At 48.5% G+C, this 69826-nt stretch overlaps 4 protein-coding genes across 5 annotated transcripts in view; 3 read left to right on the top strand and 1 right to left on the bottom strand.

Annotated features, from left to right (window-relative positions):
* Positions 1 to 6150: 6150 nt before the first annotated feature.
* DRD4 (dopamine receptor D4) lies at positions 6151 to 20425 on the top strand. The gene is made up of 4 exons (XM_076343330.1): positions 6151 to 6405; positions 18322 to 18434; positions 18838 to 19385; positions 20146 to 20425. The coding sequence occupies exons 1-4, from the start codon at positions 6151 to 6153 to the stop codon at positions 20346 to 20348; spliced, it is 1119 nt and encodes a 372-aa protein (XP_076199445.1). The 3' UTR covers positions 20349 to 20425.
* Positions 20426 to 24583: 4158 nt separating this feature from the next.
* Positions 24584 to 49610, bottom strand: DEAF1 (DEAF1 transcription factor). 2 transcript variants are annotated; one of them, XM_076343650.1, is made up of 13 exons: positions 49262 to 49610; positions 48140 to 48237; positions 47608 to 47737; positions 46601 to 46747; positions 45629 to 45768; positions 44824 to 44889; positions 43775 to 43901; positions 41844 to 41972; positions 40941 to 41069; positions 36169 to 36419; positions 28754 to 28819; positions 26886 to 26975; positions 24584 to 25290 (listed from the first exon to the last, which is right to left on the bottom strand). In XM_076343650.1, the coding sequence occupies exons 1-13, from the start codon at positions 49608 to 49610 to the stop codon at positions 25186 to 25188; spliced, it is 1827 nt and encodes a 608-aa protein (XP_076199765.1). In that variant the 3' UTR covers positions 24584 to 25185. The 2 variants fall into 2 exon arrangements, with proteins under 2 accessions (XP_076199765.1, XP_076199766.1); XM_076343651.1 differs by lacking the exons at positions 46601 to 46747; positions 47608 to 47737; positions 48140 to 48237; positions 49262 to 49610 and adding an exon at positions 45998 to 46060.
* Positions 49611 to 50388: 778 nt separating this feature from the next.
* TMEM80 (transmembrane protein 80) lies at positions 50389 to 59063 on the top strand. The gene is made up of 5 exons (XM_076343652.1): positions 50389 to 50448; positions 53569 to 53585; positions 55654 to 55747; positions 56449 to 56541; positions 57881 to 59063. The coding sequence occupies exons 1-5, from the start codon at positions 50430 to 50432 to the stop codon at positions 58084 to 58086; spliced, it is 429 nt and encodes a 142-aa protein (XP_076199767.1). The 5' UTR covers positions 50389 to 50429; the 3' UTR covers positions 58087 to 59063.
* A 5562-nt stretch (positions 59064 to 64625) lies between these two features.
* EPS8L2 (EPS8 signaling adaptor L2) overlaps positions 64626 to 69826 on the top strand; it is a 69245-nt gene continuing 64044 nt past the window's right edge. Inside the window, exon 1 of the mRNA XM_076343653.1 lies at positions 64626 to 64895. The gene's annotated coding sequence lies outside the window, so the exon portion shown is untranslated. The remainder of the gene's footprint in view (positions 64896 to 69826) is intronic.

The raw sequence follows: 69826 nt of genomic DNA on the forward strand, positions 1-69826 counted from the left end.
ACCTTTGTGTTAGGAGCTCTGGGCTGTGCTAGAGCAGACCTCAGTCATTTTGATCAAAGTTGTATCTGCTTCCAGCCAAATCCTTGGGTGAAATCTGCAGTAAAACCCAGCTTTTTTGAAAGAAGAGATTAAGAAAAATATTAGGTGTTTGGCTCACACTGGAAAAAACAAAACGCTTGAAACATTTTGCTAAAAATTGGGAAGAGAAAGGAGAAAAGTACTCCATTGGTACATGAGTGGTACCTTGGGTGCTGGCAGAGTGCCTTGGCTCTCCATGGTAGGGGATGAGAGAGGCGCTTTGGAAGCAAGCCAGAACATCCCTTATCCCCCTGCTCTGGAGTAGGGATGGGTGCTAAGCCAGAGGGTCCCCTAAGCCCTAAGGGTGTGAGTCTGCCTCCCTAGAGATGCTCTGCCTGGGGATGCTGGGGCTGAGCCAGGCTCATCCTGCAGAGGCTCTTCCCCTGCACAGGCACACCTGTGGCAAGCAGGAGACAGCCTTGAATTTGGAAGGGCTGCTATGAGGCACTTCCCTCCTGCGAGCAAATCTTCCTCCCTGCTTGAGAATGGACACAGTAGAGAGAAACAAGGGTTGGTTTTACCATGGCTGGCACTGTGATCCAGAAAAGCAAGAGCCAGTCTTGGGGCACAGTCTAGTTTTCAGGGGAAGAGGGGAACTCTGTTTTTCCAGCCTATGTACATATTGTGGCTGTCTCTCTGTCACCAAGGAAGCACAAAGAGCTTTTTAAAGACCTGCAAAGACAAGCTGCCGCCCCCATCAATCACTTGCTGGTTTTTTACACCCTATGGGCCTTCTTCCAAATCTCCTTTGAGGACTGCCAAAGTGAGTGCACTCTGCCTGTCTCCAGGTAGTCTCCATAGTGTGGGATGCATGGATGAGACAACACATACCACTGCAGGGACATGACGGGACAGGGCTGGGTGGCTTCCTCCCCAGGATTGCTCCGGCCACCCTTGCCCTCCCGGCCCAGCATTGCTCTCTGCCCAGCTGGAAGCTACCTTGTACCTTGACACAGAGGAGCTCCAAGTGCGGTCTCTCCACAGCAGAGCTGTGCGTTAATGCTCCCCATGCGTCTGGCCTTATCACAGCTCTAACTGGCATCAGCATCCGTAATCTCAGCCTCCAGCTGTTTGCTGTGTCTGGGGAAGAGGAGAAAGCACTTCAGGGAATTAATTTCAATTATAAGGACGACATGGTCTGTGTTCTGGCTGGCAGGCAGGCTTGGCCCAGCTGTTCCAGGTGTGCAGTGCCAGCAATGAGCACAGCAGCTCCTGATGGCTACACAGCTGCTTGGGCTTCGTTTCGGCTGCATCCCTCTTCAGACCTTTTCAGGGACCGGAAAGGACATCCCTTCCAGGTGAACAAGAACAGGTTTTGTGAAGATGAGGGTGGAAGGAGATGCACTTGTAGGTGCTTGCTGCTCACAGGCATGCCTTTCCCTGCCTGTGTTGCCTTGCACTTCTCCTCTTCCCCAGGAGTTTTTTCATAACAAGTGGCTCTAGTAAGCTCACTGATGTTTTAAACCCAGTAGAGGCTCTTGAAGTATATTAATTTGATCTGCCCTATGACACAAACCCTTGTATTTCACCAGGTCACCCCTGTGTGAGATCAATTATGTGGCTTAATCTGAAACCAGGCATCCACAAAAACATCTAGTTTTGATTCTAAGCTAACAGAGACAGAAAATCCAGTCATTTTCTCTGTAGTTTCATCCCCACAGCTAATCATCATTAAAAATGCATGAGTTTTTACATCTTGCATGGATTTATCATAACTTGCCAGAATGTTAAATGCCAAAAGATCTATTCAGTGTGTACATAAATCCCTGCCGCTTATTGGAGGGGGACTCGGAGAGCCTGGAAAGCCAAGAGAGCTGTGCCATCCTCTTCCCCCTTTTGCAAAGGTTAACCTGAAAGGCAGGATGCTGCCTCTGTCTCTTTTCTCAGAAATGCATTACAAGCAGATTGTAAAGCAGGATGGCTTTGCTGTGGATGATACTTTCACAGAGAATTGCTCAGCTAAATATGTCAAATAAAAGGAACAGGATTGGCCTTAAAAGCTCTTTATTTTCCTCCCTTTGTTCTGAACCTGAAGATAGCCCCAGTGATCTGTTGCCCAGCTATCAGGGTACTATTCAACAGTTGATTTTAGGCACATCAAAGAAAAGTCTATCCATACACCAGGGATGGAGTCAAGATAATGAATATAAATTAACTGTTAAAGTGGATTAGGTAAATGGCATTAATCCCTGTGGAAAGGCAGAAGGCCTGCAGTCACAATCTGATCCTGCTCTCTTTGCTGCTCAGGTAGTTTATACATAAATAAATAAAGGGTATTCTGTCCACACAGGGTTTCAGTGCAGTTTCATTAATGCACTTCAAGGCCTCCTTTGGCTAATTTGAGTTGATTTCTTGGAGTAAAAGAGCTCTAGTAAAAGTGGTTCTGCTGTACCAGCTCCTCACTGAGCGAAGGCTGTGACAGCAGCAAGTGTGCCATCAGTTAGGTTTTAGGGACCAACCCACCAGACCAGAAAAGCTGTGACCAGGTGATAGAAACCACTGAGCAAACTCACACTGTCAGGACGTACGGGTTTAAAAAACACTGGTGGGGTAGTTTTGTCCCAGTTTGCTGCATTGGATAACATATATTTTCCTTGTCTGAACTTCACAGCAGACGAGGGTATTGCCAAACCAGCTCTCCTCAACCTGATGGATGTGCAGCCATGCTCATGCCCACCTGAGTACAACCCAAACTGTTCCCGAAGGAATGTAGAAATACAGGCAGAGCTGAAGGCATGTGAGTACCCATTCCAGTGCTGGTGGCTGAGATTTGGAGAAAGACTTGGTCCCATTCAGAGCTGATGGAAGTATCTCTCCTGTGCTATGTAGGGCAGAGCTTTGTCTTCGCATAGTGATTTACGTGCATGTCAAAGCTGGGTCTCCTGGAAGAGGGAGATGACTAGGCAAATCCATGGGTATTGGGATCAACGTGAGGATGGCAAACCTACACTGGGGATGGGAGAGAGGGGTAATACAACTCAGTAGCTACTAAAGGGATAGCATTCTTGCTGGCTTTAGAAAAGACTTGGAAGCCACACCTCTGGAGACAGTATTTTGCAAACCAGATTGCCAGCTAAGTGCTTAAACCAAGGTAATTTTCTCCTACTCATGTATGAAATTGTGGAGCCCGAGGCAGCTGGGTAAAACAGACTGTGTGGATCAACTGCTGTTAATCCACTACAGGGAAAGGGTGGTACCTAGATCTGACTACGTCCCCATGGCTGAAACAGGGCTCTGGCTTTACCATGCTGCACATGCTGAGGATTAATCATGTCCTTTTTCAAAAAAGAGTAAGGGAATTGGGGGGAGTGGGGAGGGGGGATTGGAGACAGGATTTCTTCCACCAATCTCTTAATAGATTAGATGAAACTGATAGCTGGAGCCTGTAAGCAGCTCTGAGAAACTTCTCATCTTATAAAAAGCTGCCAGTAATGTAGTTTTCCCCCTCCATGTAGTGTAAATGATCCTTTCCTGCTATGCCTTCTCTTCCTGCTGCCTTCCATAAACACCAGGCTGATCTGAATGGTTAGCTGGCCCTTAACGTCTGATCTGAGGTTTGATGGCATGGCTGGAAAGATGCCCACTGCATCTGGATCAGGTCCCACATCTCCCAAGACATCTGGGCTAGAAATGGGGGGTCACAGCTCCCCTGTCCTTCCCGAGCCTCAGGCTCCATCTCTGCTAGACTGCACCGAGTTCATTTCCATCCGTGCAGGGGTGAATGCAGTGATGTGCCTTCACCATGGCAGGGGTTGCAGGGAGCACACGCAAAGGGGTCAGGTAGGGGCACCGTGGTTCCCCACACCAGTCGCTCCAGTCGTTAATCAGTAAAAAAGGCACAGTTAGTGGTGAGGGGGCCAAGCACGCGCAGTGTCTGCCTTGCTGCTTGTCGCATTGCAGTGGGGAAGTGTTTGTCCCAGGGAATCAGAAATGCTACCCTAAACCCTACCTCTAGGAATCATAATTGAAGTCTCTTATTTTAGTTGACATAATTATGACAAATATTGTGAAAAGTGACTCTGAGTGTGGCTAGCAAAGTGAAGGCTGCCTGAGACTGCAGGTGCACAGGTACCTCACAAACAGCATTATCCCAGTAGAGCATTTATTTTTTTATCTCATTTTCAACAGTAAGACATCCTAGCCCCCATGTTCAGCTTGTGACCTGCTACACCGCCTTTGCTCCCACACCTGCTGCCTGTCCAGTTGCTTCCTCAATCCTGCATTTCAGCTGTTGATTATTCCAGCCCAAGCACAGAACAGATGCAAAATTCCTTTTGAAATGCATCCTACAATTGCCAGACAGTTTCTCCAACTTACCAAGGCCATTTTGAATTCTTACTCTGTGCTCCAAGATGCTCGCAGCCTCTCCTGTCTTGGTAGCATCTTCAGATCTAATTAGTGGACTCTCTGGATCCTCACTCAAGGTCAGTTATATTCACACTAAATATTACCAGATTCTGCATAGATCTTGGAATACAATTTTCCAGTTATTCACCCAACCTGTAATAATTTCACCTAGTCTTTTCTCTTACATTGCCATGTGAGACTGCAGCTAGAGCTAAAGCTGAGATACGTGATATTTACTATTTCTCCCCATACCTACAAGTGCTCCTAAGTCTAGCATGGAAACAAACAAGCTCTGTAACTTTCTAGGGAGTGAAGCAACTCAGGTTGCTCTTTAGTGCCCCGATTTCTTGTCTCTCTGTTTAAAAATAGGCAGTGTTTGCCATTTTCTGGACTTCTGGAGACTTTACAGTCCTTCAGATGCTCTTGGAGATCAAAGCTAACAGCACTGATTTCTCTAATCACTGTTCATATTACTGCTTTGAGTCTCCTGGGGAAAATACCTTCAGGTCAGGCTGACTTAAAACAACCTTCTACTCTAAACACTTGCTTACCTGTGGGGTTTCTTCCCTCTTTGTGAGGGTCCAGCCAAGACCCAGGAGTCCTTTGATCTACCACAACATTTGCAATACAGCGCTTGTGGGGCCAGTGCCTCTGCTATTTCTGAGTCATATACACGTGGTCAGGCTCATGCCAAGAGAGACATTATATCCAAAGTACAGCAATCTCACTGTAGGAGACCCAGTCCTTGTTTTTTATCTTCCTACTATGCCACTTTTACAATAGGAGTCACTCGACAGCCCAAGATGGGCCATACAAAAAAGTCAAGCAAATCATAAGCCCAAATAAAAGAACAAAACATAAAACCAAAGAAAAAAAATTTCAGACAAGCCAACCCTAAAACATGCCACTGCAAAGTCTTTTGGTTTTATTGTCATTTTTAGCTTTGAAGGAAATGTTGGGCTGTTTCTTTACCACTCACAGGGCGACCGACAGCTGCTTTGGGGCAGGAAGCACCGAATATGGAATACCAACCGATTGCTGCCATACTTGGAAGAGGGTGGCTAATCAAAGAAGAAATTTTAGCTGTGTCAGTGCAGAGTTGTTCTTTTCCTGCCGCTCAAAAGGCAACACGAAGCCTAATCCTGGGAGATGGAGCCTCCTCCACTGGAGGTGGAGGCTGGGCTAAGTTAGGCAGTTGAAGGGCAAGGCGTTTAATCCCCGGCTTTTTTTCGGTAAAGCCCCAGACTGACAGCACTCGCCTCGGCCACGGGAAGAGCTCGGTTACAAGCAGGGGTCGGTCCCGCGAAGAGCATTCCCCAAGGGGGGGCTCCTCCAGGGCTGGACGCGCCACCACGACGCGCCCCTCACCTCCGGGCCGGGGGCGGGTGGGGATCCCCCGCGGCGGCAGCTCCCCCGGGGCTCGGCTAGGGGAACGTGGACGGGACACCGGGAGCCTGCCCCCCCCCCCCCGCCGCCGCCCCATAAGCCGCTTGGTGACCCAGTTGGAGCCGCGGCCGCCGGAGCCGGGTGGGGCTGCCTCACGGCGGCGGCGGCGGCGGGCGGGCGGCGACTCCTCCCCGCTCCGCGGAAAGTTTGGGGCCGGCCGGCCCGCCGCCAGAGCCTTCGCCGCGGACTGAGCACGGCTGGCGGCGGCGGGAGCTGAGCCGGGCGCCCGCGGCGAGGGAGCTCCCATGCGCCGGGCTGCCGGGGCAGCGCCGCGGCGCCATGGGGAACGGCAACGCCGGGGCCGCGCCCTGCAACGGCACCGCGCTGCCGCCGCCGGCGGCCGGCCACGACATCGCCGCCCTGGTGCTGGGCATCGTCCTCATCCTGCTCATCGTGGGCGGCAACGGGCTGGTGTGCCTCAGCGTCTGCACGGAGCGGGCGCTAAAGACCACCACCAACTACTTCATCGTCAGCCTCGCCGTCGCCGACCTGCTGCTCGCTGTCCTCGTCCTGCCCCTCTACGTCTACTCCGAGGTGAGGCTGCCCGGGGGGCTGCGGGGGCACCGGGGTGGAGGGGGCACCGGTGGGACTGGGGGTCGTGGCTTTCGTGCCCGGGGATCCTGAAAGTTACAGGGCTGCGGGGTGGGATCGGCAAGAGACCAAGAATCGAGGGTTAAAGCCCCTCGCCGGCTTTGTTCCCCACCTCCATCCCTCCGGTTCGGGAGTGCCGCCGCCGCCCAGCCCCTCGGGGCAGCCCCTGCCCTCCTGCTCCGTCCCCCCGCTCCGCTGCAGGGATGCTCGTGCCGCTTTCAAACCACCGCGGCTTTTCCCTCTTAGTCTCCCATGGCATCGCTGCTGCCTGCAGCGCAAAACCGCTGCAGGACCGCCAGTGGTGGTAGCGGCAGCCGGTTTAGTGCAAGTTCGTGGGCTCCCCCGTCGTCCTCCCGGGCGACTGCCGAGCTGCAAATGCACCGAGTGGAGATGCACCGGGCTGTCTTCCCCGTGCCGGGTCAGCAGCTCTGGAGAGCCCTTGCATTGCACGCTTCCCAGGTTGCCATCAGCAAATGGTTAGGAAGGGATAGAGAGCTCCTGTGCTGTGCTCTGTCTGGCTAAGGTGAGCAGGTTTTGGTGATAAGGGAGATCTTTAGCCAGTAAACAGGTTTCCATGTCGAGTTGAGTAGGGGAAGCTGTCTTTTTAGGGAGCTAGATGGGATTTGGTTACCCTACCGCAAGGTGGCTTTGGTCGGCTTGCTTCAGGGCTCCTCCTGGCAGGTTCTCTGGTTCGCACAGGCCTGACCCTGCATGCGATGGTGGTCATGGAGAGCTACCTTGGCAGACTTTGGGTCAGGTTTTCTGTTCACCTCCAAAACCTGTTTACCTCTGAGGCTGTGGCAGCTGGGGGAAAGAAAAACAGGAACTCCTGAGGTTGAGTGGTTTTGCATCTCTCTCTGCCTCTCTGTAAAAGGGAGATAAATGTTTACTGCCAGGGGATTGATAATGCCTTGAGATTGCGGAGGGATTTGTTGGACTGGGGTGAGGAGGCTCGCTGGAGCCTGCCCGTTAGTACCAGCCGGTGTCTTGTTCCCTGCTCAAGTGGATGAAAGCACCCAAAGGCCAAAATAGTAGTTGTTTTGCACCTGCCCTTGTGGTAGCTGTTGGTGTGGAAGAAAGAGGAGCTGTCTTCTTTCCAGATGTGGGGAGAGCCAGGATGCAACCTTCTGCACAGTGAGCAGCCCCAGCAAGCTGTAGTCTGGGGACTGGGCGGTGTGTGTGTGTGTCAGATGAACCTTGCGTTTTCTGATAGCCACACGATTTGTAACGTGGTGGCTTAAGTGCTTCCTCAGGGAGTGAAAGGGGCTGTCCCCAATGAGTGAGACCGAGTGGTGTTCCCATCCTTGAAGGCTAACACAAGAGCATACCAGCAGTTTTCAGGCCTTAGCATCTCCCCTTCTCTCCCCTGCCAGGGCTGCTGCTCAGCGCCTGGCTGGGATGGGCCTGTATTTTCTTAGGCAAGGCAGGCTGCGGATTAGAGCTTAGGATGCTTTTAGCCTCTCTACCTGGTCCTCGGATTTTGCAGGACATTGTGACCTCTGAAGACAGAGGTATTCTGGAGGGACAGGTTCAGCTGGGGACCCATAAGAAGAACCAGTGAAGAACAGGAGCGTTAGATTCCCCTCTCTCTTTCCACCGCACTGACAGGAGCCCCCTCGTGCTGTTTGTTTTTAGTGGTTTTGCTTTTCCCTTGTTAACTCAGTTTTGGTGGTTAGAAAGCCTCTGTCTTCATGATTCTTCTCAGCTACTACTTCTTGCTAATTGGAATTCCCTTTTTTTTTCCTTGCTCTTTCTGTTGTCTCTCCATGCCTCCAGTTCCCTATTCTGTGGGCAGACACACACACCTGTGTGGTTTCCTCTAGCCTGCAGGCTTGAGTTTTGCTGGCATATGTAAAATGCTAGTTAACATACTCTGGGGTACCTCTGAAAATGCTGCCAACTGTGCATGAGCATTGTGGGGCTTTCCTTGGGTACCACAGACTTCCCACAAATTCTGGATGCTCAGGCAACGGGTGTTCAGCCCTGTATGAGCTTTAAAAACCCAGGCTGTCCAGCCTGTGCCTTAGCTATGATGATGCTTTGTGTGTTCACTTCCATAGCTGTTCATAAACATCAGTTACGTGGTGTAATTCTTCCATGTCTCTGCACCCAGGATGTTAAACAACAGGGAGTGAAGGTGGCCTATGACAGAATTGTCTTTCTCTCCAACTTCTGCAGCTCCTGCAACGAGGCAGGCTTTCAGAGGCATAAGAGACCCTGTAAAAAGGGCATGCATCAGGATCTGCATTCCTCCCGCTCAGTGGTCACGCACAGAGTGGGTGTAGTGGGAAAGTACTGTACAGGTATGGAGAGAAAGGCAGCACTGTGCAGCAATCACAGCCTCCTCGAGCAGGCAATGGGGTTTTGAAGTATAAGGCAGCTTAGGCCGTGGTCGGTGTTGAAGCAGTACCCATTTCATGCCTGGAGGTTTCTCTGTGGGCTCAGAGCCCATAGTGCCCATGTTCATTTTTAATAATCTCCTATATGTTGGTGCAGGATTTGCAGCTCATTTTGTTCTGAAATATGCTAAGGAAAAGTGAGAGCAGCCATTGAGTCAGTGCCAGGGGACAGAATTTTTGTGGTGGTTTTTTTTTTCCTTTTCTTGGAGGCAAAAGTGAAAACTGTAGATCAGAATCAGACGCTCAGATGGAGGGTGCAGAGTATTGCTGCTGCTTAAAACTAGCTTGATTTCAACTTGTGTTCTGTACCATTGCATTTAGCCACTGAAAATGTGGCATGGACAGTCCTGAATGTTCAGTTCAACCTTTATTCTTGGTGTGGTTTTTTTGGTTTGGTTGGGTTTCTTTAGTACAGCTCCTGACAGAGTAAAGGTGGACTTTGAGGGCTTGTTGGAAAACTTGAAAACCGGCTGAGAGGGTGGTTTTTTGTTCTTGTTTAGCAGGAGCAGAACAATAAACTCCAACCACTTCCTTAATTCAGCAGGAGAAGCTTGGTCATCTTGTGCTTTTTTCCTGTGAGATGGCTTCTTGTGTTAGGTTTTTGGAAACATTCCTCCCAGTCAGGGCTTTAGAAGACAGCTGGAGGGATTTAACTTTTGAGGTGACGTCTGACATCCCAACAAAACAACAGATCTCTCCCACAAGCTTCAGTGGGGATGGGATGCCTTCCTGTGAGATGTGGATTATCCTTTGCTGCTGTTCACAGAAGCCTGAGCACAGTGGGAGAGTCCTTCATCTTGACTGTTATTTCTAGTTGTTAAGAAAGCTTATTCCGATGTGTTAGCAGCATTTGTTGACACATACTCTCCTTTGGTGCTTCTGAAAGAGCCAGCATAACTTTTTGTCACAACTAAACTCTTAGTCCATGGGGAAGATTCAGAGGTCTTGGCTGTAGGAAGCCAAATCGTGTGTTAGTTCTCTCTAGATGTCCCTTGTTTGTATCTGCAGGGTTGGAGGACTGCTGAAAGCAGGTGCTAGACAAGGGGGAAATTGGTGTGTGTTTCTTTTCTGTACCACTTCACAATCACTGCAGTCTTGACTGGAGCCAGAGCTTGGCAGAAAGGCAGGGAAATGGGGCCATCTAATGCAAACCTCCTCCAGTCCTGTCCTCACACTTGCAGCTTATGGGAGAAGCACCACGGGGGTGCGATGGCTTTCTGATGGTGAGCAGGAGATGGTGTCTATTACTCCTGGCCAGTTGTGGTCCTGTTGCACTAGGCTCCCTCAACGCATGTAAAAATGGACAGTCCTTGGCTGAGAGAACTTCCTTTGGAAATAGGCCAGTGGTGTAGGAAATCAGTATCTCCCACTGAACTGGAGCCGTGTGCCTCTCTCCAGGCGTGCAGGAAAGCCTGTAGACCTCTTCTCCCCACAGACCAGCCTTCTCTGTGCGAGATGAACGTTTGCCCCTGAGTCCTGCCCTGTTCTAAATCTCTCTCTAGTGTTCACAGTGCATTGTTGGGAGTTCTTCAGGCTGTATTTCTTTCCTCATTAATTTGTCCTGTCATATTTACCTACCTTAGCAGCTCAAATTAACGCTTGGGGCCTTAGTGAGAAAGAGTATGTGATGAAGCTGGCCTTCCATAAATCCAAATGTTGCTGTCATTTATTAGTTCTGATCCTCCACAACCTGATGTAACCAAGAAGCACCCTGTGTGTGGGAGGGGAAGAAACATCAGCTTTCCACTGGCTTAAAGCATCCGTTTCCAAATTGAACAGCTCCTGAGACTGTGGACGTGAAGTGAATTCCTGACAGGGCAGTGTTTACAGCCAGTTTCTCTTTTGCAGAAATACACCATCTTTAAAGAAAACCATTTGTCTTGTTAGCTACTACACAGGGGTGACTGAGCCAACGTGCAGGTATCAGTATGTACACAGGCAATCATATGCCAAATCATAGTGTGGTGGTGCACATGTGCCCAGCGCTTTCCACTGAACTTGTTCAAACACAGAACAAAGACATGTTCTAGTGTTTGTAAGTTGTTAATTACCACACAGCAGGCTGCCCTGATACGCAGAAGGCACCTTCCAACTTGCTTGGGAATCTGAACTCTTAGTGGTATGACAGGGAGAGGTAAAAATCCATGGGGAAGGTAGACTGCTCTTCTGCAGCAGCCTTGTCTTTCTGATGAGAGTGTGAAATGCTCTCCTAGTAATCCACTGCCAGTAAGGCAAGGATAATGGGAAGCAAGGGGGAAGGAGGTGGCCTGGAGCACTCCCAGGGGCCCACGATAATTCCCCAGGGGCAAAGCCCTGCTTTTGTGTGAAGAGAGGCCAGAAGAAGATACCAGAGTCTTCCTGGAGCATTGACAGCACCGAAAATGGGGGTTATTGCTCCCCTGAGGCAGTGAGGACACATGAGAAGGCAAGAGCTACAAGGTGCTGGGGGGGTACTACAGAATATCATCAGGCTCTGAGTGGCTTTGCCCACTAGAAATCTGCAGGGAGGGAGTTGCATGGCTACAAAGGCTTGTCTTTGTGTTTAACTGCTTCCTCTGCCCAAAGGCTCTGTGACAATGGCAGGAGCCACAGCAGCAGTTTATACAGTCCTCATTAACTGGAGGCATTCCCAGCAATTAGGGCAGGCGCCAGGCTGAGCAACTTCCACTCTGGTACTCTGCTGTAGAGCGTACCTCGTACCTGCCTCGCTCTGCAAACTGTTCCTCTGATCAGCTCTGTCCTTAATCCACGCTGAGTGCCTGAGCTGTGAAAGGCGTCTGATCCAGCACCAGGAAGGTGCTGGCAGGAGCCGTGTAAGGCATGGTTATGTAAACATCTTTGCCACTAAGATCTGTGTAATTGGTTACGAAAAAGAGGAAACAGTTTTAGCAGATCAGTGTTTACCCGGCTCCTTCTACAGGTCAGGGAAGATGAGTCTTTCCAAGCAGGCATTCTGCCTCGCAGATCCTCAGAGTGATAGAGCAGCCGGTACTAATTACACAAGCTGTTTTCTTGGTGAGGGTGATGCTGTTCTGCATAAAACTTTCAGGGTGTCAGTGTACCACTGGTATAGAAAAATCTTTTTGCAGCATGTGGTGTGCCTGTGATGCAGCTCTTCTGATGAGAGACCAGACCTCTACCCTCCAAATTTTCTGTGGCTGGCTGTGAGCGCATGCCATCCTTTTTGCAGAAGTATTCAAGATTAGTCTTTCCTGGAATCTTACAGCTTTAGTGGAAACAGATGTTCTTCTAGGCCTGACTGATGTCTGAGCCACACAGTCTCTGCACAAAACACTGGGGAGGCGATACAGGCCAGCAATTATAAACCAGTGCTAAGGATTTTATTTTCAGTGACCAACAGTGGGGGGGACGTGTCTTTGAATTTTGGGCCCTCATAATGTTTCAATGACCAGACTTGCTTGTCATTTCTGAAAAACTTTGACCTCAATGATTTAAGTCAAGAAAGGACGTTAGAGCAGACGTGAGGCCACCTTTGTCTTGTGCCCCACTCTCTCTCCTTCCTCTCCCCTTGCAGGTTGCGTTGTGTCTTCTGGAGAATGTAGCAGTCGTCAAGGCTCATAAAAAAAGGCCCAGAGTCAGCTTCTTGTGGGCATTTGGACCATTCTTTGACTCTGATGCTGGACTTTGCCCACTTGCAAGGATTATTACTCTTCTGATTGGTGTCATAGCCTTCTTGGCAGGCCTGGGCTCTTAGGATTAGCACTTTCAGTCTCTCCGTGGTGTGCACTGGAGCCATGGCCTCGCTGAGGGCAGGCAGGCGCTTGTTTGGAAGTTCAGTTGGGCATCTCCTAATTCAGTTGCAGGCTGCTGTTGCCTGGGTATCTTACTTCAGATGCCATCACCACCAAAGACCAAAGGATCACGTTGTGCGCTCTACTTCTTAGTGAGCCTGTTTGCAGGGCTGGCAAGAGAGGCAGGTATGAAGCTGCCGTGTGGTGCCGTGCAGAAGCACGTGGCAGGACTGAGACAAGAGCTGTTATCATAGGAAATAAGACTAAAACCTTTGGCCCTGTCCTGGCTCATGCCCTCAGGAGCACTGGCAGTGTAACAGCTCTTCTGGCATCGGGCTTGTTTGCAAGAAGGCAGATTTTTTCTTACAAATCGGCTGTGCTTAGGAATAGGGACATCAAAATGACCTGAGCTAGGAAGGCAGCCTGCAAGGGTGTTTGAGAAGTCAAGTCTGTCTCCCGCCATCCACCATCCTATAAAATCTTTTCCATAACTTGTTTGTGTTCTTTGTAGGAAGCAGCTGGATTTGTTCCTCCTCTGCGCATAGTGGTTGATCTAGAAGCTAAGTGCCGTTTGTAGTGAGATATTGGTATCTTGTGAGAGACCACAGTGGCTGCATGTGAATTTACTGGGGTTGCCAACCTTGGTCAGCTAACCAAGCACCCAGTCTGCACCTGGAATACCGCTTTGAAAGGGGTTTGGCTTGCGTCCAGAGAGGCGACCATCATCGCCTTCCTATAAACCCTCCTTGTCTGCCATGAAGTGCTGAGCTAAGGGCAGCACGTGACCCTCGCTGCCCATATAGTTTTCCATCTTCTTCCAAGACGTGATGCCTGGAGGTTTGGAGTGTGGTGTTTAATATGCCTAACCTCACCTATTTAAGGCTCAGACTATATTCTCGCCAGAGCTGTGCAGAGCATGTCATCAGCCTTAGAAAAGTCATAGCAGGTAAGCTGGCTTGTGGGGTTATATTTGCAGCTTTGTTTTATTCTGTTCAGGGAGACGGCTTGCCTGTAGAGCATCTGTTTTGCTGTGCAACTAGCTGCCTGTGTCTTCCCAGCAGCAGCGCTACTGATCGTGCATCGCTGGAGATGCCTCACAAGGGGCCTCACGCTTAAAAAGCAGAGAATGCAAAAAAGCCGATGGAAGTGGAGTTGCTCCGGAGCACTTCTTAAAGGCAGCTTGAGCTGTTTATGATCCCTAAAGCTTTACACTGTGTACCTTGATGGGCTAATCTTCTGCAACCTCTTGTAATTAGGTACCACTTAATCACATGACCCAGCAAAGCCAGCTATGCCTCTAATCCAAAGTCACTCACCCATCAGAGAGGTTCTTGGCACATTTTGCTAAGGTGGGTAGGTGAGAAACATGGTATAATGGGAAGTCCTCTCCCAGCACTCTCCCCAAAGTCAGAGTCCTGGGAGCTGGTGGGGAAAGGGGAGGGTTTGTAGCATTTTCTGAGTGCCCAACTTGAATCTCATGGCACAGGCTGTGTCCTCTGAAGGTGCTGCAGCCTGAGAGCTCTTGCCCTTTTCAAAACCAATTAGTTCCCCAAAATCACAAACAGGTTTTGAAAACTGTGGCCCAGAATAAAATTTTCTCTCTCGTAATCCAAACTGAACTTGTAAGGATCCCAGTGAGCTTGGCAAAAATTTGAGGGTTGTTTTTTCTGATTCAGCTTCCAAATTCAGTTTGGGGTGGCTGATCTGTGCTAGAGAAAAGGCTGAATGAAGCATTCAGGTCTAAATCCAGCCCTCCCCTGGAGGTTCAAGCTACCTCTCAAGGAGATGGCTATATAAAAATAGCCAAACAGTTTCTTCAGAGTCTACTTTGGCTTTACAGCTCCACTAATCATAATCCTGTGGGTGACATCATTACTGCCCGATATTAATCCTTGCAGAGCTGCCTGCCCCCTGTTCCTGGCTGCACCTGCCCAGCGTTACGTGGAGAGCGTTACCCACGTGGCTCTGTTTTGTGTTCTGGGATGAATAAAACCAGAGCCTATTGTTTAGCATCTATACATGAACAAATCTATACCCACTTCCCAAGCCATGCACAAGGCCAGCAAAAGTTAGGCTATAATGAGTACTGGCTGACTGTTAATATAGGTTTGCTTTGGAGAGAGACTGGAGAGCAGCTGTGGGGTAGAAGTGGAAATGCCAGGCTTACCCCTGAAGTACCCTGGCCGTGTGCCTTGAGGAGCGGTGCTGCTCGGGGCTGGGCGGGCATGGCTGCACCGCTCCCACAGCGCAGGTGTCTCTGAGAGGACGTGCCTCCAGTGCCTTCAGCCTTGGTCGTGTTACCCGCGTGTAAGTGCTGGGAGGTGACACCTGCTTCTCTGGGCAGCTTTCTTTTGGGTTACTTAGACTAAACAGAAGCCCTTTTCCCTACTTCTCCTGTTTTAGAACCAAATACAGCGACGGTCTAACGATTTCTCTTCTTGGCTTCATCCCATCGCTCCTCACTTTGCACTGGCACATGGGCTGAACGCCTCTCCCCACCCTTGGCACCTCCTCCGCTGCCCCCACGCCAGGTGCCAGGCATTTCGCGCGCTCTCCTAAGATGCTGAATTCCTTTTTTTGGCTCCCCACTCTCATTGCTTAACAACTGCCTCCCCAGGTTGGTCAGTATTTGTCTGGTACCGAAGTGCTCATTACGGAGCTAACCCGGGAAGGCGGTGGCGGGGGTCGTGCTCCTCGCCTTGGCAGCCGTGTGTCTGCCCGGGGACGAGCACGGCCCCCAGACTGCTCTGCAGGCAGGCCTCCGGCAGGCTGAGGGCTGCCCGGGCTGGGCAGAGCCGCTCATCCACTCCTCTCTGCCTGCCAGCAGTGTCGTACAGACACGGGCAATACCCATCTCGTAAATATGAATGCACAGTAAATAGTAATAATATATTATGTGTTACATGTCTTTTACGACATACTACCATAATATAGGGTATATAATATAGACATTATTTATAGATGTTCTATATTATATTGTTATATATTAATGCACTGTATAATACATAATATTAATACATTGCTAAATGATACGGATAAAAATATATTATACGTGTATAAAAAAGAAGAAAGTCCCTGGGACTTATAGATATTTATACATATAAAAAATTTTTTTATATAGCACATTATATTTTTATAATAGTAAGAGTATATCTAGAGTATATATAGTGTTTGATATTTTGCAAAGTCCCAGGGGCATTTTATGTTTATATTTATTTGTATACAATCTGATTTTAAATAATAAATATAATACCTTTAAATCTAATTTATAAATATACATGTATTACATATATAGCATATATATAGAAATATATGGATAAATTATATATAATGTATAAAATGTTATCTATTGCATTGATATAGAATATATATTATAGAAAAACATTTCAAAGCCCCTATATATGCACAATATGTATAAATGTTTATTATATATCTTATATTACAGCCATATATAATTTAAAGCTTATTATTATCTGTATACTATAGAATACACACATGTATAAGATCATATATATAATACATAAAGAATATATATAGAGATATATATTCTGTATGTATGGGACTTCACAAAGGGGCTGAACTCTCCGGGTGTGCTCTGACCCTACCTGGCAGTAGTTGGGTCACATCAGCACGGTTGTTACTCTCCAACAAGCGGCGCTGGGGTGCTGGGGTGAGGCTTGTGCAGGCGGTGCTGCGGGGAGGGGACAGCACCCACAGCCGCCGTGAGCTGAGGGGCTTCTGGCATTCCCCTGAGCTGGTGGTGCTTTTTGCAACGGCTCAGCTCCTTAAATTCTGCAGTAGGCCTGTTTAGAGGGTGACCGCAAGCTTCTGTGTTAATGTGACTGTGAAGGAGTATGAGCTAAAGGAAAAAAAAAAAAAAACATATATGTATGCATGCTTGTACATATAGTATATATAAAATAGCTGAGTGGCTAAGCATTAGTGTGATAGAGAACAGATCTGCAAGCTGCTGGCAAAATACCTGTGTTTGAGTCAGACATGACAAGCGGCCATTGCTACTGAACGCTTTATTTTCAAGCTAAAATCATACCTATTTGTACGGCATGTTGAATAAGGGTTTGGGTTCTTAACCTAACCTTTCCGCACAGGGACCCAGAGGATGGTGGAGTTTGCCTGGCAGCCGCAAACTGGGAGGAAGAATTCTCTGCTGCCGTAGTAGGAACAGCCCATTGAGCCCTCCTGGTTTGCCTGTGCGAGTGTGAGCGCATTGACAGGTCTCTGCCTGTGCTGAACAAGCTCATGGGAATAACGGCACATTGGCACGGAGCGGGAATGGGCTTGAGCTGATACTTTTTCTGCATCAGCCTAAAAAGTGCTTTAATGGTAAAGCAATGGGCTGGTTTTACAACTGGGCAAGACCGGCACTCGGTTGGAACAAACTCCTGCAAGTAGTTTTGGTGGCTGTGCTAGCTTAAGCCATTGCTGTCCTTCCTTCTGTCCGCAGCCGCAGGCTGTGCAAAGAGTCTGTGCCGCTGGCTGAGAAACGACCCCGCTGAAAATCAGAAAGTCTCACAGTGCCTGTAGCGAAGGTGTAAGTAGCCTCTTGCGAACCCCTGACTCCCAGCCCCTGCTCTAAGGTGCTCCACCGCTCTGGGAGTGGCGGTGCCAGTCGTCATGCGAGGACAGCTTTAGATCTAAAAGTACCTTTAGCTCCTGTTTCAGCCATAGCGGGACCGAAACAGGGTGATGCTTAGGAGGAAGAGCACCATCTCAAAATATGATTTGTCTGAACCTCCAGGGAGAGAGGATTCTTTGCCTGGCAAGTGAAATACGTGCTCCATTCCAAAAAAAAGACCCTCAGACAGCTCAGACCTGTCCCTCAGGAGAGTTTGTGTGTTTCTTGCTGAGCTCATCTTATTTCTTGCCAGATAACCTCTCCCTGTTCCCTGCCAACACTACCGCTTTGTGCCCTGCTCCTTACAGAAATAGCACGCAGGCCCGAGACACCGTTACAACAGATGCAAGAGGCTTGGTTTGTTGTGCCTGCAACTGAGCGTTTTTTACAAGAATTTAATTTGGTGTCAGTGCTTGCAGACCACACACAGTGGCGTGGCTTCTGAATGGTGTGGGATGACAGAGCTTTATATGGGTTTGATACAGGGGGAACGAGGGAGCCTTTCTTCCTCTCAACTGCTAAACTAGGATGGAGGGGTTCAGCTTGAGCTGAGCGGGGTTTTGAACCCCTCTTTTACTGACAGAGAAAAACAAAAAGGCACCTTCTCTTGTACTAAAATTAGAATTTTCATAAAAAATCTGTTTATGGCCTCGTCCTAGAGGCAGTGGTCCTGGTGCGAGGAAAGGAAACTGACGTTCAGTGCATCAGCTTTGGATGCAAGAGGGTCTGGACAAGCGTTTGGTGCCATGTCCTGAAGAAGGGTTTAATGAATCTTGACTTATTTCTGTGCTCCTTGAGCTTTTCCTTCCATTCCCATTTTCCAACAGCCGGGTTCACAGCACAGGCCAGAACCGCGAAGCGCTAAGCAAGCTGTGAACTCTTGCTGGGGCTAATTCCCGTGTGCCACTGCTTTGCTGGAAAGGGAATATCGTGCCACAGGCAGGACTGCTCGACTTCAGGCTGCTTGTTTGGAGGAAAACGTGGGCGGCTGAGGTGCCCAGGCACGGAGTTGGTTCGTGTCATTTTAAAGGCAGTGGGACTTGGCATCTGCTGACCCCGGGGATCTTTTCAGTTCCAGGGAGGTGTGTGGTCCCTCAGCACGGTGCTGTGCGATGCCCTGATGACCATGGACGTGATGCTGTGCACAGCCTCCATCTTCAACCTCTGTGCTATCAGCGTGGATCGGTAAGTGCCTTTCCCCCTCCTCATGCCAGGGGAGGGAGCGCTGTGTCCTGGCATCAAGCTGCTTTTCCATACACGCCCTTGCAAGGGTCCCATGCAGGGAGGCCAGATCCCGTTCTCTCCTAAGGAGGGTGTTCTGCCCTACCATCCTCCCCCATCACCAGCTTTGTGTCCCATCAGTACCCTTGCGGTGGCCAAGCTGAAAGCACAGTTGTGTGAGGCGGCCAGAGCTGTCCCTTTGGGCGCTCTTCTGAGCGGGGAGACTGGTTGTAGCCCAGGCCTTGGCTATGTAAGTAAATTAACAGGGGGGAAGGGCAGTGGCAAGCAGCTTTGGGACCACTCGCTTATGCTACCAGTGGCGATACCACCATACTAGGACTGACTCACCTGGGGCCTGTATTGGCAGGTTTATCGCTGTTTCAATCCCACTGAACTACAACCGGCGACAAATCGACCTGCGGCAGTTGATCCTTATATCCACCACCTGGATATTTGCCTTTGCTGTAGCATCCCCAGTCATATTTGGCCTCAACAACGTCCCAAACCGGGACCCCAGCTTGTGTCAGCTGGAGGATGACAACTACATCGTGTACTCCTCCATCTGCTCCTTCTTCATCCCTTGCCCCGTCATGCTGGTGCTCTACTGCGCCATGTTCCAAGGACTCAAGCGTTGGGAAGAAGCCAGGAAAGTCAAGCTGAGGGGCAGCATCTACGGGGCCAACAGGAAGCTGTATCACCCCTCAACCTTTATTGAGAGCAAGCAGACCGGACTGGAGCCAGAGGGGTGCAACCCTTACGCCTGCTCTGACCACCCTGGGGGCTATGTGATGAACAATGGGATCCAGACTGTCTCCTACCCACACCTCAAGTACTCACACCCAGGACACAGTCGGAAGCGAGCCAAGATCAATGGCCGGGAGCGGAAGGCCATGCGGGTGCTGCCTGTCGTCGTCGGTGAGTAGCAGTCGGTGATGGCTGGGGAAGGGTGGGAAGCGTGCTGCCTTGTCCTACAGCAGGGTTCAGTCTGGCAGGACTTGTTTGAACCTGGCGAAGTGAACACATGCTTTGCGGACTCCCCTACCAGGAGCCAAACTGTCCAGGCACGGGTGCTTGGGCAGCGGTGAGAGGTGTCATGCTGAGAACCATGCTTTATCCTTGCTGGAGGAGGTGAGGGTGAGCTAAAAGCCACCTCCCTCTTGTTCCACCTCCCCAGTGCCACGTCTTTGGTCCTCCTCCCTCTCCGTCATGTGTGGACTCGTTTTAACACCCACCCTCCCCTTGTTCCTGTGGAACAGCCTGGTTGTGGCGTACAACCTGCCGTACCCATCTCTCGTTGTGAGAGGATGTTTATCCAGTGAAAACCTCAGTATCCCTTTGAGCCAGAGTAGTGCCAACGAACCCCACCCTTGGGAAGGAATGTATGTACAGTGTTTATAATCCAACCTCTTCGTCAAGGTAAACCTGTGACTTCTCATATCTTAAATGCGAATCCAAAACGATACATAACTTAGACTTTTCATCAATGTTTAGAACGAGAAAGACATGCTGAATTTTTTGTCTGGGTGTAAGCCCAGCTCTACGTGTCAGCACATCTGTTGCTTTTTCCCTAAGCACTCTGAGCTGTCTCCATTCTTGTTTGGCCCAGGCTGCATTTGTTAAATTAAACCCTCTTTAACATTCACATCCCTTTCTCTCTTTAATGTTCTTCTGGCAGGTGCTTTCCTCTTCTGCTGGACACCTTTTTTTGTGGTCCACATTACCAGGGCTCTCTGCAAGTCCTGCACCATTCCCACCCAAGTCATCAGCACTGTCACTTGGCTGGGTTACGTCAACAGTGCTCTCAACCCCATCATTTATACCGTTTTCAACGCGGAGTTCAGGAACTTCTTCCGCAAAGTCTTGCGCCTCTTCTGCTGAGCCCACCGGAACTGGCGGGGAGAAGGAACGACCAGGCTATTTTTTGTATAGTTCATTAAAGATCTATTTCTGCCTAAGGCCTGCTGTCTTTGTTGGGGAGGAGGGAAGGAGGAGAGACGGCAGCTAAAGGATGCTAGTTCCCAGCCCTTTCTAATAAGGAGTTACAGGTGAGTACCGGTGGATACAGCTCGGATACTCTCCCCACTGGAAACTGCAGGCTTAGCCACTTTTTTAACACTTGGCGCTTGACATAAGCAGCAGGAGACACCACAAGACAGCAGGGATGGTTCTCAGAACAGCTCTTGCTTTGGATTTAGGTGTTTGGTCTGGTTTGGGCTTCTCTTAGCTGTCGCTAGGCAAAGTAAAACGCCCCTCATCCCCACCACGATCCAGGGAGGCAGGAGCGCATTGAAGCTTGCGGCTGCTCTGGCCCTGAGAGTCGCAGACAAACTCCCTGCTCTCACCCCTGCACGGGGGGAATCCTCCCGGCTCCATCTCAAGAAGTGTTACTGAAGGAGCCCCCCCCCCCCCTCACGGCAGCCCAGCCTGGCAACGGCCCATCTCCACCAGTTCCGTATGATTTAAACCACGAGGACAAACCAAGCGCGTGAGTGCAGAGCAAAACCGAGCCCTGCTGATGCACGCTAGGACACACCGAGTGTCTCCCAGAGCTTCTCTCGGGGGCTGGGCTGCCTCCTCCGCCCCGGCAAAGAGGCCCCCGGGGGTGCAGGAAAGGGCAAGTGCAGTAATTCATCCCTCTTCAGCCCACTGTAGTTCAGAAGTGGCTCTGGGCAGAGCTTTAGCCTGGCACAGATTGATGAGGATCACAAATTACATTTCTTTGCATCATTTTACTTGCAAGCTGTTAAGCTCATTTCCCAGATGTTCACATGCCAGATGAGGGTGTACCTACCTGTGCAACCTCCTTTCCCCTTGCCCTTGGTAATTTTAAATCCAAAGACTGATTTTACTCATGTTTGACAAGGGGACATTAAGGTCCTACAAAAAAAAACCCCAACCAACCCCAAACAAAACGGCCCTGTCAGTATTCCTTACCCCCGCGGGGCAGGAAGGCTGGCCCTGGCTGCGACATGCCAAAATTTGGCCAAGACCTGGAGAAATCTAAAGTGACTGCAGTGGGGTAGCACTGCTCTGTAATTCCGCAGCTTGAAGCGCAGCGGCCTCTCCCAGCGCACTAGAAAGACGGGTATCGCTCATCCCTCCCAGCACCCAGCGACGCCGGGCTGATGAGGAGGAGACCCAAGGACGGCTGACGGCTCGCAGCCACCTCACTCGCTACCAGTTCACAAAACAGCGTTGTCTTGCTAATTGTTGTATTTTCCCCTGCTTGGGAATGGTGACGGGTCGCGCTGAGGCTGCTGGGGCACAGAACACGCAAGGATGAGTCGTGAGGTCCTTGTAAGAGTGCATGCGGCTGCCTAGTACTAATTTTAGATTTACCCACCCAAAGGCACAATGACGTTATTGCTAGTTCTCCAGAATTCCTTATCAAGCCGTACGATACCCGCCAGGAACCATTTCCAGCCTGCAGGAAAAAAATCCCCTCTACCTTTTGGTAAACCTGAGCGCAGTGACACCAAGGGTAGCCAGGGGGAGCAGCTAATGCCGCTCTCCGAGGCTCAGGAGGGAAGAGGATGGTTATTGCACAAACCAGGAATCTTCTGAGTAATGGTTTTTGTGTGGGGTTGGTGCTTTCCGAGGGGGGATTTGTTTGCTTAGAAACAAAAGGAAAAAAGTACTGCAGGGCGGTCTGAAGCTTTTCTTTGACTAAGAATGACAATTGCTCGATCAATTTATCATCAACAAATAAACATATTAAATTCCCACAGTGATTCTACTGTAGATTTTTCAGTTCTGTAGTTTGCCACTGTGCAGGGCACAGCCGCCCCAGATGCCAGGGCTCTGATGGGAAGCTCCCTGAAAGCTTTAATTACAGATGACTCATACCTACAATTTTTTCATTTAGGAAGGTTGCCCCACTCTCTTCCAATTTTTTTTTTTTTCCCTTAAAGGATTCAGTAAAGCCACGTGTCAGACAGTAACCAAGGCTCAGCTGTACTCGGCCACAAACTATGTAGTAAGGCCAGTGGAGCACTTGCTATGTGTTTGTGTAAGTTGCTGCCCAGTCACCTACACAAGCAGGAGCCCTGGCAAGCTTGAGTACCTGGTATCTCAGCTGACCTCTTCACGTAGCTGTACTTGGCCTTGAATTCACGCAGAGCTCTGCTTCTCAAACCAGCAGTACCGTACGGGGACGGGTCTCTGTGGAGAACGCAAGGTGAGCCAAAGGGGTGAAGCAACAGAAATATTTTCCAACTGAAAGCTGTGTTTGACATTGACAGTGCAGCTTTAGCACCCCAAAGGTGCCGCTTCAGAGCCAACCTTCGCCGCATTCTAATGCGAGACGCTGCTGTCTCGCCCTCATTTATCAGAGCGACTCGACCCACAGCTTCGCCAGCCTGCGACTTGGCAGCCTCCTCTGAGAACAGCACCTCTGCTCGGAGACACCAGCGCTAAGGGGGGGGTCGGACTGCAGCAGCAGCACTGCTTGCCGCCCGCCCTTCCCTGGGCTGGCCCGGCCGCAGCGGCCGGCGGCTAAACGGCCAGCTTGCGGCTCTGGTGCACACACAGACCTCCACCGCGGCGCTGTCGTGCCGAGAGCTTTGCGCCTACTCCAGGGTGCTGCTGAGGCAGGTCGCCGAAAAGAAACGGGCGGTGTCACCCCACAGCAGCGTGAGGTGTTGGACATTCTGCGCTGTTCCATTTAGTCAGAACCTTAATGGGCAACAGACAGAGGCAAGAAACCCTGTAAATTAGCTGTATGACTGTGGGCTCTATTAAGACTGTCTTTTCAATTAACTAATTGTCTTTAAGCTTTAGAAAAGAGGCAATCATAATTTAACAGAGTGAGAAGAAACGATTACAAATACTGGAGTATTACTCTGGGAAGCAGGAGGAGCGAGCTTTTTGCTACGGGAATCTAAGGAATTGCCTGTTCTTTCCTCCCCAGGAGTTTTACACGGGTAATTTCTGTTCTCGTCCTGCTTCAGTTCGTGCTTGGCTTTCCCTTAGGGAACGCTTCCCTTCAGAGGAGGCCGGCAGGCTGCTGCCTTCCCCCTGCCGACGCCAATTCCTCACCCTTGATGGGCACGTCGGCACTGCTGCCCGCCTTGCCCACTAAGCTCTGCATTAGGGGGAATAACTTTTCCAGTAAACAGCCAGAAAGTGACATCCATCAACTGCCGCTGACCTGTGCTGGAGACCCGTCACCCGCCCTCCACGGAAAGGTCCCGCCTGCTGCCTCAGCAGCTGGTGCTGCAGGCAAACTCCACCGACGGGCGCTTCTGAAGAGAGATCTCAGCAGCGCAGCAAATGCTGCGAGAGGTGATAAACCGGCCTCCATCTCCTTGTAACACAAGGAGTGTAACGTAACCAGAGCTTTCGGATTCACGGAGTGGACTTGTCAGAAACCGCTAGTGTAAGACTTCAGTATTTTCCATCGTGTTTTTCTCTATTATTACCTTCCTGCAACTCCGGACAGAATTTTCTCCTTTCGACAGCATTTACGATGCTGCGTCGGGTCACTGTGATTCAGAGGTGACCCCACTTGGAGTGCAAGCTAAACAATAATCCTCCTCGCCCACCAACACTAAATCGGAGTGAACAACCAGACAGGACAAGCAACCCCTCACAGCTGTTATGCCCAAGGCTAAAAAAAACCACCAGAGAGGTGTGCGTGTCTACCGAGACTCCTCCAGCCCGGGGCGTTAATCTTCAAGCACGAATAAAGATGTCTGATTAGCCTAAATTATTAAAGAAGTACATTAATAATTAAATTATTTTGTTGCAGTGAACAAAGCAAATAACTTCCTAATGCTCACCGCTTCTTTAATTAGTAGCTACTAAATGGCAGGGACAGGACAGCACTCGCTTAATACACTCTTATTCTGGGTTTGATCAGATCCGATTTTGGCCAGATGGCCGCTATGAGCTACAGCCGAGGGACGCCACATGATGAGACCGCGCTTCCCCTGCTGAACAAACCACGTCCCAGCCGGCCTCCTACGGAGACGGAGGGTAAAGACGTGTGCGTGTAACCGCAGCTGCGTTGTAGCTGCACCAACTCCCGACAGCCACGCTGGAGCCACTTCCTGCATTTATCAGTACGTTAAAGTGCTGCCGTGGGAATTAAACAGAACCGCTGGGCACGCTCATGCTTTCACCGCATTTTATTTAACATGTTATTTTTCACTTATATTCAAGTGCAGGAGCTCCAGTGTGTTCCAAATTTGCCCAGCACAGAGGGAACACAGGAAAAAAAAAGTCCTTCCGATGGCAAACTAAGAACTTGTACTGACTTTGTCAAGGCAATTAAATAAACCAAATGAAGGTTCGTTTCTCTTTTCAAACAAGAGGTAGGGAGGCACAGGGGGAAGGACACACTGGCAAATCTCATTGCAGCACCTGCTTTAGCTCCATCTCGAGAGAGATGATGAGATCGCTGCAACCCACATGGTGGAGGTTCCAGTCTGGCAAAGTCGAAGCTTCCTTAAGCCGAAGGGGGCTCCCAGCTGCTAGGCTGCAGTTAGGGGGGGGTGTTTTTCCCAGATGAGGTTTTCACAGTCTCTGTATTATTCAAAGTTTTGCAAGAGGATCGGGAGTAGGCAAATGCTGTCACAGTATCAAAAAGTCTTTCAAAAATGAGTTCGCTAAGAGAAAGGAGTGTGGTTTGTAAAGGACAGACCGTTCACGCCGGGTTGCCGATCCAGCCGGCCGCACCATGTTGTTCGTGAACAGTTTGAAGAGGTAGGTGTGCTCAGACAGTGACTTTCTCCATTACGCTGTCCGTGACGTGCACCTCGTCGGCTTGCACCGTCACTGTGGCCGACTGGCCGCAGATATGCTGGTGGTCCTTCCAGTCCTGCGAGGGAAGAGCAGATGCAAAGGCCATGAAGAGAAAGGGCCCTTGGGAAGTGCGCAGCCTGCAAAAGCACACTGGGCCCCAACAGAAGCCCTGTTTGAGAAGCGCTTTCTCCAGCACAGATGGGCTACAGCAGGTCTCTAGCGCTCGGCCAAACAAGATGAACGACGGACAGGAAAGGATCCACACACTGGGTCAATGCTAGAGGCGGACACAAACTAAGCAGCATGCTGGCTTCTCAACCCAAAAACCAATCCAGGACATCAATGTCAGTTAGGTCGTGGAAAATTTTACTAAAACAGTGTCAGAACCTTGACTTAAACCCTCTGCTGAAAGACAGCTCACTACAAGCTAGCACTCCTGAAGGACAGCGCCGTACGAGGGGTCTTAGTTCAGTAATGGCGAAGGAGAGGAATACAATTCCTCCCAAGCCGTACGTACTTTCACTTCTAGTCTGAACTAACAAAATACTCCTCTAACTTGCTCAACTCAGAGGTCGCACATCATGGATCACAAACACAGGGGGAATCTCGAGGATTCAGTTACTGACAAGCACTTCAAACTCCCCCACCCTATTACAGTGCAGAGCACCAGCTACAGGCATGGGCTGATGTCCCCTTAGAAGTGACAAGCTGTCTCGGAGGGGAACAAAAGGTGACTACGGGGTGCCGCCTCCCAGGCCACTTTGTACTGAGAGGACAACAGGGTGGCGTTGCTGTCCGTGAGATGCCTGGGGAGGCGGCAGGTAGACTGTAAGTTTTCTGCAAGCAGCATTTGTTCATGCTTTGGAATTTTCAGTCTTTCTGCTCTGCAGACAGGGAACTTGGCCACCATTACACTTCGTTACAGGCAAAAGGAAACAGTCAAAATTCTTCAGCTCCTCGATACACCTGGCCTCAGCTGAAGCAGACTGAACTTGGACAGCCCACAGAACTGTAACCCTGGCCAAACTAAATTATCCTTTCCTCTAAAGCTGGGTGCCAAGGGTCTCTGTAAGGAACCTGTGCGAAACATGAAGCACAGCAGTTTCCTCCACCGTACTTCCTCATATCTGTTTCCACCTCCCATGTTCAAAATCTTTCGGTTTGTCCCACTGTAGCATCACAAGTAAGAGAACTATGTCCTCAGTGACACAGCGGAGCACAGGTACTGAGAGTGTTCAGCTTACCAGGAAGCGGCAGGGAAGGGTTGTGAAAGTGCTCCCAGCTAACTGGTCCCCACAGCTCACACAACGAGGTGTCCACGCCCTCATTTCTGGTGTTACTCTGAGTTTCTGATCACCTTTGAGAAGGTGTGTGCAACTCCTGGGACCTTCCCGACCCATTTGATCCGGACCCTGACCCGCAGACCTGCCCCATCACTACAGCCTTGCTTGGAGGTCCACCGGGCAGGGTGGGTTTGGGATGCTGGGGCTGCTGACCCCTGCAAGGCTTCTGCTCTGGCTGCCTGTACGACACGGCAAGCTCTGCCGGAACGGGCAGTTCCTCTCACCGTGCTTAGGCCCGTCAGGTAGCAGGCAGAGCCGCCTGGCTCTCCCCAGGGTCACACAGCCCCCTCTAGACAACTGAATCTGCAACTCACAAACAAGCTTATACCTTCCGCTGGCAGAAAGTGGAGCAGTAGTTGACTTTATGGCATCCTGTGCACTCGTTCGTTGCCTCACGGCCGCAGTTGACACAGGACTGCTGTGAAAACAGACAGCAAAGTGACCACGTCAGAGATAACAACAACAGGGAGATCACCGAAGTGTAATACAGGTGCTGCAATATGACGTGATGCAGGAGCAGCGGTAAAGCCCCCATTTCCCAATATACCCTCAACGTGCGAACACAAAACACCCTCCTTGCCGCGTTAGCAGGGATCACTTTGGAAAATGAAAAGCACTTCTGTCTTCCTTTCTGGTGGGCAAGAAGCCCTTCAAAACCGCGGGGGAGATACTGGGTGGTCATGGAAATCTGCCCACGGTACCGCAGAGATGCCTCCCTCCACGTAGGTCACGTATCTTATCAACCACTGCCAGGTTACTGCAGGCTTCAGCAGGAGTCGGTCTCAGCCAAGGGCAGGTGTGTTCCAAACAGCAGCGTACCGGCTACGCACAGGCCACCGATACCCAAGCTCTGAGTTTATCTCAAATTTAAAGTTTTAAAAGCGGATTTGGTGGGTGGTTTTGTTTGGTTTATAATCCTGCATATGTCTGAGAGAGGGTCTGAGGAAGGACAGCGAGAATAGGCATAAGGATGGGATCCTTCAGTTTAATCTTTCCCTGTTTTTTGAGAGGAAAAAGGGATCTGCTCCTACGGGCTAAGCAGGCTTGTTCCTTTGCCAGTCAGCAGCATGACTACATAAGCAGTGTCCCAACAGGGAAACGGAAGACAGAGGAGTAAAATTAAGAAGGCTGTAACAGGAGCAAGGACTTAAACCTAGACGTAAGGCGAGATAGGATACATGGATGAAAAATCACACCTGGGTTTTAAAGGATGTTTTTGTGTCTATCGCTTTAATCTTCTATCAGTGACATCAATTAACATAACCTGTATATTTAGGTGGAAATATCATTGAACTACCACAAAAAAAAGCACTTCACAGAGCATTCCGCTTCCAACTCATTAAATTACTGACAAATCATTAGCACGTCAGAGCAGCAGTGAGGCTGTGACAGGAAGGGTTTCTCGGCTGTGAAAGTATCGCAGGCGTCTTGAGTTCCACCGACTCCTTCTCTCTTTTGAGCACAACCAACCTAACAGGCAGCGCCCTGATTAACACCGACTTCATCACACTGTCTGCTCACATCTTACCAATGTGCCTACAATTAATAGTCGGTGTGACTGAACTGTATTTGTATTCCTGATGTACAGCCGGGGATCCAGGCCACCAAAAAGGGGCTTAAAGCTGCTCTTTGGGACTTGCAAAGCCTGTCCCAAAGGGATACTTGATGGAGGCTGTTCATAACCTGTACAGTATTGGAAAATGTTGAAAATATACAGTGTGGGCACTTGTACCTGGAGACCTTAGAAAGACTCCTGAATAACACATACAGCTATAAGGGCTTAAATCACGGGTCCTGAACTAACTCAACTCATACTCCCATTCCGAAAGCCAGAGGGAATCGTGCAGTTTTGAAAACCAGCTCACAGGACAAAAAGGAAGAGAGTTTCCTTCCTATCACACCTCAGTGACAGCCATCCATTAGAGCTGCAATACCATTACTCGGAGGTGAGTGAGATTGATTAACCTGGCCAGATGACGATAAAGGATTGTGAAAACCTGGAAGGCGTGGGAAAGGGGACACACGCTGCTCAAACGGAGCATCAGTCCTGCTAGGGAAAGCTCGGATCTCTGCCAGAAGGCAAGGCCAGATACAGAATATGACTTCTGTAGCAAGGATAAAAAACTCTGCATCTTTAAATGGAACAAGACAAAGGACAAAAGACTTTTCATAAAATACGAGACATCCCCAGCTTACCTTGATGATGATTTCTGTTTTCCCATCCACATCTTCTGTTTGTTGAAATAACTGGTTCTGATATTGCTGCAAGGAAAAATACACCAGACTCGTCATTTCACAGCCAGAGTATGACGTGAGGGGTTGAAAAGGGTGCTCTGTATGGAGGGTCCTGACACTGAGCTGGCTTCTGGCAAGCCCAAAGCTGCAGGTGCATGGGGACAGAAGGGAACCTCACTCCTCCCTTCTAAGAGAGGGACACTATGACCTTATGCGGAGACAGATGAAGAAGCCTGTGAGAAAACGGCCTGAGGTGACAAACTGCCAGTTAAGTACAGCATTTACTCAAACCCCACTCCATCCAGCCAAGCACTCCTTCTTAAAACGGGTGGCTTAATTGCCACAAGGGAACTGCACCCCCCCACCTGAGAACCTAAGAAGTTAGCAAAGGAAACACAAGGCAAATGCCAAGGGAACAGGGCCAAGTGCCATCTTCTTGGGCCAAATTTTGGGTCAAGTCCAGCGATCCTAATCCACTAACAGACAAGAGAGTCTGAAGGGATGGCACGGCCCAACAGAATGGATTTAGGGAAAAAAACAGACAAAATTAACACACTCAAAGACTTTAGAAACAGCATCAACCATCGCCATTATTCCTCCTTTTAATAAAAGCGTAAAAGGGCTTTCAAACAGTTTTTGAATTAAGCAGCCCTCTGGAGGTGACTTTTAAAGCACACTTCGGGTGTGTTACAGATTTACTCCAAACCAGTTCAAGTCCAGCCAGGTGCTGCTCCACCTATTGCCTTGCCATGCTCAGCAGCCAACCAAAGGAATTCAAAACCAATCCCGATTAGATTATGTGCTAACCCTGAGTTAAATTTATTGGGAACAGTTAAAAAGTAGGAAAAAACCCGAACCCCACCTTCAGGCAAAGCAGGTTTATCCAGGAGTGACTATGACCCAACACATAAGGAGATTAAAGGCTTAATTTACAAGTGTCTCCATGACCTGACATCACAGTATTTATTCTCCTGTGACATCACAACCTTCAAAACCTTTATATTACCGTGACACAAATTCAAATTAAAAAACTCCAGGGGGACGGAGGAGGTGGCAGGGAAACCTCTCGCTGTACACTGCGAGGGGCGCGATTGCGTTCTGCCGTTATTTGACAAATAGGCAAGGCCAGGCTAATCAGCAAGACAGGACACATGCACAGCATCCCCGATGCTTCCAGTTCTGCGTAGGCGAAGTGTGCATCACGTGCACGGACATTTCAAAATTACTATTTTGAAAACCAAAATTGTGTCCAAGCCATAAGCATTCTTGTGAAGACAGGGAATAAATACGCCGGCAAGCTTGAGATGTGGCCTCTGGCCTAAGAATCAATCCTGCCGTGTCTCAGGAAGAAAATGACCTCGATTCTTGAGAGAACCATTAACGTCAGTGAGCACCGGCCGTGGAGAAGCTGGGACTCAACGCTTCGTGCCGCAGCCTCTGCCCTCTGCCACCCTGCACACAGGCAGAGAACTGGGCTGGCAGGAAACTGTGGATTCTTCAGGAAAGGTTAAAATGAATTTTCCACTGTTAAGTGAAAGACAAATGACCCGTGTTAAGAGTACTGGCCTAGGAAAACTGTGTAACGTTGCTAAACTACTTTTTAGTGAAGAAAAGTGGAAATACAGATACCAAAGCATGCGGTGGGCTGGCATTTCAACCCAGCTTGAAAACCTTTGCACATATAATCCCAGCTAGTACCGTCCCCTCTGCAACAGCCCATGCAGAGACAGTGCCAGGGCTGAACACGCTGAATTCCAGTTCTGCGAAAGTGCCGCAGCTCCAGAATTAAAACCCTTCCCACCACCAGACGCCACTTCATCCTCTACAAGTGTGGCTAATCCTGTTCTCCAGGGAGACTGCCAATGAGAAAGACATCAGGAGGAAGTCCAGCCACCTCTGTCCTTGTCTGAGCCACAGCAGCTCCTCCACCTCTGCTCTCAGCCCCCGGAACCTGCTGATGGAAACCACACGTTTAACCCCCTTCTGGCTACTTTTTATCTATCCGCATAGCGAGTCCTCTGGTTCTGCACAGCCCACGGTGTGAAGGATTCAAGCCAGTTAGAAACTATGGAGAAGGAAAAGGTGTGATAAGGGGGAGGGATCAAGCCAGACACAGCCAGGTCTCTCACAAAACTGGCTCCAGAAAACCAATAACCTCCAATTCTCGACTGTTTTCACTGCTGCTTTGGAGTGCACAAACCATTATTTGCTTACTAGAGCTACGCTTCTTAAACGCCCAACCCTTTTTAGGTTAATTTCATACTCTCTAGCCCTGAATTGTTTTAATCTTTCTAAAAAAGAATTCAGATGACCCAGCTGTTAGCTGATTTAATCTTCCACCTTGTTTTCAAATGGGCTGGGCTCCAAAGGCATCACTGCGTTACAGGAAGAGGGCTATGTCAACTAAAACACTTGTCAGATTTCGACACCGATTCTTTTAAATTTATACAGAAAAACTGTTTAACACATTTCCTGCATATTTTTATTATCTTCCAGTAATGTCTTCTGGCACAGAATTTGGTGAGTTCATGTATTCTCCCCCTCCTAAAGTTTATCTGATATAAACGATGGCTTAATGCACACTCAGAAAAATTACATTGCCAAAGCACAGACCTCTGTGTAAAGTACTGTCTTTAATCTGCCCCTCGTGGGCCAGACCTGCAAGTTGTCAAATCTCTCTTGTGAGAGACACTGAGCCTTTGTTGCCCCACTCACTCTCTTCCTAAATGTTTTTCCCTAAATCAAAAAATGCAGTAAACCCAACACTCAGATAGTAACCAAAGGCTCAGAGACAGTCAGTCAGAAGCTAATTAATAATGAGTGGAGAACTTTCCCCTAACAGCTGCGTGAAGTTCCGACAGAGCAGTCATATTTAATGAATCTCACGCAACCTGCTGCAATGCAGAAAAAGCTTACGAATGTTTTGATATTTTCGTATTTTGCAATAAGCGTGACGCATTTCAGAAGTTACTTTGAACACCGAGCTGGGGAGTTTATGGTTTGCTTTTCTTTCAGAATGTCATTCCCCGAGACTTCTAGGCACCGTAAATGCAACTTACATTTGGTGTCTGCCAACACAAAGCCGTACACAGGCCGAGCACCAGCTGCACACGCGCCTGTCATTTACGCACAGAAAGCACAAGGCTTATGGCCATCAATGTTTCTTAAACAGTCAGCTTCATGTCTGGAACTAACTCTGTGAGGGCTCTGCTTATTAATTAAGGAGTTCTCATCATCAACAGGCACATGAGATAGATAGTGCAGACAGCCTTCACAACAGGGAAGGTATTTTTAACCACTTTCTTCGACTCTAGAACAATTTTGTTTCAGAAAAAATTATTGCAAAAGCGATTTTTCATAAATGCAGGCATTGTAGATTTTGGGTTTACAAATTGCCCTTATTTCCAGGGCTTGTAAAGTTGAGGCTTTTTTACACAGCCTTCTACCCAGAGATCCTACCGCTTTGCAAACTGGTATGCAAGCCCCCTGTGAAGGAAGTGTTATCCTTATTTTAAAGAGCAGGCTCTGAGGCCCAGAGAGGCCAAGGACTTACCCAGGGGCATCTAAATAACTTGAGGCAAAGATGGAAACAAAATTTGGAAGAGATCCTCAGTCTTGAAATTTGCCCAGCAAACCAGGATCCTCAAACAAATGTACAGAAATTAAAAAGGACAAAGACAGCAACAGAGTGCATGCAAGGACTTCCAAATTACAAAATTACGTGCAAGAAAAACTCTGTTGGTGAAGCCTTAAGCTCCAGCACTTGGAATCTGACCTACACTTTCTTCAGAACAGCTAAGGACGTCACCAGACCCTGACACAGGGTGTTATATGGCTGTAACCGTATAGTCGGGAGGCACAGTGGAAAAAAAACCTGATGTCAGACACGAGAGAAGAGTGGAAGGCAAGTGTATTTTTCCATATTTTCTACAATTGCCTATGGAGACAGGCATTTATATCCCACTACTGTACCGCCCGACGCCTGAACGCTCGGCACTTCCCAATTCAGCCCCCCTGTTGCTTTTGAGGACTCTGTATCTAGGTATCACCACATGTTTGGAACTGCAATTAGGGATCCAATCCTCCTGCAAAATTCAGATTAGCCGTGCCATCTTAAGGAAGGAACGTCAGTGTAGATGCTTCTAATTTATACTGCACTCACAATTTTTTATGGTTTTCCCTTGCTACATTTAGCAGATCCCCTTCCTGCCACAGTTCCTCTCTGATGTTGGCATTTCCACCTTCAAAACGATATAAACGAGGGGAATAATGTATTCCTAAGAGTCCTTTGAACAGTCCTGGATAATATCATTAGCAAGCGTGACCAGAATGAAACAGTGATGTCCGCTCTTTGACTTCACAGATAAGAACATAAGCGTACAGGCAGCACAAACGCCTCCCCTGCTCAAAGAAAACTCAGAGCAAAAGCCTGCCTTTCACAGTTCAGAGCTCTGCAAGTCCCACAAGCACTTACCACTGCTCAAGAGAGAGTACAACTTCTGGTATTTAAAGCCAAGTCAACCAAACTGCTGCTATATGGGAGCAGACGGGCTCATTTGTGATATTTAATGAACTCCAAAGCTCACTAAATAGTAAGTATAAGTGAAACACAATATAGTAAATGATTTGCAATATACAACAAAGCATATAAGCTGTGATTAAAAATTCTTAATGCTTAATTTATTGCTCTCTAGGAAGACTGAAACAAAACTAGCACCCAAGTAAGTTTTCTTACGTGTTTGCTGTTCTTGCCACTTCTTCTCTACTCTGCTTAAACCTGGGGCCAGTTCAGACTTCCTCTGAAGGGCAGGTAAAGACAGTGCTGTCGCAAGCGCTCTGCCTCGCTCTTCCGTCGGAAGGCAGAGGCCATCTCCCTCTTTCGCAGGGATCACAGAGGGATATGGTCAGGGATACGGACAGTCACAAGATCTAAAGTGCTTGAACTCAACACCCTCAAGAGCCGGGACACTGAACTGGGGGAATAGCTCTGCACCGCTGTGAAAACTAAGGATACGTATTATTTACAGTCATGGCAATGACGTCTGTGTATCCAGTTGGGAACCAGCCTGCTCCTAACAGATTTCTTTAATCCCGCTACGTATTAAGTCACTCTTCCAGGAAGAGCTGAGTCTACAGCTCTATTACAATTTCATCTGTTGTGCCTTTGCTCTGCAGCTGTGATACAGTGTCACAGTCTTTCACTCCTAAATACCTAGGAACCTACTGCTGCACAGAAACTCTGCTAACTGGTGGCTCTCCCGCAGGGAAGCACCCACGCTGCCGCGTCCACCGTCTCCGCTCATGCAAACGGAGGAGGTGGCGAGAAGATTCCCCCTGGTCATTAGCTCTTGGAAGTTCCGTCAGTGTAACAAACACAAAGTAGCGATAAAGCACCTATTTCCTTTGTATTAAATCAGTCCAGCAAAAATCAACAAGAACCAAGGCCGGAAGACACCTCTTTCTCCCTCTCGTATACCTTAACTGCCAAAAAAAGCAGTCTGGCCACACACATCTTCAGGGTGGGAAAGAGACTTGTGTTACAAATCAGGAAAACATTCATGAAATCAGGAAAAGCACCTTTGACCAACACAAAAGCAGACAGCCAATTATTTGACATTTATTGTAATTACTTCCAGTGCCAGGCCTGTACCCAGAAACCCAGAGTTTTTTCCAAATATGGAATTCACTAGAAGGAGTTCAGAAATAGCTACTTGCAATATCCTCCAGATGGTTCCAGAAGCTAGCACACAGCCGCAAGCTTGAGAATTGTTATTCGGATATTAAAAAAATACCACCACGAGTAAGTGTTTTTATCAAAATACAAAACTGTTGAGGTACCCATTACACAGTAAGAATGGTAAGACACACAAGTTGTATAGTTACTGGGAAAGGGACTTTCTCTGGAAACAAACACGTGCTCATCCTTGCCTTGTAAAGTCAGCACTTTAATCAATACACAGGAGTGATTTTAACTCCCATTCCCGGGGCAAGAAGAAACTAGAAGTACACTGAAGTGAGTTGGATTTGGATCAGAGGGTGAGGGGAACGGGCTCTGAACAACCGTTCCAGAAACCACTGTAAGGATAAACAGAAGGGAAGACAGCACATAAACTGGAAAAAGAGCAGAGAGCGAAGTTAAACAAAGTCAGATGTTCATCTCTAAACTGTGTCAAAGCTTCCAATTTTTCAGTATCCCACGCTCTACACAGCTTTTTAGCAGCAGACGGCCCAAACCTGGACAGCAGCACGAATACCCATTCTGTCCAGGCGGAAGGCAGGGAAGAATTAGACTCTCAACGTATCACACACCTGCACATCAAGGATGCAGCGTACAGAAGAGTTTAGCAGAGACAACGTGGCAAAGAATATCAAAGACGCTGCAAGGACTGTCATAGGGGTTCTCAGTTCTCAGCAAAGTCTTCCCACACACATTTCTTCAAGGTCTCTTGCTGCACACTCGTGCCTATGAATTCAGTGGAAAGCTGACGTTAGCAATAACGCCGATGGCAACAGCAGATAGTGTGGTGTACGGGAAGGGAGTTCATCAGCTACCGACAATGACACCAGTTTCACAGTACATTGCCCCCCACCTCTCTCCCTCAAGTCCACACCAGCAGCTGTGGATCTGGGGGAGAAGGGGAACGCATTCAGCAGTGCATGGAGCCAGATTCAGGGTGCATGCATGAGCTGGTGTTAAGAAGAATCCAGGGTCCCTACCATGCATCAATTAAAGAGAAGGAAAGCAGGGAGAACAGGGTAGTCCTTGTCGATAATCCCTTACAGAGGAGAGAAGGGCCACTGGGTACAAGCCAATACTCCCGTAATGCCAGCCGGCCTTGCAGTCTTACCACAGGACTCATGTGAGATCAGCTTTGCTTGCACAATGCTCAGCAAGACACCTCTAAATTTTAGTGCTTATCTTCCCCATAAACTCTACAGCTTGCTGTTCTTTTTATCCCTCTGCCTCTTCGGGCCATCAAAACCCTCTTTGATAGCCCCGCTCACTTGACATAAAGAAAGCGGCCGCTGCATGGCTGAACACTCACCATCTTTCCCATACCAGGACTCAGTGCCCACATCTCATAAATTTAAGGATGGCTGATGGGGACAGCTCAGGACTCGTAACACCAAACAGTTTGTATTACTAGCCTGCTACCCACAGCTCTTGGAATCCCAGAGCACTCTATTTCTTTCCCCATGATACAAATAACTCCGAACGATTTCTGTTGGTAGTAATGCTCTCAAGGCATTGAGAAACAATTTCTAAGGGCTACCGCTGTTACAGCCAGCGACAACCAGTGAGGTACTACTCTGTTCATCACTCAGCCAAAAAGATGCCCTTGGCTGAGTCTTCTCACCTCCTCTGGCATAATTACCTCTTTCCTCTCCACATCAGCTTGAAGTTTTGCTTGCGTGACAGCAGCCTCGCGGAAGGAGGAGCTGGCCTGTTTGGCCTGTTCAATGAGAGTCTTCAGCTGCTGGGCGGTGTTGAGCAATGAATTGACCATCTCTTCCAAGTACAGCCAGCTCCGCTGCTCCGTCACTTCCAGCCCATTCACCACCGAAGGGGATATGGCTTTGGTGGGGGTCGTGGGGGGCACCGCCAGGGCAGGGAGCGAGGTTAACACTGAATATAAAGAAAGAGAAAGAAAATATATAGGATTAGGGCATTTCATTTCCATAAAGTGGTGGGGGTTTTTTGTTGTGTTGTTTAGTTGCTTTTTTTAAAAATACGGTCAGCAAAAATTCCCAATCCAGCTAAATTTTTGTTAAGCAGACCTACCCTCTGTGACCCAAAGTGCACAGAATCGGTTTGTGCAGAACAAGCCCTTGGGGGACTGTTAAACCCAGAGGACAGAAGAACGTGTACTCCCAATCCTATTGTTTGCTCCGGGAAGGAATGAACACCTTCCACCACTGCTGCAGAGAAGCACAATTGAGCAGTGAAAGCAGCATTCCCAGGGCCTCCTCCGCCACCATCATCACAATGTTCCACCTAACGTTTCCCCTATCGCTAAGTAAGGTTATAATAAGTCATTCAGTGACCCAAAACGTCAAGTTTTCTGAAACATCCTGATGTCACTATACAGATGTCAATTCTCAGGTTGCAACACTACAAAAAAATAGGCACCGATCCACACCACACTCCCCTACGCTTCCTGAATTCTGATCTTAACCATAACCCTGGCCCAAGACTGGAATAAAAACAAGACAGTTATCATCACCTCAAAATTACGTGTATTACAAACATGCGCTTTCCAAAACCACCGGTTGGGAAGCCCTTTAAAAAAACCTCTCAACAATTGTAATTTCTTTGGACCCCTTCATCCTGCATCCTACCCACAAAACGAACTATGGGCATAAAAATACACATACCACACTGAAACACCAAAAAATTTAATAAAAGGTATTCACAGCTATACGTATCTGTTTCAAATATCCTGGGTATTCTGAACAGCAATGCTCATTGCAGCTCTGAAACCTCTCCTTGCCTAATCCTACAGGTGAGAGTGGATGTATACAGTCCAGGTGGAAGTTTTAGTTTCAGACACTAACGTCTCCTGACATTTGCTTTACATTGACTGTGTTGGACAGTTTTCAAGAAAGCAATTTCTTGTCTGCGGCCCCTTCCTCCAGAACCCTAACTACAGCTCTTCACTCTTGCATAAACTAGAATGCCACAGGCATGAAACTAAATACAAAAGTACAGAAGCCCAGCAATGCTTCTAAACATACTCCAAGGGACATTGAAAGAAGAAAAAAAACCCCAAACCAAACAATTATTGAGGTGTTGCAGCCTTTACTTTTTCATATCTTAACCATAATCTTAACAGTAACTGCGGTTTGTAGGAAGCCACCAGAACGAAGCTAAACTCCTGTCCCGGTAACCCAATCACACTTTCCTTGAACTTACCTCCAACCCCCCGTTATCAGGGCTCTGCCGCCCTCCCTTTCCCGAAGCCTGTGTTAGAAAATGAAAGTCCTAGAAAACCAACGATGTCTGTCTTAGCCTTACCTTTGCAAATGTTTCAAAAAAACAGCAGTTACTGTGTCACTAAAACGTCCACTTTTCACAACACTAGGTTTGCATATACACTGGGAGACCACAGTGGGAGGAAATTAAATCTAGGTCCAGGAACCCAACAATACACGGTGTAAGCTCACCTCAGGCAATATTTTTCCAGGAGCAAATGCTATCTGGCTTTACTGGCCTTACTTTTCCAAAATTTAACTCTAACTAGCGATAAATACTCGCCATCGGCCATAAAATTAAGTCCAAGATACTCACATCTACCAACAGCTGACCTCTAAATTCCTCACTAAATTGTTTACTAGAAAAAAGACGGCACCACCAACTTTGGGGCTGTGCAGTCTTATTGCCTCAAAATCTACTAATAGTCTATTTCAGGATTTTTCCTCACATCTTTAGGTAGGAGTTTCAGAACAATTCAGCACAGAGAAAAAACAGTAAGTACTGCAAGCTGAGAAACCACATTCCTTCCTGGATAGTTCTGCATTGTCAAGGGGAGAGCTGTTAGTATTCCAGGCACCAAAAGCCAATTAGCTTCCTTGATTTTGAAACAGTGAGTGACACGTTCATCTAAAAAGCGCAGAACCGCTCCAACTGATGGATGCTGTGGCCCTCAGAGAAACATTGAACACAGCCGGGAATGCAACTTCAGAAGTTCTGAGCCATTTAAATCCTGTTCGCATCCCGCCAGTGTCTGCTTTTCTTTTAGAGGCATTATTCTTAACTCTTCTAGCACCTCTGCCAGGCAGCTTGCCTCCCAGCTCCCGGCACTGCTGATGCTACCGAAGAAAACACACTGGCAATGTCCCTGAGCATCTGCAGCGTTACAGGGGACTGCCCCACAGACAGCTGCAGGCAGCACAGATGCGCTGCTGGGTACTGACCATCGTTTTCATCAAAATGGGCCATTACTGGAGCCAGATTCTTTGCCTTGAAACCAGAGTTGAGAAATTTACTAAGTTCTTGAACAAAACATAGAGGCTGAAGTGTCTGAAAGGCACTTTATTCTCATTTACTTTGTTACCAGTCTCCCATCACAATCCCTTTTGGATGTCATTACAGATATTGGCACGCTGGTCTGTCTAAGGTGGCTCCAAAAAGAAAGGCAGAAACAAGCCTCAACCCTCTCTCACTCAAGGATAGGGACATGGAATAGCAAACTGCACACCCTAGTTAAAAACACAGAACAGTAGATCCCCCCCATTCAGAAAAAAATCTTCTTGACTACACTTCAAATGGTACTTAAAATTCAACTGTAAATACTGTCCTGAAAAAATTCAGCTATAAATACTGTCCTGAACAGCAACAGGCCAACACACCTTCCTGTACCAGGCTGCAATCCAGCAGTTCCGCTCACGGTGAAGCCCTCCTTAGTAGAGCATCTGCAGACAAACAAGACTTCTTGCAAGACTGCATTGAACACTGAATATCTTCCAAGACAGCAACTAATTTAAGTGTATTAACACTTTAACCCTTTTCAAGTCATATCTGGTAGTTTTTCATGCAAGCAGCAAAAGCTGGAAGAATCCAGCACAGATTTGGAGAGAACAGGTCTCAAAACCCAGGATACTGCAGGTCACCCTGCGTTACCTGTGCGACCTTTTCCGACAGACAGCACTGCAAGTTCACCATACAGGTAAACAGATGTTCTACGCTCAACGGCCCTTAATTAAAACAGTAATTTCAATCAATTTCCACATGACTGGCGTAGAACTATTTGCGCTTAGATATGAGTAAGAGGTAAACCGGTCTTTTATCAGTAGCTGCTTGCAGAAGAGCCTTTCCCACTGCTACATTTCCAGCACAATATTTATCCCAGCATGGCATTTGATAACTTATCTAACAGGAATTACTTCCGATTCCTTATTTTGACATAGGTGTATCAGTCAAGAGAAAGTATTCACCGGTGAAAAAAAAATCAATGTTTAATTAGTAACATCAAGATCTGACTAAGACTGAAAACCAACAACAAGATTTCGTTCCGGACAGAGCAGGAACACACTGTGCTGCTCCAAATAAGTAAATAAAAGGTCATACAGAGAGGAGAACACAGGCTTTAAAAAAGAAAGACTTCAGACTGCACAAAGGAATACAACATGTTTACATGATCTTTTCCTGACGTCTGCGAGAACAGTAACAGGGATCAAAACCTGCCTTACAGCTCCTCTGTGTCAGCGAGATCAGTAATTATCAGAGTAACTTCACAGAATCATAGAAATTAGAGAAGTAAAAGGCCTAGAAATCGCCTAATCCATCAGCCAGCCAGCGGCAGACTATTCCCTGCTGTACCTCTTGTCCAGGCTCGATAAAAACACATAAAGCAAGAACAACACTCCAAGTTTGCAATTCCAGTTTCTATCAGTACGAGCATTGTAGTTCACTTAATTTATCAGTCAGCTCTACAAATGAAAGGCCATTAAGTTTACGTAATATAGTTACATTTGAAGAGACGTTTGGTAACCAGTTTAACCCGTCCTATCAAACACTAAAGGGCTGATTTGCATTCGTCATTTTTCATACCGTCTTGTCTTTTTTTTCCACTCCAGAGTCTATGTGACCACAGCAGGGCAGGCTCTCGCTGCACTTGTTAACCAGCACCTATCATTCCAGCACAAGCGTCAGCGTCAAGGGAGGGAAAACTGACACTGGGAGCGAGAGCAGCACACCAAACCTGCCCAAAACTGCCTCCAGCATGTATCAGTGGATTCATAAAGAGATGTGAGAATTTTTAGAAAAGCTTCTGTGACATAATTTTAAAGGGGATGGTCTCCTCAGATCAAACACTAAATAAACGTTAGCCACAGTGCCCAAGTGGTGACAAAAGCCTAGAAGCAAAAGCCTTGGGAAAGGCAGGGGACTGCAAGATGATTTAGGAAGCAGGATCACAACAGCCTCCTCTGGTAGAAACCAAAAAATCACAGTTCTCAATAACGGAGTGAAAAACTTTCCACAGAGTGGAAAATCTGCTTGTCCAAATCTTAATAACCTCAAAACTCATCAGCAAAACAGAGCAAAGTTTATTTTTCTGCCTCAATCTTTACCTTTGCTGAGAAAGAAGATTAGAGAGTAAATTCAAGCGCTGCTCTCTGTCTCTCACATGATGGACATAAAACGTACCAATTTTGGGATGAGATGTTGGCAGTGCAGCTTCAGGAAAAGGTGAAATCTGACAGTTGTCCTGGTAACTCGGATAGTGAGGTTCTGGGTGATTGACCCGGCAAGGCTGCTGGACATTGGTATCTTGAACTGCAGAAGAACAAGGGCATTACGAATCACTGTATAACACAGCTGTCGGGCATTTCTCATGCTTCTTTCACCCTTTTTTTTTTACATTTTATACAAGTTCCTACACTATGATAATTCCAGGGGTTGCAAATGAGAAACAGTAGCATGATTTTACACAGTTAGCAAGCAAGGCAACCTTGTATTGATTTCATCTCTCTCTGCTTTCACTTTTAAAGGCAAAGGTTACCGCTGGCTTCCCTCCCGCACACCTACATATTTACAATAATCACAGGCCTCCAAACTGCGGTTCTCAGAGCCGGATAGTTCCCTCAGCAGAGCTCACAACCCCGGGTATGAATCAAACTGAAAGAACTGAAATATATATCATGCTTTTATATTTTGTTTGATTTATTCTGGCATTTTTCAGCATTTATTCAGCATTTTTCACTTAGTTTCAACACTCCGCTAGTTTTCTTTCTTTGGTATTATTTTAGGACAAAGGAGGAGTGAAAAAAATGACAGAGATGACCATAAAACCCTAGAAATCAGGTGTACATTAGCAGCTGCAACATCTGGAAAAAACTTTTAACTTCTTTTGTGCAACTGGTAAGATTTCAAGCTGCTGAAATCATTTCAAAGGAAGGACAGCAGGTTACGTATTGTCTCTCTGTAAGCTCTTGAGAAATAAATCCTTCGTGCAGCATTCAAAATGCTTCTTCCTATAGCAGGGGGCACCCAAACCTTTTTTTTCCTCCTTCTCACGGATGTCTAGCAGACATACACCTGAACTCTTACCAGTGGCTCCAGTGAAAACATCACCCTGGGACGGACTTTCTGAGATAATTGCTGTGGCTTCCACTGTTGATGCACGGTCAAATGTCAGAGCACCGGAGGTAGTGATCTGTCCAGAAGGAGTCACGGTGACTGGAAATATTAGAAGTACTTTCATAATTAACACTCAGCGCGGAGGCCTCGGTTGTTTAGCTGTTGATATCCCTGTTCTGAATCATCCAAAGTCAGAGAACTCACAGATCAGTAAATGGCCCGCGATAACCCAAGTTTGGATCACACCTATGACCAAGACAATTGGAAATGGGAATAAAAGCCCCATTTGGCTTCTGAAGGCACTGCTGGCCTCCTGCAGGCCTCCGTTTATTTGCTGGGTGTACAAGGCCAGAATGTTCACTTACAACATACTGCCTCCCAAATCACCACCTTTTCAATTATTGTATGAGCAAACACTTAACACCTACCAGAAAGATCCAGCGAGGCCACAAAACCCATCAGCTTCTGGCTGATCCCGATTTATTACAACTTTAGCAAGAGTGGATCTTACTACTTAAAGCGACATAAAAAACCTGTGGATTACAACTAATTCTGTGAGAGTTTGGTTAGCTGGACTCTATCTCCACAGAGTCATATAATATGCTTGGCCAATGCAAGGAACAAGTCACAAAACCCTTTTGGATGAATATACCTGAGTGGCCCCAAAATGCTTAAACCCCTTTTTAAACAGGATTAATTAACCTGGCACCGTTGCTTGGTAACGGGCTGATTCTGTGGCACACTGCTCAGCCAGAAGGATCTTTTCGCAAACAATAATTCAATTTTAAGACACTGAGGCTACAGATTCATGCCTGGTGAAATATGTGGCTACTACCAAAACAAGCAGTTCTCCCCTCTCCTGATGCCAGCATGAGCAAACGTGCGACCTCACAGCACCTCACATTAATGAACCAATATGGATTAAACCTCTTTGGGGGACAAAAAACCCCGCAAACTCTATAGAATCCTTGCGTATTTCTCTTCCTGCTGCTGCTGGTAATCTAATCTTACTTTTGGCTGTTCTGTTTTGGATTTCTGTTGCTTCCTCCTCAATTCACTTTGTAATGTTACCATCCAGGTGTTGCTAGTGTGATGAGAGCAGGAGGACACATGAATGTGACTGGGAACGTGTGAGCTGGGTGAGCTTGCAAATTAATTTCTGTTCTCACACAGATGGTTTGGCAATCAAAAACAGTAAGTAACAAAGCGTGTCCTGAATGTTAGGGAGGAATTTGCAGATGAAAGCATCACCTTCTGCCTCGTTCATTAACGACTTTCAGGCTGTGGATTTCATTCCAGCCACTTAGAGCCAACTTTTCTACATATTTCAAGAAATAGCACAAATCTTACTCCATAGCCCCCACCAGCTTCTAAAGGACGAAAACCAAGCTCAGGGGATGGAACGGAGATTTCCAGCACAGCAGAGAAGGGCCAGCCTTCCCCTCAACCTAATTTTAACAGGAGGAAATTTCTCAATTGTCATTTGTGAAAAACCTACCTGAAACCCACTATGGACCAAGGCCAGGACTCCACAACTCCCCCTGCCCTGCCAGGCTGAGAGAGCAGGCAGAGGGGGGAAATATAACCCAGACCTCTCTCAGAACAAAATATGAAACCTACTGCTCACTGCAAAAGGATGTTAAGATGCTTAAAACCGAGTCTCACTTTTTCCTACTCGACTTGCAGTCCCAACGTGGCAACACTGTGCTAGTTTCTACAAAATAGGAAGTAAAATTAGCTAAAGACACTGAGCCAATAAAACTATCCAATGAAAAGGAAGTGGCAAAAAATAAGACATTTTTCTCAGTTGGCTGGTTCCAAGGGGCCACTGATAGACATCAAGTATCTAGTGTGGCAACTCTTCATCAAAAAAGGGAAGCAATTTTTACCAAAGAACCTACATGTAGTAGCAGCTGTGGCAGGAAGCAGAGTGATGTTTTTGGGGCAGTCCTTCTTCACGGGAGTTGCAGGCATTTCATTTTCTTTTTTCCGCCTTTTATATGGTACAAAGAGTCGTACAGGGCCGCTCTAGGCAAAACACAGAAATAAAAAAGAAAAAGAAAAAAGGAAAAGGCATTAGCTGAGGCACCTCTTTGGGGACTTTGGGTTTACTTCTCGTCTTTCCAGATGCAGCTAAGGTCAAGCAGCACACATCCCCATGGAAGATGTGTGGTTTGCAACAATTGACAAAAAAACTCCTACTTCTCCAAACCAAAAGAACTCTGTGAAAAAAAAAGTTACGCTCAGCTCCCTCCAGCTGAAGAGGCACAGATTCAGCCTCTTCCCACTATTATTTAAGGAGCAGAACTGGGCAAATAATTGACTGCTGGCCAAGGTGGTGGAAGAAAAGAGAACAGGAGTGAGGAGAAGACAGGAAGCAGTTAGTTTCAGGTCTAAGAGACAAGCAAATCATCCAGTTCATAGCAGAGAAGAAATGCAAAACACTACTTCAAGTCAAGCGAAAGACTTCTGCTTTCAGGACTTTAACCTAATTTTAGAAACAACCAAACAAACAAAAAGCCAAACCCAAAACCAACCAACCAACCAAACCGAAAACCCAAGCAGTTTAATATGAAAATATAGATCCAACATAGAGTATTACATTACTTCCTTACAGAAACATATTTTCCAACTCAAAAAATTGTGAAATTCGAGTCAAAAATCACAAATAGTTTTGACATCCCTAATAGGCATTTTACATAAATACATTATTTAGAAAAGAAAAAAAGAAGAAGAAAAAAGCAATAACTATTATCCAGTTCTACTGAGGCTGCTATGCAATAGTGCTAGCAGTTCCTTATCTCCTTTCTTTATGAAGCACGGACAAAGCACACTGCAGCCGCAGTACTTGTGAACATTTCTAGGACGCCCATCACCTGCTCGCAACTGGCTGTGGCAGCCTGACTGCTTAATTGGTTTTAAACTAATGGATGTAAAACCTACAACTCACCAGAGTCATGTCGTCGCAGCAAGCAGCGCAAGTACAAGAGGCAGCGTGAGGATTTAAAATCCCATCCTGAAATTGGAAGATTGCTAGTTCAGCATTAGAGTCACCAGAACCACCGAGAGCGCGACCGTACTCTGCTAAAAGATTCAGACAGCTCCCAGCGAGACGTACCCATTCCCTCCTAGGGACCCTATACCATCACAGAGAGGCCGGCTCCCCTACATCATAGTGATGGGGTGAGCGGATGGGAGGAGAGTGAAGGAAGAACAAACACTTTTCAAATCAAAAGGCAAGGATATGTGAATTTGAGACTTTATAAAGTTTCTGCCCAAGCAGAAATCAACCGTCAACCTAACGGCAGTGCCAAATTCTCCATGAGACTCCTGGACACTGCAGGAAATAAAGGACCCAAAGTAATACTCAATAAATGGTGCAAGTGAAGAATATGTTTGTCAGGCAAACAGAATTAAGCAGATCAGGTTACTGAATTACAGTATCATGGGTAAGAACTCACTTCTCAATTTCTGCGATACAGCTCACGGCTGGACTTCATCCTGCGTAAACTGTAACCCCTTTTCAAGTACAAGCAAGATTTGTATTGTGCTATTTGAAAACACACCTAGAAAAACTCCTCTCGCATCACTGACTCTCAACCAAATCAAAATGTTGCTTCCGAGTTGCCCCATGGCACCATCACACATAACTCTGCAGAGGCAGCGCACACGGCTTGGACTGCAGCGCTGGGCAGACTCTGCCCAGACTCTGCCTGCCCCTTCCAGCAGAAAGGAGGAAGCAAACTTAACCTTACGTGAATAAGGCACTGCAGTGGCCTCCCAGCATAGCGGATGCTCCTCTTCCAGTCTTTGCTGCTGGCTCGTCCCGCCATAGCTTCAAATTCAGTGGGGCTGTACCAGTTGTCCCCTTGCTTAATGCACCTACCACGGCCTCCTGAAATAAAACAGAAAGAAGAAATCGCTAGTAAAGGTTAAGAATCATTTTGCCACTTTCCTAAAGAAGTAAATACTGAAATTGCTGGACAAAATGGCTGTTAATCCATAGCAATCACCAAATATGCCCATCAGCTACTTCTTATCACTCCAGGATAACCATGCCCATTTATTATCTTGGCTGTGACAATGACTGTGCATGTTTAGAAAGCTCCAACTTTGGGCCTCACCAATGCATCAAAAGGCGAGAAAAAATTACTCATCCACAAGAAGGATAAGCCTTTCTTGGATAAACACCATGAATTTAAGCCCTTCCTTAATTTGCACTTAAATTTCTAATCCTTCTGGTCGTGAAGAAAACTCTCTATCCATGAAGCAAGCGCCGTGCTGTGCAGTCAGGCTTTGCTGACAGACAGTTTCTGCTGCTGCTTCTTCAGCTTTCCCACCGAGATAAAAGAGAAGAGGAGGGGCTAAGGCAGCTAAGGAGTCCCATTAGGAGACAAGCTCTCTATTTTCCATTCCAACAGGGATTCTGTAGAGCTCTGTAGAAACACTTCTTCTGAGACAAAAAGAACGTTAAGAGGAGTCAACCTATTACCGGGGAGACTCACTGCACAGCAGCCTGTATCGTCACAGATTAAGAAAAAAGTTAAAAAGCCTCTGAAGAAAGAGCAAAACAGAAGAGAACAATAATATCGAAAGGGACTAGGCTGGCCAGGAAACTGTCTTCTTTTTCCTCACAATCGGCCCTTAAAAGTAGCCTGATTAAAAGAAGAGTGCACCAAGTGAGGAAGGAGCCGTCACACTTCCTCACCCAAGAAGGTCGCTGTTACCTGAGCCGAGTCTGTTTTTATACAGAATGCCACTGATGTTCCGGCACCTCACCGGGAGCTCGTTCTCATACACAGACGGGTCCCAGTTATACTTGGTTCCAGTTTTTTCTTGGACGGATGTTAAAGGGGTAGGAGGAGATTGCGGTCCTTTGAAAAAAAGAAAAGAAAGGTGACAGCAACCAAAAAGCACACTCGCTATACCTTCACACTCTCAGCATGGCTGGGGCAACAGTGTCAAGTGGTTAACTGAAGCAGCTGGCACCTCTCCACAGCAGCGTGAGTTTACATGGTGCACCACAAAAAATTCAGCTTGAACTTTCTGAAAATGACTGAAAATAAAACAAACCGCAGCTTAGGAAAGACGCTCTAACAGCGCACTAAAGGCGGCAGTTGTAACCTCGAGTGGTGTAAGCAGCTGGCTGGGTCTTCCCCTTCCCAGAGGCCGACCCTGTAATGTGTTTTAGACGGCTGAAGGTTTGCCATGCCATCTCGTGGGTGGAAAGGAAACTGCCAAGCAGCCGTGAACGAAACCCTTAGCAATAAAGACATCGGCTATTGCGACACTTAAATATCAGCAAGGGGCCTGAATGGAGATAAAACTGTATTCAAGGACCCTTTAAAAAGCACCCACGTGCAGAACTAGGAGACTCGTATTTTTATTATCGATATTAGAATGATCCATCTGCCTTTGGGGGTGGGATGGGCGTAGGAAGGCATGCAACAGCCCAGCAGCCGGGCAAGATTTTTCAAGAAGCTTATTTGCAAGGGTTAGGGCAAAGAATAAGAAAATTAAATATATTTCTGACAGGAAAAAAACAAAAAAAGTAAGTATTCTTCCACTCCCAAGAAATACAAGAAGTACCACGTGAAGAGGGGACAAACAATCCTTATAAGGCAACTGCATGATATTATGCACATAATGTTTTTTAATCCTAGCAACACAATTGAAGTGGAGAAAAAGAGACCCCTTCGGGAGAACGACACTTCAAAAACAGATTGCCTTATACCTGGTGTGAGAGGTGCTGATGGCCCCTTCAACCCTGTGGTTTCTACAATGCTGCCGTCTGTGTGAACCACTATGAGAGTGGCTTTTTCAGTATTCAAGCTGTCCCCAATTTGGAGGGCCGTTCTCCCAGACTACAGAAGAAAAAGAGAGTTTAAATTGATAGAGTTAAAATACCAACGTATTTTAGTATTCCCCCAAATCTTCCCAAAGGTACCCTAAAACACCAACCAGTATGGCAGTTATTAGGTTAGTTTTTGAGGTTTCAGCCAGCCAAATTCAAAGGTTACATCTTCCAGGTCATCAGTTCCACTACAGAATGAGAATATGGGGGTGGAAAGGTAAAAAAAGCCTCTCCAAGTGATAAAGAAAAAACTGTATGTCCCCCAGCTAATGGTTTTGTGGCTTAAAGCCTATATACTGCAATGAAAACATATCTTTGACCTTACTGCAGCTCAAACACAAACCGAGCTCTTCCTTTACACTAAGAAAGTACGTGGGACTTTGCTAAGGCCCTCAAATGAAAGGACACTTACCAACACATGTCCTGAAATTGAAGCTGCATTTGCCACAGATGTAGTGAAAACATTGTCTGCCGAGGCACCAACGTTGGCTACTGTCACTGTGGTGACCTCTGAAATGTAAAACAGACACGAAGTTAATATTCTGCTGCATCCAGAGAGCCTGATAAACATCAGAAATATAATTGATTTCCTTCTTCCTTCCTGTTCAAAATTAATTTTATTTTTCGTGATACCTTTAAGTTGTTATAAACACAACCGTTCTGATTTTTGTTAAGCTTCGGGTTGAACATGCTTTAACCTCCTCGAGACCATAACGGTAGTTATCAGCATGTGACGAACTAAGGGAAAAATGAATGTTGCATCTGTACTAAAAAAAAAACCAAATTGTGATGCTTTTTATTAAAAGAGGGGTGACTGGCAAACATCAAGATAAAGAGAACAACTGACTCTCCCTCTGCTGTATATTAATTTATAGGGTGCCGTTACCTGTACGCTTGGTCCAGTTAAAAACCACCCAAACTTACAGCCGAATGTTTCTATGATGTATAGCATATTTGACTGCCTAGCTAATATCGGAGGTTTTTCAGTACCACGCGTGGGGCAAGAGTGAAAAAACAACACTGAGGCTCACACGGAGATTCTGATCTAGGTATGAAGGGCTCTGAAATTTTCCGCGTACCAGAGCTCGCCTTCAAAACTCTGCGTGTTTCGGGGCACTTTGTTAATGGGACACGGGGTCAAAGTCATTTTAGATGCACAAAGGCAGCTCTTGCTCATTTTACTTTACGCTATGTAGTGTGGAAGTGAGGAGCGTGTAATTTTCTACGAGTGTGGGAGCGACCCAAGCCTCAGCTCGGACCTGCCCCTTCTCCACTGCACCCCCTGAGGTGAACGACGGCATTTGCACGCCGGACGGGCGGGAGCGCTGCAGGGAGAAGACCCGGGAGCCAACGGCCGGGGCTGCCGGCTCCGGCCCCGGCGGACCGGCGCACCAGCGGTGGCTGTGGGGGCCGGGAGCAGGGACTACGGGGCAGGAGCCCCCGGGCAGGGCGGCCGGGACGGGAGGGCGCTGCGGCCGGGGCTGAGGCGACGGGGCTGAGGGGAGCTGCGCATGCGCACTCCGCCCGCCCTGACCTGCGAAGGCGGCGGCGGCGGCCTCGTCGGCGCTCGGCAGTGGCTCGGCTCCCATCTCGATGTGCTCGGCATCTGCCGCCATCACCGTCACCGCCGTCACCCGCGCCGCCGCCGCCTCCTCCTCCTCCTCCTCCTCCTCCTCCTCCTCCTCCTCCTCCTCCTCCTCCTCCTCCTCCTCGGGCTCCGGCTCCGCCTCCGAGGCCGCCGCTTGCGGCGGCTGCTGCTGCTGCTGCTGCTCGGGTCCTTCTGCGGCTGCCGCAGCCGCCGCCGCCGCCACTGCGGCCGCTGCCGCCACTGCCGCCGCCTCCGCTAAGCCCAGCTGCTTTGCCGCCGAGTCGGCGTCCTCCATCCGAGGCGGCCAGCGGGCGGGGGGAACCGAGCCCGCCCGAGCGGGCCCCAGCGCCCGCCGCTCCCCCCCGAACGCCGCCGAGGAGGGTCCCGGGGGGGGGAGGGAGGGGGCCGCGAGGTGGGGGGGCCCGGTCCTCCGAGGTCACTCGAGCGCTGTTCGGCGGGCCGCCGAGCGGTGCCGAGCTCGCCCGAGCGCTTCCGAACGTGTTCCCCGGGCGGAATCGAGCGCTTCCGAACCGCTTCCGATGGTGCCCGAAGTGTCCCGAGTCTTTGCAGGCCTCGTCCGAAGGCGATCGATGGTTCCCGGCGAGCGGGGCCCGCGTTTTCCTGCCGGCTGGCCAATCCCAAGGCAGGACGCAGCCGAGCCCGGCCGAGTCCGTAGAAGCGCGGCCCGAAGCGATACCTGACAGATCGGGTGGGGGAGCCGAGCCCGCCCGAACAGGGCCGAGTCCCCGAGCGGTCCGGCCCGGAGGGTCGAAGAATCCCGAGCTCGCTCGAGTCTTTTCCGATCACGCCCGAAGGCGGGTGAGGCGGGCGCGAGGAAAGCCGAGCTGTGCCGAGTCCTCTCCGATCGCGCCCGAATTCCCCTTCGCCGGCCCGAACGGAGACGCCCGAACGGGCAGTGCCCGAATCCGCCCGAAAGCGACCGAACCGGGCCGAGCGCTCCGATCGCACCCGAAGGCGGGGGGGGGGGGGGGGGGGGGGAGAGGGGCGGGGGGAGGACAGCGAGCTCCTCCCAGGCGCGCGCGGACGAACGGTCGCGGCGCACAGGCTGCCGGGACGCTGGAGGACTGGCAGGCGGCGGGGGCGGGGCGCCAAGATGGCCGTTGTGAGGCGAGGTGAGCGGCGCGTTGCCATCGATACCGACAGCCGTTTCCCCCCGTGTCCCGGCGGGGCGGAGGGTGACCGGGGGTGGGCGTTTCCCACCGTGTTAGAGGTTATCTCTCGCCGCCCCAGGCGGGGGGACACGGGGAGAGCGAGGCGGGGGCCGAGGTCGAGCTAGGCCTCGGCGCCGAGCCCAGCCCGATAGCCGTATCGCGACAGCCCCGACACGCTGAGGTAAATCCCGGCAGCTGCGGGCCCTGTGTCAGCGTGAGCAGGGGCTTGGCGCTTGTGCGGGCTGAGGAGCACCGTTATCCACAGGCAGATCGCTTTCCTGAGGCCGAGTGGCGCCCCTCGAAAATTCAAGTCTTTGCTTCAAATTATGAACCGCCGGGATTCAAAGAGAAAAAAAGTTCTTCTTCATTAGAGTGGTCAAAATGATTAATTCCCACTTCTTTCAGAGAGGTCCAAGGTTTTCCCCAAAATGTAAATTTCAGCCCTAAGTAGACAAAGTTGGTTTTGAGAACTTTGGCTTGAGCAGTTAGCGTTTGCCAAAGTCCTAAAACCAAGTTTGTGTAACGAGGTGCACTGGTAATGTTAACTATAGCTGCTGCGTGCTTTTAGTACAGTTTTGGCATTAAAAAAAATTAAACCAGTTTTTTAGGAAATGGGCCACGTTCTACCTCAAGTTAAGCGTGCACAGCGTCACTCACAATCATTTCTAAAATCGGTAGCGGCCTGGATAAGTCGTCACGCTTTTGTTGTGTAAAACACTTAACCGGAGCGTGGTCTGTCGCTGTTACCTACAAAACCGTCCAGGAAAGTCAGCGGGATTTGGTTAAAGGGCTGTCTGAGAGCAGGACTTGTGGTGGAGGCGTGCGTACGTGCAGACGGACTCCAGCCCGCGCGGTGGGCAGCTGCTGCGCTCCCAAGAATCGGGTTGGGTACGTGAGCAGCTCGGAAAGACTCGCGCTCACAATCCGTGCTCATCCCAAGTGCAAATACCTTGTTGCCCGGGAGCTACCCTCCTACATTAAAGAACTTAAACAACTGGAAACGAGTGGTGGTACACTTTGTTTTCTTCTGGACCATACGAGCTTTCCAAGAGGCAGAAATCGGGTGCCGACCTGCACGCGGTGGAAAGTCACTACGCCAGGTCTCACTAACGCCAGTGCCCCCCTTAGCAGAATGCTGTTCTTGCTGCTGCGAGTTCGTGTGCTTCATATAAATGCTTTAAAATTGTTACTGTGCTTTTTTTTTTTTCCTGTGCCAGAATGCTCACTTTCAACTTAAAAATCCCCCAGCAGCAATGCAGACTTCATTAATCCTAGCAGTGAGGCAATCTCAGGGTGTTGGGATTAGCAGCCTGCTGTTATACCTGAAATTATAGATTCAACTGGCATAATAATTACTGCTTAACTGCAGTATCCCTTTCACAGGTGTGTTGTGGGGTTTAAATGTTTAACCCGTGCGAAATGTCCCCTGTTGCTCAGGGGGAGGCAGCATGTTCTAAATAACAGTGGCTCTCAAACCCCTCCTTGGAACGGATGCAGGAGTGTGGTCACTGCCCTCTTGTGGAAAATGATTTAAAAAAGCAAAGTGGGGGAACTGCCATTAGGGAATTCACTAGGGGTTCCCTGGAGGGTAAAATCGCACTACTCTAACTATACCACCGGCACCACGGCAGCGTAGCTGCCCAGCATGGATGAGGCTATGCCGGTACAGCTTAGCGTTTGGTTATACAGAAGAAGTTCTGTATCTGGACACTTCTTGCAGAATAATAACATGTCTGCCCATGCAGTTGTGGTATTTCAAATTAACATCCTACTTCACGGTCTAAAATAACCTTAAAATGGAGACATCTCCTTACTGCTGTGCGAGAAAGGAAGCGCATCACCTTGACACAAGGCATTACTTTCGCATGAGGGTTTATACCAGGGTATAAATACAGACACATCTTTAACCACTAGTGACTGCAGAACAAGATGTGTAATGAAACCTTTAACTCCCCTTCTGCAAAAAGAAATAAAGCATTCATCAAAACACATTTTGGCTAAGTGAAGGGACGAGTCTGTTAGGAGCCTGTAGTCCCTTTACGGAAAGCAGAGAGGAGATGAAGCACGTCCAGGAGGCATTTCAGATCATAGATGGTACGAACCACCTTCTAAAATTGCTTGCCTATTTCCACTGCGTTCCCAAACTGGATACCTTAATTAGGTGCCTAAAGTTAGTGGGGATTAATTTGGGCCCAACTGCATAAAACTATTAGGTGATGAGGACATTAACCTGTAGAAGCCCAGGGACGAGGGTGGTGAGGTGAGTATGTCCCACTGATTTGGTGATGATGAGATGTCTCTGAGAAGATGGATGAAATGGCCTTTCACAGACAGTTTTGCTCTCTGTGAAACGGAGATCGTGACTTTTCAATTCCTCGTGTTGTCTGGAAGAGGCTAAGAATATTAATGAGTTACTTAAGAGGTACTTGAGTAGGTCAGTGCCATCATGTTGCAGGGGAATTTTATCTGTTGTTTTTTCAGGGAAAAAAAAAAAGAAAAAAGTAAAATGTATTGGTTAGCTTACAGAAAATATTTGGTATGACTTCTGTGGGTGATCAGAACGTATTAAGGTTTTACATAGAATGACTTTGCTTTTGAAGGGAACCGGTTTGGAAGGATGTTATTTAGAGGAACCAGGAGTCCTGTGTTCTACATGAACACTTTCTCACAATTTAAAAACAGCTGGTACATTCTGGTTCCCTTGCATGTTTCCCTCGTCCCTGCATAGTTAGAGGGGATGAAGTGTCATCTGCTGTGAAAGGACAGGATAAACAAGTTCTAGGTAATGCCTGTGTACTTCTTCATGTTTTGAAAGAGACGGGCTCCTCCGTGAAAGTGACTTTTCACAACAGGGATTTCCCCCAAATTACTTTAGAATTCATGTATTTGAAAAAGTTATTTTTGGAACCTGAACTGCATGATCTGAGAAAATAGTAAATCTTCCAGTGAACTGAAAAAAAAAAAATTCTACAAGTATGCTTGACCTCTCTAGTAACATCAGCTGTCTGAATGTTTCTGCAGCACTTTGGTAAATATTTAGACTTATTTTCTTCTCTTTATTTTTTCCTTCTCAACGGAAAGGAAGAACTTCATCAGTTGTATCCTTTTTGTACCTTTCACCCCTCACATGCGGGAATCTTCAGGAAGACTGGCTGAAATGCATTCACATCTTCCTGCCTAATCTGCACAATGCCATTTTTGTGTTATTCTTTCAGTTTTCCATCATCAGCACCATCCATAGGAAGCAAAACTGGTGAAACATTTATTCCAAGGGAAGATTTTTTCGCAGCAGTAGCTGGGGTTTTGCTGAGATTTTCCCCTGATCGGCTCCCACTCACGCAGAAACCCCTTTAACCCACCCTGCAGTCTTGACAGAGGGCTGGCAGCCACGTTTTATGATCACGTAACTCTCATTTCCGTAGGAAGCAAGGCTAAAAATTGGATTTGTGGACTGATGGACACAAACCCCATGCAGCACACCTCACAGACAGCTGACACAGCCAACAAGAGGTAGTAAAAGCAGCTTTCAGTAGTAAATTCACCCTACCTTTACTCCTGCCAAGATCTAAGTAACCTCCTAAGAGGAGACACCCTTGGCTTCAGAGATTTCCATGCTTAGAACCTATCTAGTAGTTTTTTTGCTCCACCTTCCTTCAACTGGAAAAACACTGGTTCTGTTTTAATAAAGTGAGCTTCTCTGGGAACTGGAATACCTCCACCGCGTGTGGGCGGGTGCTCCGTTCAGAAACTGGATGGGCAGTTCCTGTTAAAGATGCCTGGGATGAAGTCCCTGCTTGGAGATAGATACTCGGAGGATTTGAGAAGGGCTGGGGGACAGAGGGGAGGATAAAGAATATTTTGAGTATAGAGATGTGGAAATAATGAAATCCGCACTGATAACTTCCTTATATAAATTACATTGTATTATTTCAGGCTAAGAAAGGCATTTGGTATAATTTGGTTATCAAAAATACATATGAATGGCCAAACTTTCTGGATTCTTGGAGCTACATTCCAACTTCTCCCTGTGGTGGTGAGCCCCAGGACGTCCTACGCGCGTCTCCAATATTGCATTAATAACATGCTGCTGTGCCTCAGGAGAAAATGATTCCTTCAGTATGTATGTACCTGCTATATAGGAATCGTACCTATCTGTGGGGGTGGGTGGGCTCTTGAAGACATCTGGCTGTTAGGTACCTCCTATAATCTGGGCGTTTCAGCTCCCGTTGTAGTCAGAGAGGGAGCTGGCGCGGTTTAACACCAGACAGTAGTTCATCCCACCCTGCTCGGGAACTGCTTGGCTAGGAAGGTTCCTATCTCCGCTGACTCCAGGGGGAGCACAGACGACTAAGTCACACTCGCATAACTTTAGGACGGCTATCATCTTGGGGTGGCCACAGGTGAGCTGATGGCTCAGGCGAGCTGAATCTGTCCTGAGCCTGCAAGTAATTTCTGCCTATTTGTGTGACAGCGTGCACCATATTCCCTGTCCTTCAGGGGCATTTTGAGGATGTATTAAGGATTGTGGAGCTCTCGAATGCCTTGGCAGTGGATCCACACAGGCAGACAAATAACTAGAGCTAAATATTACCTCATAGTATACAACAGTTAGTTTTGTGAGCAGTGAATCAAGGAAGTCTGTCTCTTATGAATTTACATCTCAAAGTTGAGCTCGTGGCCTTTCTCAGGCACGTAACAAAGACAGAGCATGGCTTTCAGACTTTCCGTCATGTGGGCAGTAAGAGGGCCCGTCTGCTTCACAGAGCCACCTGTTTTCAAAAACTTACAGGAATTTGATGTATTGGAGTCTGCCAACCCTCTGTCAACTTGCTTAAGGCTGACTAACAGGTATAGAAGTTGTTTGGGGAAATGTACACATGTACACACCCCCCTCATTTCCTTAGGCTAACGAATACCCCACTACATACCAAATAAATGTTTTAAAAAAAGGAACTAAAGCCACACCTGAAACAACAAGCTTGTATCCTAACTCTTGGTATTTGCAATCTCAAGTTACTTTCTGAACCCTACCCAGTAGGCCAGTCATAGTTGAACCATTTAGTATAAAAAGGCACAGCAGTATATTTTGAGGTTACTGGGAAATGGCGATTTTATGAAATGGATCCCACCTCATTGCTATGAGAAATCCTTAACAACAGTTATCAGCTGTCATCTGTTCCTTTACAGATTCTATTTTACGTAAATGGGATTTATTACATCTTTTACTTCTTGGCGACTCTTGCAATGATTGTTTATAAAAGTAAGTTGCATGTATTCTAACACAGAAGCAGGCTGTGTGCTTATGACATGGCTGTGGTTTGTCGGTATGCCTACTGTATTTTCCTGTCCCCTTGTGCTGGTTTTGGCTGGGATAGAGTTAAATTTCTTCCCAGTAGCTAGTGTGGGGCTGTGTTTGGGATTTGTGCTGGAAACAGCGTTTTAGTTACTGCTGAGCAGTGCTGACACAGAGTCAAGGCCTTTTCTGCCTCTCACCCCACCCCACCAGCGAGCAGGCTGGGGGGGCACAAGAAGCTGGGAGGGGACACAGCCGGGACAGCTGACCCCAACTGACCCAAGGGATATCCCACACCATATGACGTCATGCTCAGCATATAAAGCTGGGGGAAGAAGAAGGAAGGGGGGGACATTCGGGATGATGGCGTTTGTCTTCCCAAGTCACCATTATGCGTGATGGAGCCCTGCTTCCCTGGAAATGGCTGAACACCTGCCTGCCCATGGGAAGGAGTGAATGAATTCCTTGTTTTGTTTTGCTTTGCTTGCGTGCGCGGCTTTTGCTTTACCTGTTAAATTGTCTTTATCTCAGCCCACGAGTTTTCTCACTTTTACCCTTCCGATTCTCTCCCCCATCCCACCGGGGGGGAGTGAGCGAGCAGCTGGGTGGGGCTTAGCTGCTGGCTGGGGTCAAACCATGACACTTATTTACACTGTCTTATTCTACAGGTCAAGTTTTCAGTTATCCAGATGATTTTTTGGCTCCTGATCTTGCCTTGCTTTTCATTATGGCCATTCTTGAAGTGCTCCGATTATACTTGGGTATGTCATGTTATCACTGTGCCTTTTCAGTGGAATATAGTCTTTAAACATTAATCATTCTGAAATTGAGTGTGTGTCAAAACATGCTAGTTTAGGAGACTAGCAGATTTTTGGAGACTGTTGTTCATTTATGTCATTAAACTTTATCTGACTGATCAATATTTTTGGCCAGAGGGTCAAACAGAATTTGCTCTCATATGAAATATAATCTATAATGCCATCAAAAACCAATAGCTGGGTTGTCAGAAAGCAACGTAACTGGGACAGCTAGAATGCTGTTACGCTGTTTATAATTGAGCATGACTTGTGAGAATGAACGTGCTGAAACAGAGAGATTTCCATTCTCTGAGGCGATACAGCTCCTTTCAACTGCTCCAGCAGTGTACACAAGTAACCAAATGGCCGGAGCCTTGTGGAACGGGTAACGCTAAGGACGTCCCCGAGCAGCATATGGCTGCCACTGCGACTACACCTTTTCCTTCCACTCCTAAAGACACGTACCAGTTCCAACGTCTTCATTTCACTAAGCCAGAACAGCGTAGAGGGCCTCCTGACCCCTGTCCAGAGCTTGCTACAACTTCATAAAGTCCTTTTTTGAAAAAAACAAGTTACTGTTAAAATCTGTGCTCGATATACCCAAGACATTTATGCAAGGTGGGTCTCTGTTGAATTCAGCTGACTTGCTGTAGGGGTGAATTTAGCCTGCTGCCTTAAAGCTCTCTGCATATGTTTGCTTGGAGCCTGGTGGATGAATAAAGAAGTGAGTTTCAAGTCTAATGTAGTTAAACAGCAAAATCTACTGAGACTAGCTTGGAAATAAGATGCAAGGAAGAGATAAGTGCAGCTTCTCCACAATGATAGTAATTTGAAATAGGAATAGATTAGCAGGGAATATAGAAGATTCTATATTGCATAAGATTTTAAAATCAGCATTGGATGCCCTTAGGTGTGCATTGCAGTCACTGAGTTGTCACGCAAAGTGCAGGGCTGGGGGGGACTTGGGGAAAGTTTGATGGTTGATTAAGAAGAGGGTCAGGCTGAGTGATCAAAATGGTTGCAGTTTCGGAACTGATTATCTGTGGTAAGAAAGGGTTGGCATTGTGACTTTGAGTATCAACTGATTGCTCTTTATTTAGATTCGCTCCAGTCAGCAAGAAATGGATTGTCCATTGGTGTTTGGGTTTGTTCTTACATTTACTGACAGAGCCTTGATTCAGGCCAGTATTTCAATGTACTCTGAGCTGTGAGAACTAGAGCCTTTTTTGAACAGGAATACTTGTGGCTTGTGATATTGTCAGAAGAAATCAAAGACTCATGTCAGCTTTTTGTTTCCTTCGAGGTTCAAAGGGTAACCTGACAGAAGAAGAGGCTCCATTAGGGCTCAGTCTTGTGGTCACGGTCGGAAGTGTGATTCTGTCTGTGTATTTCCTAGTGTGGCAAACATACGTGCTGAAAGCAGACGTCATTATAAATGCTGTTCTTCTCTTTACATACGGGCTTGAGTCAGTACTAAAGGTCATAGCCATTGCTGCTTTCGTCAGCTAAACCCTAGCAGTTTTCAACACATTTCTTCTATAAAAGAGTGGGTTTATATTTCAAATATTTAATTCTTTTGCATATAAAAATCCTGTAAAACTTTTCTCTGTTCAAAGTACAAATTTTTGAGGGGCAGAGATCTCCCTGAATGGTAGGTAAAATACCCTGTCCAGCAGCTGTGTTACACCATCTCATCAGTTAGCTTATTTATGGGCAAAGGCAAGACGTGATTCAAGATTAGGTGATACCTAATGCTCTGGTATTCATCAGGGATCGATGCTAAATATTCATTCCCAACACAGAATAGCAGCCAGTGCATCATCTAGCTACATGCCGTTGAGATTACCTGAGTTTTTATGGCATAGCAGCAACGTACAACGAAAGTGACACAGAAATGAATCAGGCCAATGTAGCATGGACTCATTTCTGCCTTACCGCATACACTTTCATGTTTGAGGGCACAGTTTCTCTTCTGCTCTCATTTGTGTTTTCAGACCCCAGTGGTAATTTCCCTGACTTTAGTAGGGCAGTACCTGATTTATCCCACTGGGAGAGAGCTGAACTGAGTTTTGCGCATACCCGGAGAGCCGAGCTACAGCGTTTGGGCAGCTGGTTCTTACTGACGCAGAGGCCAAAGGCGGTAGTGTGAGGGTATGTGTGTTTAAATAGGATGGCCTTAAGATGAGCATAAACATTCACCATTCACTCACCCTTCTGTCCTATTTAAAAGTCCAACAGAATGTTGTCAGGTGTATTTCTATTTGGTGTTAAATGTGTTTATGTCCACGATTCTGCAAAAATTACTTCATTCAAGCCTTGTCTTTTAAATGAAGAACTGTGTGCAATTTCAGATTTTTTCACTGTAAAAAGTATGTATGCATTAATGTAAAGCTTGGGGAGTTTGTGGGGTTTTTGTACAAGCGGGTTTTATATTCAGAATTTCCTACTTTTGTATTTATTTATTCAAATAAATAATGTTTTAGATCTAAGAAGTGTTTGAAGTGCAGAGCATCTTGTTCAGATCCTAGGCTACAGCTAAGCTACACAAAGGAAGACTTGGGCGAGACTGGATGTGTGCAAAAGGCTCTTGTGATCCTCCTGCTGCTGCTATATGTAGGCCATTCTCCTGCACTGGGAAAGAGCGCCTGAGGCCTGCGCTAACTTGCACTAGCCAGGGGCTGGAAATAGAGTGGTGCAGGCCCTGTATCGCCTCAGCCACGCTGCTGTTTTCTGTCCAGCGGTGGTAGAAGGGAACAAAAGATGCAGAAGTTCCCGTGGAAGGGCCCGGTTTCATCCCTCGGTCATACCCAGGGGTGTGACCCTTCCAAGGCCAGGTAACACCAGCTTCTGTCCACGTTACACCGCCCAGCAGTCAAAATCAAAACATGCACATTGGCAGGAATCCCCTTGGGCCAGCTCCTGTTAAGTCAGTGGCACAACCAGCCCTTTGTTGATCAGCCCAAGCAAGGCTGCACCCATGAAGACAACGTGAAGCAGCAGAACTGGGTGCTAAGGAACAGCCAGGAAATTGAATGACCAAATGTTTCTGTGTTTAACCTGCGTGAATCAAACACCCACCCATTTGTCCCTCCAGATGTGCTTGGCATAATGGAATGTATTCATCACATACTTGTTAGGAGGAGTGACAAACATACCGAGCTGTATCTACCCATTAATGACGAATGCATACCGAGCAAAACCCCCTTCTGTATGCGTACGAATAAAAGCACAATTTCTTCCTGGTATTTACACCTGCCTGACACAAAGGTTTGGCCATAGAACATCTGACAGGTTTTAAAGGAAATATTGCAAAGTGGAAATTTTTTTTTACCTGAATGTAGGTGGTACGGCAGACGGGGTCACACACGTTAACTTCAAGTTGCAGCCTCCGCGCTTTACCTTCCTTCCTTCTTGTGGTGCTCACTACAAACAAAATAAATACAAAATATTAGCACAACTGGAGGTAGCAGAGACCCATGGTGTAGATTCAGGAGACACCAACAAAGCTAGCAGAAGGTGTTCCTACCCCGAGGTGTTTGACCGCACCACAGATCACCACCGCCTCAGCTACGGCCCTACAACCGTTTGTGATGCTGCACCATAAAACTGGATCCCTGGCCTGATCCATGCAGAAAATAGCCCTCAAAAATGGTTCTGATGAAGGTGTTAATTAGGTGACGGCTGCCATATTTCTGCCTATCCCCACAGCATGGTACGAGTTTGGGACAGTCTGCTGGGCCACGCAGAGTAAAGCAGCCTCCTCCTCAAGCTTTATAAAACAGTGTTTTTTTTATATATATATATATATATATATATATATATGTTCTAAAACATGGTGAATCCTTTGCTCTCTAACCATCACCTAGATGAAAAACAAGAATCAGCAGAGAGTGACAATGCTTGCTGATAGTCAGCAATGGGGTAAATATACACATATGATAATAAACGTAAATTTTTGAGCTCATTTCAGAGCACCACCTGATGGCTTGCAGACTGGTCACAGAGTCCTGGATGGCTGTCAGTGCTTGCTGGGGGTCAGCTGGCACCAACCTGGATTTGCACCCTCAAAAGGGCAGGACAGCTCTGTTTCAGTTTTCCAGTTTAAGATAAAATTGTCCATGAACTTTTTTCTGATTAGATGAGCAGATACTGGGGTACTTCTGCTGCTGACAGCCCTTCACTCGGTGATGAATGTAGAAGGATGAAGAAGTCTGTAAGCTTCAGACAACTCCTTCGTCTCGGGTATTTCCAGGCTTTGAATGGGAATTGTCATTTATGTTGGTGACCCTGATTTCGTGACAGCTTCTCTCCATGCCGAGCTAGTACAAAGACCCAAAGTGAATCGAGTCTGGACCTCAGAGAGTTTCTCCAATCATAGAATCATAGAATAGTTTGGGTTGGAAGGGACCTCTAAAGGTCATCTAGTCCAACCCCCCCTGCCGTGGGCAGGGACATCTTCAACTAGATCAGGTTGCTCAGAGCCCCGTCCAACCTGACCTGGAATGTTTCCAGGCATGGGGCATCCACCACCTCTCTGGGCAACCTGTGCCAGTGTTTCACCACCCTCAGCGTAAACAATTTCTTCCTTATATCTAGTCTAAATCTACCCCCCTTTAGTTGAAAGCCATTCCCCCTTGTCCTGTCGCAACAGGCCCTGCTAAAAAGTTTGCCCCCGTCTTTTTTATAAGCCCCCTTTAAGTACTGATAGCCAGGAGCTCCTTTCCAAACCGTTCCCACTGTTCGGAGAAGCAGGGCACAGCATAGTGAAGCCATTGATGACATTTGCCAGACATAAGATTGCTGGAGCTTTTAATTACGAGGCCCAGCCCTCCTGAAACAGGATGAGCAAGTTGGATGAAAACGGCATTAAAAATTTAGAGGAACACATATTTTGAGGATCTCGGTTTGGGTGTTGTTTACGCTGCAAGGAAGAAGTCTTTGTTCTCAAGCCATCATAGAGGTGTCTGCTGCCAACCTGATTTAAAAGGCAAGTTAGCCTCCTGGGATTGCAAACTCGGAGATACTCTGAGAGATAGGGCTTTATTGGTCCATGGCTTTTTTGTGTTCCTCAGCAGGCAGAAACAATGTACAGACCAAAACCCAGCTGAAGTGCTACAGTCCCCCAGTGACCGCCGTCTTTGTCACAGTGCTGAAGGGCTTCGAGCCATGGCCGAAGGAGCAAGGCTGAGGACGCACGCTGGTTTGGTTCCACACCTGGGAGCCAAGTCAGTGGAGCTGGCGTACGGGAACTGCCACCACGCAGCAGGGTAATTCCCGTCTGGCTGATCACCTCTGCCCCACTTTGACCAGCATCAGCTGTTGCAGGGAAGATGTAATAAGCTCCGTTGTGGTTTTCTTCCCTGCCCAGAGGAAAAGCTCCCTCCTCTGCTCAGCAGTTAGAGATTTCCTATGGGGCACAGCACCTCACAGCAGCCCGCTGTGCCTATTTTCATCATGAGCATGGAGCCGAGGCTGCCAGATAGCAAGCAGTCAGTGCCTTAAACATTAAATGGCTTCTCCAACAGAATCCTTCCAAATCCCAGTTTGCATCCCGGGAAAGCCAGCCCAGCCCAGCAGTCCCACTGAAATGCCCCAGTGGCAGATGACACCTTTCGGGGGGCAGGGATCTCCTGCACAAAACCTTTCAGCTGGCAAGGCTCGCCGGGCTCTGGCATGGCTGACGTTCCCACCACGTTTCCCTTCTGTTGAACCGATATCCCTTCCCCTGCCTGGTGGTGTGGCTGGCATTCTCTAAATGCTGCTTCTCCCAGGGCTGGCCATGTTTTCACGGTGCATCCTGTACCAAGATCTCCCTGGGATCTCACCGACATTGCGGCGAGGAGGATGACGGGGCACTGAGCAGGTGCATCACACTGAGTATCGGTCCACGTTCTCCCGCAGCGGAAGAGGTCGTTCTCCTGTCAAAACCGAGCTGCCGAAATCGTAACTGTCATGCGGGGAACTGGGTCTCCCCCTGCCCATCCAGCTCACCCGGCGGCATTCCTCCCACGATAACTCACCCAGGGCGGTTCCCCTGCCTGGCGTCTGGACGCGGGCCAGGCAGCAAGCTGAGCACTAGCCCCCACAGCGCGGCAGGCACCGGAGAAAACCGCGGCGGTAGGGAACTTGACAAGCGCTGAGTTAAGGAAGCCGGGCTTCCTCCAGACCTGTGTTCCGTGGTGGAAGCATTTTCTTATTTCTTTCTCTAGTGCCAGAGTTGCAGCTCCCGGGGCCGGTGACAAGGGGTCTCTCTAGCATGTACATGCCATGGGTTCAACACACATTGTGGGGACGGCGGGGAGGCCTGCGATGCACATGCACTTTAATAAAATGCGCTTGAAAGCCTCATTTTTTTCGAGAGGACTAGCTAACCAGATGGATCCCACGCTGCCACAGACACATCTGTAAGACCCATGCATTCAGCTGATATTTTCCAGCTTAATGATCAGCTCATGAGCTGATCCCATCGTCTTAAAAAATGTTAAATCTTGAGACAAATGAAACTGAGTGTTCTTTGAAAGTAATAAGTCTGCCCACACAAGAAACCGTTTCCCAGAGTTCAGGGTCCCTTTAGGTCCCCAAACACACGGTCTGCAGGGCTGAGCTGGCAGCATGGCAGACCCCAAGCACAACTCAAACATTCTCTCCACGGTCTGGCAACAGAAACTCAGGCACAGCCCTGCCATCTTTTAAAATTTCCTTCTGGCTTTTGAAGAGCAAGAGAGGAGCAACAAGAGATTATGTGATGAGACTGGGGCTTCTAAAGAAATCCTTCCCAGAGAGCATGGGAATGACACTGTCCACAATGCAAGGGCTGAAGCTCAAGTCCTACCTCTGCTACTCCAGCAAGAAGCGGCTCTCGCTTTCTCTGTGCCCCACCTGGGGCCCTGGTGAAAAGGGGACAGTTGTCTCACTCCTGACAACACCGGTAATTGAGCTTGGACATCCACAGGGGAGGGCTGACACAGTACCGCAGTGGCACGGGAATGCTCCTTGCAATGGCCCAAAGGGTCATGTACAGTTTCTCTCTGGCACACAGGTGCATGGGCACACTCATGTGAATAATGATGGGGTCCTGCATACGGTGGTCGCCTGAGCAGAGCCAACAAGGAGCATCTCCTGCCGAGGAGCAAGCCCTGCTTAGGCTGCACCGTGCTGATGCCAAAACCTTTGCCTGATGCCCAAGGCCGGCGAGCCCTTTACTCCCCTCCTGTGCCACGGCAATTGCTTCACCGCGGTTGTTCCCAAGGGTGGGTTTAGCAATCATGCCCCTCTCCCTGCCGTAACCCTGGCACAGCTCTGCCAAAGCTATGTCTTACCTTTGCCCAGTGCCGGGGCTGAAGTGTGGGGCTGAGATGTGTGGCATGGCCAGGCCCCACTACCTCCCACCAGCTCACGGTAGACCTGGGGCAAGATGAGGGGCTTTATGGCCATGTAACCCTGAGGAGCACAGTGCCACAGTGTGGGGTACCCTGAAGGGGGCTCTGCTCCTCACCCCTGACAGCTTTGGAGACCTGGAGAGAGAGGACGTTTTGCCCTCTCCCTCCATCTCATGGCACCTTTCTCCGCTGCAGACGTCAGGGCAGAGAGAGCAGGCAGGAGCAAAGCTGGAGGAAAACAACCTGCGAGCCAGTGCGGAGCTGCAGAGGAGAGCACCAGGCTGCACAAAAGGTGCCTTGTTCCCCCCACGAGGCGGTCGGGCAGCGCGTCCCCTCCCTCACCGGCAATGGAAAACCCAGCTCCAAGCACTCCTTTGCCACCCCTCACCACCTTCAACCTCCCCCTTGGGTACAAAATGTTCTCGGGCGAAAGAAACCCGAAGTTTAACACGTCCCTCCTGGGCAGCACCTCGGCTTGGCTTTTGGTCCCCTCGCACCGGGAGCGGGCGAAGGTCCCAGCTGCCCCCGGCGCCTTGCGGGGATGCAGCCAGCTCCTAGTTATACAGTAACCTGTTGCTCCGGGTCCCAGCTCCACCTCTTGCTGCCTCCACATCCCTCCCCTCCTCTTTCCTCTGCCAAGAAACCTCTGTCACCTGCTCTCACATAACCGGGGCGAGCGGCACCAGGACGAAAGGGCAGAGGGAAGCCAGCGGCACGAGGACCCCCAGGCTGGGGCACCGAGTGGGCTCTGCCTCGCTCTCTCCTCCATCGTTTGGGCTGGGGCACTAGGCTCGCAGGCAAAGTGCTGCGCAGGGAGGCAGAGGGAACTTGGCTGCTGGAGAATGGCAGCAGGATTAAACTAGGAGGGCACGGCTAACTGGGAGAGGACACACAGGAGCAGAGGGATCTGCGGGAGACAAGAGCAGCTTCTCAGCACCGGTAAGTCCCTCCTTGCAAACCCTAAAACTTCATCCCCCCCCCGCAACATTTGTCTACTTCAAAAGTCTGGTTGATTCAGCTGTGGAGGGAGCGTGGCTGGAGAGGGGGCTGCAGCTGGCATAACTGTCAGTGCATAGTTTCATGTTTGGTTTTTTTTAAAGGGTGAAAAAACGTAATTTTTCCAGCATTATGTTTTCTGGGTTTGTTTCCCGTTCTTGCATTTCCCCGCCCGGCCAGATCCAGTAGGTGGCACTTTCTTGGCAGCAAAATGTCCGTCTGGCACAGAACAGGGCTTTTTTATTTGTTCTTAATGAAGTCTGGAGACTGTACTTTTGAGCAGCTGTTTGTTTGCAAACCTCGGCGTTTCCTCCATTCGGGACGCGTGCGGAGAGAATTTTTGCTGTTCCACCGGGCAGCTCGGTGAGCTGCTGCTCTCGGTGGGTGAGCTCTCCCTGCCCATGACCTTGGCAAGATTCATCACCCTATTTCAAAACAGAGGGAAGGCTCGCTCGGAGCTGCTCCGTTCCCTCGCGTGACAGCTCTGGCTCCCCATGAGCTTTCGTCTGCGTTAACGAGTTGGAGCACAGCTCTCCTGTCCCCTTTCACTTATTTGCCTGGAAAATGCCAGCGCAAACTCCACAGAGGACAAGGCTCAGGGACAAATGGTTTGACTGACGTTATTTTTAAATACTGGAAATAATTGTGAGACAATACAGTAGTAAAATACGGTGATTGCCCTGCTGTAATTAGGGCAACGGGGAGTAACACTTGCATTGCTGGGCTGCTCTGAAATGCTGCACAAAGCAAGAGCTGTAATAGGGAACAGATCCGTTGGTCGTTCCTCGTCCGAGAGCTCCAGCATTGGGCTGCTTTGGTGGGATCTGCCCCTTAAAAAGGACTTTTTCTGAGTTAAAGAAATGACAGCAAACAGGCTCAGCCCCCAGCTGACACACAACAGCCTGGCTGGCTGAAGCAGAGACCCACCCAGGATTTCATCCACGACTGCCTCACGCAGTAGCACATTCCTGTCTCCATTTAGTTGAGTTGATCGAGTTTTCAGTTTATCAGGGAGAAAAATTAGTCCTTCACACACAGAAGGGGTAGGCAGCAGTACTGAATCAAGGAGCCCTTTAGAACAGGACTGTGAAGAAGGACTTGGGATCCACTGTGGGAACATGTCTGCGAGTGGCAAAGGTCATTGCTTCACCCTGTTTAAAACCAAGGCTTAAACTGGTGTTTGGGATAACACTAACAGCTCAATCCCTGCTGCGGTCGGGCCTATGTCATACCTGCTGCTGGTTTCCGCCGCTGAAGCATTAGGAAGCCAGGCTGGCCGAGGACCTGGTGCTCTTTCAGCTGGATCCCAGCCCTCCAGCACGCACAGGCACCTGCAGGCGGTCCAGTGCAGGATCCGCTCTGCTGTACTCTGCAGAGCAGGGTGGGTTTGTCATATAATGATAGAGCTTAGGGGTGTTTTCGGGCACCTGAGAAAAAGTTGAGTGCTGGCATCCTTGAACTGGATGTTGGTGAAGTCCCGGGGAAGGGAACAGCTGTGAAAGATGGTGAAGCACGGCTGCTGTGTGCGCGCACACATGCACGCACACCCGTTTGCTTGGTGTGATAAAGCAGTTTGCCAAGACAAGCTTTCAGTCCTTGGCTTTCTGCCCCTCTGCCAGTCACCACCCAACGTGAAGGTGAGCAAAGACACCAAGACAGAGGCGAGCAGCCCGGCTGCTGCACAACACAAGAAGGAAATGTCTTCTGGGCCACGGGCTCCGTATCACAGATGCAGACAGTCTCTCTCCTTCAGTGCCCACCTTTGTTGACTGCAAACAAGTCACCATCAGTTGGAGTGACAAAACCTGGCCCTGTGCAAAATAGGTCCTACAGATCGTTGCTTCTGGGGCTCCGTCTGCCCGACTCCCATGGATGCAGGCACCCAGTCTGTACAGACCAGCTTGCCAAGTCGGGTGGCAGCTTGCTTGCGTGCACGCAGGTGCATCGCGGAGAAGATGCTGTCTGCAGTAATGTTAACAGCAGCCACCATTTTGTCAGGCTGTCCCGCTGTGGCTGCCTGTCCGGCTTCAGCCAAGGGCATGAAGAGCCAGGAGGGCTTGCGCAGGAGGAACCCAGGCCAGCTAGCTCTGCTCCGGCGGGGTAATTGGGCTGTACATCCAGGGGAGCAGATCCTGCTGGGGGATGGCCTCGGGGCCGAATCTGCCAGGTGTTTGTTAGCATCTGACCCTTGACGAGATGGCTTTGAATGTGCTGGAAAACAGAGTGCTTTTTGTAGGGTCACGGGATAATTCAGGCTGAAAGTGAAAGAGATTCAGAAGAGACCCTAATGCGCTAAAGGACTCAGGAGGTTTCAGTCCTTGTGGTAGACAAAGAAAGGAGTGAAACAGGGGGAATATACACGTTGGCTTGTGTGGGCTTGAGAAACATCCATATAAAACAAGTCTGGGTGCAAAGCCTAAGTGCGTGGGGGAGCCTCAGAGTATTATTCCCAGAGGGCTGGATCGTGGGGTGCTGCTTTGGAGCCGTGTCTCCATCGCATTCTCTGCTTGCTTTCTCTCTTCCATGCCATGGTCTCCCTCGAAGTGCTAGGTCAGGGCAGGTTTGTGGTTTTGATCAAGACTCAGCGGTTTTCTCCTTGTGCGGGGCTGAAGTCTGGCCTCATGTCTACTTTACATAACAGCAGTCAGCAGTACTGCTCTTAACTCCAGGGCAGATGTTAGTGCACGGCCTTTAGCCTATGAGTTTGATGTGATTGGCAATAAAATAATTACCCTCTAAAAATATTCAAGCCTTATGAGCCTTCCCTAGTGTCCCCCAAGCAGAAGTGCCCAGGTTCCTGGAGTGACAGAGATGGTTTCCGGCACTGCAGTAAAGCTTTATCAGCAGCAGGGTGTCCACCTGGAACAGCAGCACGCATGCAGCACCAGGCAGGTCTAGCAGCACATGAGTCTGCCAGCATGGCCTCCTGAACCACCCTGCTTTGGCCAAGGTTCAGCAGGTGCCCAGAAAAATACCCACCTGCCTGCCCAGGAGGTATTCAAGCCTCCCACTCGAAGGGAGGGAAAGGGTGGTACCTTCAGAAACCCTCCCTGCTCATCCGACTGTGTTATAGAAGAGTCCTTACACCATCAGAAATGGTGCCAGGCACTGTACAACGCCTGAGTGACGCAGGAGACGAGATCCAAGGAGGCCCAGGAGGCCCAAGATCACAGTTTGGCTCCCTGATCTCCACCTGCCCACAAGACCACACAGCTTTTGATCTGTCAGGGTTACAGCAGAGAGGAGCATTAAGGATTTTCATGTAGCAGGGAGGCAGTGAACAGCAACTCTGTCTGCTTGCAGTGGGTTTGAAATGGCAAGCTCAGGGAAAAAGTATGCTGTCGCCCATCCCTAAAATATTTCATTCCCCTGCATCAAATCACAGTCAAGAGGGAGTCAAACGGGATCCCAGAGAGAGCTGATCCCACGCATTGTTGTCGTTGCGCTACTCCCACATGAACAAGGCCACCTCTGAGCACAAGGTGAGTGCTTGTCCTTTCCCAAGGCAGCAAGAGGCTTCCTCTCTCCCGGGTAGGGGACAGTGCCGCCTGCAAACTTGAAATGCATGATGCCGGGGGGGTTACCCAAAAAAGCCCTGGTATTTTTATTTCCTGGTAATCCAGATAAATCAGGAAGAATTGCAATTAAGAAGGGAGGGAAGGGTGTGTAGCTGAGTGCTGGACCAGTTTGGAGATCTTCCCCATTCACCTGCACTGCAATTCCCCAGGAGAGCCCAGCCCTTGTTCCCATTCCCCAAATGCTCCCAAAGGCGTTACTGCAATGTGCTCACTGCCACTGAGGTTCCGCTGAGGGAGACCAAAAGCTTCCCCACCCATGGGAAGAGGAAGCCAAAGGTGGGGAGTCACAGGCTCTGCCTGCTCAGCTGCCCTGGAACAGTGACTGAAGTGGCCAGACAAGCTACTTTGGCCCTGATTTGGTTTGAAGCACCAAGTGAAGCCTGGAGGTAACTGTTCCTGCAGGCACGGTTGAATCAGGGGGACCCTCACATCTGCACAAGGTGAGAGGCTGACGGCAGAGGCTGGGCTGCTCCATGTCAGATCAGGGGACAAGGTGCAGCCCCGGCTGGCATGGCAGCTAGGGCCTGCTCAGGATGCTCCATGCCTTTCATCCATCGCTGCCTACAGAGGGGGGTCACAAATCAACCCTGCTCACAAGCATCTCCCACAAAGGTTTTCCTTACCCTGTTGAGATGGGCAAACATGTCTCATGTGCCAGAAATCCTTATCTCAGGTGCCAGCGGCACATTCCCACATCCAGACCATGGTTGGGTCTTCACCCGCTGAGGCATTAGCCCACCTATTCAACTCTCCTTTCCCACTCCCCAATACACTGCCACAGCTTCTCTCAGGCATTTCAGCTGGGATGGAGGAGCTGAGCACTGCCAGGGCAATGGGCACCAAGACCCAGGGCAGGAAGGGGCAGCAGATAGGATTTCGCAACAGCCCCGGCTGTCGTGATGGGCAGGTGTGGCGCAAATGAGCCCTCATGGCTCACAGGCCTCCAAGCCAGCCTTGCCCTCGGTGAAGGCAGCTCTTTCGATGGCTGGTGGAGTAGTAACACTCGGCATTTGGTGGGCTGGGGTCTTTCAACACCACCTTGGAAAGGGCCAGTGAATGCTTTCCTTTTTTTGGCTTTCAGTTGGCATACTGGCCCCCAAAAGCTTTTCATAATTTAAACTTGTTTTAATTTTGTTCTTCCTGCTTCCTTTTTCTTTTTTTTTCCCCTCTATCTTATCAGTCTCAACCTGTCCAGATTTATATCCTACAAAGGTAAAGTGCAGACCATCTGAATGGCAATAAACCAAAGTTCAGCCACTCAGCAGTAATGCTCGCCATCACTGAGTAATTCAGCAA

The sequence above is a fragment of the Aptenodytes patagonicus genome, chromosome 7 (assembly GCF_965638725.1).
Source record: "Aptenodytes patagonicus chromosome 7, bAptPat1.pri.cur, whole genome shotgun sequence".
NCBI classification, from domain to species: Eukaryota; Metazoa; Chordata; class Aves; order Sphenisciformes; family Spheniscidae; genus Aptenodytes; species Aptenodytes patagonicus.

Excerpts from the sequence above, each read along its gene's own strand:
- DRD4 (XM_076343330.1), top strand. The coding sequence starts at position 6,151 with ATGGGGAACGGCAACGCCGGGGCCGCGCCCTGCAACGGCACCGCGCTG. Across the intron at positions 18,435-18,837 it reads TGTGCTATCAGCGTGGATCG|GTTTATCGCTGTTTCAATCC; the intron begins GTAAGTGCCTTT and ends CTGTATTGGCAG. Across the intron at positions 19,386-20,145 it reads GGTGCTGCCTGTCGTCGTCG|GTGCTTTCCTCTTCTGCTGG; the intron begins GTGAGTAGCAGT and ends TTCTTCTGGCAG.
- DEAF1 (XM_076343650.1), bottom strand. The coding sequence starts at position 49,610 with ATGGAGGACGCCGACTCGGCGGCAAAGCAGCTGGGCTTAGCGGAGGCG. Across the intron at positions 47,738-48,139 it reads CAATTTCAGGACATGTGTTG|TCTGGGAGAACGGCCCTCCA; the intron begins GTAAGTGTCCTT and ends TTTCTTCTGTAG. Across the intron at positions 41,973-43,774 it reads TGCCACAGCTGCTACTACAT|TCACCGTGACTCCTTCTGGA; the intron begins GTAGGTTCTTTG and ends TAATATTTCCAG.
- TMEM80 (XM_076343652.1), top strand. Across the intron at positions 55,748-56,448 it reads TGCAATGATTGTTTATAAAA|GTCAAGTTTTCAGTTATCCA; the intron begins GTAAGTTGCATG and ends CTTATTCTACAG. Across the intron at positions 56,542-57,880 it reads AGTGCTCCGATTATACTTGG|GTTCAAAGGGTAACCTGACA; the intron begins GTATGTCATGTT and ends GTTTCCTTCGAG.